Here is a 72,089-nt window from a genome sequence, read left to right on the forward strand (position 1 = left end):
TTTAAACCGAACCATTGATAACCTTCTAATTCTAAAACAGAATCCTTTAAAAGATGAGTCTCTGCAATTGCAATAATATCAAAGTTACATTTTAAAACACAATTCGAACGCAATAGATAATTATCAGTGTCACAGTTATTGTTCCATCCGCGTACATTCCAAAACCCGACATTTAACTAAAAATCGCGTCTGCCAGTCCTGCTACCTCCGTGCCTCGTATTTCCGTATCTTCTATTGCCCCCACTATTGCGCCCGTTCTGTCTCGACCCATTATCTGAGCGAGAATAGTCATTACTGTTTTGCCTGTGGTTATCGCGATGTCCATTATTATGATGATGATGATTCTCCCGAGAACTGTTTCTATCACTTGGACTACGGGCATCACTATCACGCTGACCAGCCCTGACAACACGATTACCCTTCACAGATAGATTATGCTGTTTTAATGCACCAAGAATGGTACGAAAATTTTCTGACATGAGACGTTCAGATTTGGATTGGTCATGGTTAATGTATACAGAAGAATAAAGACGGTGATCCTTCAGTTTAACTTTACTTGACATTATTTTAAGCTTATCACTATGAGATTTGAACTTTGCAATTACTACACCAGGCTTTGAATCACGATAAGCCTGCTTTCTTTCAGCACTAGCACAAACTACATCTTTGATTTTCAAACCATCACGAAAGAGGGCATTCACCTTGTTAGATATATTTTCACCTTGCTGTTCTGGTAGATTTCTTATGACAACATTAAGTGCTACATCATTTGATTGTGTGCTCACAGAATTACTAACACTAGTGACGTTATTAAGTTTATTGTTTATTTCTTCAAGGTCTTCTGCCACTTCACTGCGTAATGACTCTCTAAAGTCGTCTAGTTTACCATCAATATCTTTCCGGATTCTATTAAGCTCTGAATTTACTCGTTTGTCTAATATTTGCGACACTTTGTTTGATATTCTTTGCTCCAATCCCGATTCAAGCTTGTCCATTCGCTCTGTTAATGAGTTAAACAACATATGCATGTCAGACGAGAGTTTTCCGATAAGGTGTTCTATAGATGGGTTACCATCAACATGAACGTCAGCATTAGCAACAATTACGTTATCTGTGTAAAGTGCCCTCCGAACACCAGGTGACACCCTTTGTTTTTTCATTGAAGAATCTAATGGTTCAGAAGCTCTACGTTTGCGTTTACTGTGTAATGGAGTCTCTACTTTACTTACTCGTTGAGATGACATGACCGATTCAACGAAATCCTCTGCATCTGATGTAGAGTTCTGTACAGAACCAAAATTAGCACTAGTTCTGCTCTTCATAATTGGATGATAAGTAAGCAATGTCACTGTAAGTATGTACAGTAATAAATCACACGTATAAAGTTCTGTAAACACCACTTGTTGATTAAATCAAACGTTATTTTTTCCTGGAAATGTCCTGCACTTATCGCTGAATTTCGGCGCGCCGCAACCGGCGCGGACCAACTGTCCACGTATGAACTGACAACGAACACCGGTCACGAAAACTTGTGACAACAATCGTCAAAGTCCACTTTTCCTTGCAAAATCCTTATTGTTTGCAGTTCACTTCTTAAAACGAATAAAATGTTAAAACACTGTACTAAAAAGTATATTTCACTAGTGAACACCATAATTTACATTTTCACGAGTGGCTTACTCTGGTAAACACTTATTTTGGTCGATTAAAAATTTTGGCGAAATCTTGGATAAGTTTAAAATTAATAATTACAAGGTTTCTACAGTCAGTACATACGATTTTTCTACTTTGTATACCACTTTACCACATAACTTAATAAATGACAAATTAACTGCCCTAATTCAAAAGACTTTTGCCAGAGAGAATGCTACATTTCTCGCTTGCAATTTTGATAAAGCTTTTTTACTAGCAATGTTATCAAACATTATACAATGTTGACCTGTGACGAAGTTTGTAAAGCCCTTTCCTTTTTATTGAACAACATTTACATCAGGTTTGGGAATGCAGTTTTTAGACAAGTTGTTGGTATTCCCATGGGAACAAATTGTGCACCCATTGTCGCAGATTTGTTTTTGTATTGTTATGAAAGAGACTTTATGTTGAGCCTTTCTCCAGATACGCAGGCAGATATTATAACTGCATTTAATAATACATCACGCTATCTGGATGATATTCTTAATATGGATAATCCGTTTTTTTTTGGTCATTTGGTGGGTACTATTTATCCTAGGGAGCTTCAGTTAATTAAAACTAACAATTCGGATACTGATGCTTCATTTTTAGATTTACATCTCTCTATTTATGACAATATTATACATACCAAAATTTATGACAAGAGGGATGATTTTAATTTTAGTATTGTAAATTTTCCCCATTTGGATGGGAATGTACCTCAGGCTACATCTTATGGGGTATATATTTCTCAATTAATTCGGTTTGCCAGAGCGTGTAGTCATGTCAAGCATTTCAATGAACGTAATCAATATATTACAAGTAAACTTCTTCAGCAAGGCTACCGTAATTACAAATTGCGTAAATATTTTGCTAAATTTTACTATCGTAATTCTGATTTAGTTTTAAAATTCAATAGTAATTTAAAGACACTTCTGCGAGAAGGTATTTCTAAACCCGTTTTTTTATGGGGACGTGGTTTACAAATTTCGTAAGATATTGGGTCATGGTAATTTTCCAAATGTATTTGGTAAAATTATAAAACGTTTTATTAAAAGAGGTTACGACTCAACTGTTTTGAGACATACCGCATGTTTAGTGTTCAACCCGTTTACAGTTGGACACTACGCTTCCCTCTTTGATTGTATATGACGGAAGAGGGGGAGGACTCTATGATAAGCAGTTTATAAATCCTACCAGGACTGAACTGTTTTGATATTTGTCTTCTGGCCTGTTTCGTCGGGCCCTTAAGGGTGTTTCTCTTGTTGCTCTGTCTTCTGAAAAGGCATTGAGTACATACGTTTTTGGTTCTTAAGGTTTGCTTTTTATATATTTATACACGAGCATTTTTGTGTTTTACATGCCATGCCTTTTTGTTTCCATTACGTGTGTAAGAGATTCACCTGGAGGGGATTACTTTTATTTACACTGTCCCGTGTCTTTGGAACATGGTGGGGGTAAGAGTGAGGTTGGGTGCGCACCATAAACCGGTTTAAGCTCCCCAGTGGTGTTTTTGCCACTGACCGTTCCAAGGCGGTGCCCCACTGTGTTCCTTTGTTTGTTCGTTTTGTCCTGATGTGTTGGCTTTGTGTGTGTGTGTGTGTGTTCCTTTGTTTGTTCGTTTTGTCCTAATGTGTTGGCTGTGTGTGTTGGCTTTGTGTGTGTGTGTGTTCCTTTGTTTGTTCATTTTGTCCTAATGTGTTGGCTGTGTGTGTGTGTGTGTGTGTGTGTGTGTGTGTGGTGCACGCGTCTGCGTGCTGTGGGTTTCGTTTTGAGGAGGCTGTGTTTTTGGTGCGTGGCATTCCCTGTTTGATATTTGTCTTTGTTTTTTTTACACCGAAACAAACAAATTTTCTATTATTGCATGTATTTTTAAAGATTTCAACAAAATTATATCCAGTTTGTCGACGCAACGTCACGTGCATTGCATCATGACGTCATAATGTCGTGACGCCAGGATATCTTTGTAGAGAAACTGTAAATAGTTCTATTACGTTGCCTGATTTCTTTTACATTTTATTATGATAGATTGTATACATCTATGATCCTGTTAGTATTTCTATAAATCTATTTCTTTACTTAGGTATATTTTGCAAAGAATGTTCTATTATTTATAATTCATATTCTGTCGCATTCAAGTAGTGTTCCGTAGACTCTACTAGTGAAAAATAAAAATGACAGCGCCGTAGCCACACTGAGGCAATCCGAGGCAGTTGCCTCGGTTAAAATTTGCGGAGCAAAAAAGAGTAAAAAGTAGGCCTATCACACTGATGAAAAATTCAGTTATAAAAGTTCAAAAAAGTATATTAATAGCATTAGAATATATTTGAATATCATTTGCCTCATGACATTACTGAGGCAAGGTGAGGCAGAAATCCTAGCAGTCATATTGATAGCCTTGCCAGGTCCGGGCCGAGGAGGCCCGTGCTCCCCCCCCCCCCCCCCCCACACCCCACAAGTTGACTGAGAAGTGACCAATTGCACCCAATTATTTATTATCATTATCATCAAATTTAAGCCAAAAAAAAGCACCAGAGACCACTATTTCAATTTCCCAGGAAAAGAGTACCGTGTCCCCACTAAAATGAGGGGAAAACTCCCTCCCAAAAATTTTGACCCAAAGAATGCACCAGAGTGTACCATTTCATACCTGTATTTCAAATTTTTCCAGGGCGAGAGCCCCCTGACCCACCTAAATTGAGAGAGTTCCCCTTAAAGTATCCCAAAATTTAGAACAAACAGTTCACCATAGGCCAGCATTTCGTACCTGTATTTCAGAATTTTTCAGGAAGAGAGCCCCTGACCCTACTAAAATGAGGGGGAAACTCCCACAGTACCTCATGATTTAGACCAAACAGTACACCATAGGTCTACCATTTCGTATCTGTATTTCAAATTTTTCCAGGGCGAGAGCCTCCTGACTCCCCTAAAATGAGAAGGTTCTCCTAAGGTACCTCAAAATTTAGACCAAACAGTGCACCATAGGCCACAATTTCGTATCTACATTTCAAAATTTTAGGAAGATATCCTCTTGTCCCCATTAAAATGAAGGGGAAACCCCTCCCATACTTTAAAATCTAGACCAAGAAATGGACCAGAGGCCACAATTTCATACCTGTATTTCAAGAGAAAATGAGGGGGTTCCCTCTAAAGTATCTCAAAACTTAGACAAACATTGCACCATAGACCACCATTTCGTATCTATATTCTAAAATTGTCCAAGAAGAGAGCCACTAACTACACTAAACTGAGGGGTATACCCCCTTCTATACCTTAAAATTTAGACCAAAAATGCACCAGAGGCCACCATTTCATACCTGTTTTTCAAACTTTTCCGGGGAGAGAGCACCCTGAACCCCTAAAATGAGATTGTTCCCCTTACAGTACCTCAACATTTAGACCACAAAAATGCAATATATGCCATTATTTCGTATCTATATTTCAAAATTTCCTAGGAATAGTGACCCCAGACCCACTAAAATGAAGGATTGTGCCCCATTCAGTATCTCAAAATTAAAAAAATAGTAAAACACCAGAGGCCACCATATCATACTTGTAATTCAAAAATTTCTAGGGGGAGTCCCCCTGACCTCACCCCCATACCCCAACACGGACAGAGCCTCTGTCCCCGCCCCCACTCCCGTACCAATCCCCTCTCGGGCCATAAACTAATAAACTACTAATAAACTGTTAAATAGCATGCTGTTGTATGTCTTTACTGATGGCTTTCTGATTTTATTTTGATAAAGCCCCAGTTATCCTTACAAGTTATATCTATTTTTTTCTTAAAATATGAAAGTTACTGAGACAGATAGGGTTAAAAGAACGAGTTTTACTGTGATGTAACACAGTTTGAGAGTGCCCAGAACGCACCAGACGTCATAGGGAAAACAATTCTTGCGGGGTGGGGGTGCCCCCGCACCCCCGTAGATTGCCTCGGTTAAAATTTTTGTCTGGCTACGGCACTGAATGATATCTTTACTTTTTGAAACAGTGAAAATATGAATTTGATTTCACTGATAAATTTCAGTATTTCACCGAAGAGCATAAAATAAATAGACATAGCATTTAGACTAACTCCGATTTTAGAGTCATTCATGGAATAAAAGACGGTTAATATTGATGAATGATTATCAGATATATAGAGAATAATAGGTTAGTGCCGTAGATCTAGATGTGAAAGTTAATCTGGCGAGGTGGAGGAGGTTATCGGGTGAGCCGAAGGCGAACCTGAAAACGTCCGGAGCCGAGCCAGATAAACTTTCTCCATCTTAGGCACTAACCTATTATTCTATCTATCTTGTCATTACTTCATTTTCCGATATTTGGCGATTTATTTTACAAAAATAAGTGTGCGACAACCGTTTTAATGAGCCATATTCGTAATGACGTCACTTATATAATTATATAATGACGTAATCACCGACAAAATCGCAATAACTTCTTCGTTTTTTAATAAAAGCTCATTATTTGACCACTCATTTTCTTAGTTCGGACATTTCCAACACAATGGTGATGGTTTCAATGCAAAATTTCTTATGACAACAATATTGATCATTAAGGTCACATGATCAACTGACCGTATATCACTGTCAACTGTCAAATGGTCACGTGTCAACTGACGGTATATCAAGAAAGATATACGGCACCCTGATATCGGGTCGAAAATACTGCAAGTGACAGGATAAATACTGTTTTATACCAGATTAGAGATAATTTCTTCTGCTCTATAACTGTAACATCTTTTCATTTATCACCGGGTAATCTACCTTGGGTTAAAGTAAAACGCTGACGATTTCGTTATAGATCTATAGAGTTTGTTCATTATAGATAGAGTTTATGGAGTGAATTCTTCGTGAAAAAGAAACCAATAGGGACTGAAACGCAGCGTAGCAGGTTTCTTTTTCTCGACGAATTCTCTTCATGGACTCTATCTGACATAATGTGAAATCTACGTTTGACCAATCAGAATTGCAGAGTCAGTCGTGTAGACGCTTTTCAGCATGTAGAGCTGTTCTTCAAAAATTATTTCTTCAGTCACATTGGTCTTCAGGAATAAGAAGTCACATTTTTTTGAAAAATAACTCGCTCTGATTGGTCAAAAAAGTAGGTTGCACACTATGTGAAAGAGGGAAACGGAGCGCGAGGTTTCTTTTTCGCGAAGAATTCTCTTCATGGACTCTTATCTGACATAGTTTAAAAACTACGTTTGACCAATCATAATTTCAGAGTCAGTCGTGTTCATTTAATTGCTGTTTACAAATCGTATCAGATTCTCCGCCTACCTTTGACTGACACCTCGAAGTAACAAAAATATGTCAGCTTCCTTTGATGAGTGCACGCAAAGACAAAAGGACCTACATAGACAATTAGCATCTGATGCAGAAGAAGCAGTTTCCAAACAAGACATGGGAACCTTATTTCGTATCTAAAAAAACACACTCGGTGGAGGCTTTAGAAACACAGACGCACCAGTGCGGAAACAAGATGGGACATTGGCTTTCAGCACAAAAGACTTGTTGGAAAGACCACTTTGAGAGGGTACTCAACAGAGAGGACCCATCAGTAGAAGCAAAAATCACTCCACCGACATATGTTTTAGATATTAGTAGTAGTAGTACTAAATCCACATCAGGAGCCGAAATCCACATCAGGAGCCAAAATCCACAATTGCGAGCCATGATGCACAATTGATGAACGAAGTATTGTCTGCATACATTTAGGCAATATTGTCACGTTGAATTTCACCTTTGATGGGACTCGAACTCAAGTGATACTTGAGCACTGAACGGGGTCTAAAGCGGACACAGAGTGTCTTGTAATGGGAGACCACTGCATAGGATATTTACATAAATTTATCAATGGCAGCAAGATCACGGCCTATGGAGATTCTACTGCTGATGTGGAGAGCAGAATTGCAAAAGCCCGAACAGCCTTCGCAAAATTAAGGAACATTTGGAAATCAACCAAAATCAGCACCAAAACCCAAAGCAGGATTTTCAAGAGCAACATTACTGAAGTCCTCCTATACAGTTCTGAGTTCTGGAAAATTACCAAGAACATCACACAGAAACTGAATGTATTCCAGACAAGATGTCTACGGAGAATCCTAAAGATCTTTTGACCCAACACTATAAACATCAAGAATCTATATCAAAGAACAGCAACATCAACAATTTCCAACATGATTAAAGAAAGAAGATGGACCTGGATTAGCCATGTCAACAGAATGGAAACATCAGCAATTCAGAAGGTCGCCATGCGATGGATAGCAGGTAAAAGAAACAGAGGACGACCAAAGTAGACCTGAAGACGATCAGTTGAAAAGGAGATGAAAAACCTTGGACTTGGGGCCAGATTAAACAAATGTCAGCTGCAGGCAGAGATGGCGTTTCTCTGTGAAACCAAATGTGCTCCCCAGCACGAAGAGGATTAAGTAAGTAAAATCCTTTGAAATACAATACCAGTACTTTTCAGAAAAAATGAATATTAATGATGGGGCGGTCATTGGTAGGCATGTGCATTCAATCGATGCTCTTCAGCATGTAAAGCCGTTCTTCGAAAATTATTGCTACAGTCATATTGGTCATCAGGAATAAGAAGCCGCATTTTTGAAAAATAACTCGCTCTGATTGGTCAAAAAGTAGGTTGCTCACTTTCGATGTTCATGCGAAATGAACGGCAGAATAGGATCGGCAAATCCATGAATCGCGCTATCGACTCCTGTTTAATTTATCGATCATATTCTGTCGTTCATTTCGCATGAACACCGAAAAAAAGAGTTTCATTTCTTATATTTACATTATATGTCCTTTCCATTTGTAAACAAGATTATATTATACTTTGCACACATTTTGTTGCATTTAACATTAAAATCAGCTTCCCGGCCATTCCATTCTCCAGACGGAACAACTGCGACGTCATGTAAGGAACGTTCTCCAGGACTATACGCGGACGTCATCAAAACAACGGTCCGTTATCACTAAGCAGCGTTGACGTAACTTTCGCGCCTTTCCTTTTGCTGTTCATACGAAATGAACGTCATAATTTTCATTGAAAAAGAATAGGGCGAATATATAGAAAAGACGGCGAGAGATGTAACAGAAAATATCAAGTTGTACGGGGACAACATCATCTGCACAATAGCAGCTTCATTTATGATTTGATTTTAACCCAACTTGCACACAACTTGTATCACCACAAGATCTTGGTTCCTTTCTTGAACTGGCCAGATTCCATTATGGGTTCCAGTGTTATGGCCCCTGAAAAGGCCAGAATTAGCTATTTTGACCTTGTCTGCACAATAACAGCTTCATTTATGATTCGAATTTAATCAGACTTGCACAAAACCTGTGTCACCATAACTTCTCGGTTCTATTCTTAAACCGGCCAGACCCCTTAATGGGTTCCAGAGTTATGTCCCCTGAAAGGGCCAAAATTAGGTATTTAGACCTTGTCTGCACAATAGCATTTATGACTTGATTTTAACCCAACTTGCACACAGCTTGTATCACCATAAGATCTCGATTCCTTTTTATACGCCTGAAGGGACGTATTATGTTATCGCCTCGGTGTCCATCTGTCTGTCTGTCTGTTAGTTAGCAATTTCCCTTCAGCTCTGTAACTCTTGAACCCCTTGAAGGATTTCAAAGAAACCTGACATGTTCACCTCATCGAAACGACGCGCAGAGCGCATGTTTCGGATGGCTCACTTCAAGGTCAAGGTCACACTTAGGGGTCAAAGGTCATATGACTTTGTTTTGTGTGTATATTGCTCTGCATTTGCGTTGCATTGCAGTGCTCTTGTTTTTATTTGGCAGATCCTTCTTTTGTTCATTTACAATATTTTTTTAATTACTTCCCTTTTGTGTTACTATAAATAGCTTATTTAGAAACTTTTTTATTATTGGCCGTAGGGAAAAACCGAGACCACTTTTCTGTGGTACAACATGGATGGTACCTCCAATTTTTATGTGTATTTTAACATATCTGTATCTTGTAAGAATTTTTATTTTTTTGGTTAAATTTCTTCTCTTTGTTGTTCCTGTCGTTTGGACTTATGGCTATATAGAAAACTGATTTCAAAACAATTTTACACAAGACTAGTGTTACTTGGGTGACCATGTACTATATTCCTTCAAATAGTTTTGATTCAGCGAAAAACATGGCCCACAAGGGGTTTTGCTTATTTTCCCTATATGCCTATATAGAACTTTGAAAATCTTTTTGTCAGAAACTGCTGGTCCGTTTTCAAAATAATTTTACACAAATGTTTCTTGGGTGACCCTCTACCAAATTCCTTCAAATGATTTTGATTCATTGAAAAAGTTGCCGCCTGGGGGAGGGACTCATTTTCCCATATGGCTATACAGAACATTTCTTGTATGAAACTACTGGCCTGGTTTGAAAATAATTTTATTTGAAGTAACTCTTTTGATTGATGTTGATTATGATCTTTTGACCTTCTTGTCCTTAAGTGCAGTGATATATAACAGGTGAGCGATATAGGACCATTATGGCCCTCTTGTATCAATGTCTGCCTAAACGATCGTATTTCTTTAAGACCTTTTGTTTGGTATCACTGTATTTTTATAAGACCTCTTGCTTTTTTATATCAATGTCTGCCTAGACGACCGCTTGTTGCTTTGTATCACTGTATTTTCTATTATACCTTTTGTTGTTTTGTATCACTGATTTCCTATAAGACCTGTTTTAAAATATGTATTGACCTTATGACACAATATAGCCTTTAGATTTGTAATTGTTTGTCCATGTCTGTTGTAAAACAATTTTGAAAGTGTTTTATTACATGTAAAAATTCTATATAAACGTGATATAAAAGTAATTGTTAAACACGGAAAAGTCCTTTTCCAGAAACTTTTATAAATATTAAAGGCAATACTTGCAGATATATGAAAACAGTTATTATACACTGTCTCACTAATTAAACATATAATATATAAAAAAGGCATAGAGATATATATTACATAAAGTCGATCCTAAAATTGTCTTTTCATGGTGAGTAGATCAGAAAACCATTCAAAGCCTTTTTTTATCATTCCTTTGCATATGAATGAATACTATCCGGTTGTACATACAGTAAGTACATGTATGTATGAAACAGTCTAAGGTTTAAAGCATTATAATGACAAGAATTCTTCATAATGTCATGAAAGACATTGCAGTAATGTACATTAATCATTCTTTATAATTTTGTTCATTCTTCATACTGTCATGAAAGTCATTCCAGTAATGTATAGTGTTCATTCTGCATAATGTCATGAAAAAACATTCCAGTGATCTATAATGTTCATTCTTCATAATGTCATGAAAGATACTGCAGTAATGTACACTGTTCATCTCCTTTACTATTGTTCATACTGTCATGAAAGACATTGTAGAAATGTACATCGTTCATTCTTCATAACGTCATGAAATACTTCGAAGAAATATGTATTATTTGTTCTTTGTACTGTCATTAAAGACAATGTAGAAATGTATATTGTTTGTTCTTCGTACTGTCATTAAAGACAATGTAGAAATGTATATTGTTTGTTCTTCGTACTGTCATGAAAGACATCAAATATTAGATAAAATATTGTCAATTTTATCTTTACATTTTTGTTCAATTACATGAATATCATCTACATTTTTTCGTTTTTTATTGTTTCTAACTAAATTCGTGACTTTGTTTTGCAATATTCTCTTTTTATTTAATTAAGTGTTTAAGATTCTTATCTCAGTTCTTTTACAGTATGTTTCCTTCAAATTATCTACATCATTCGTTCCCCCAACCCCCTCTTTTATAACGTTCTCATTTTTCATTAATTTGTTGCTACATGTACGTTTTCTTTAATATATTTCAGGTGTTACACGTCACGTGTTTAAGGAACATGGCGAAACATTCTGTTTTGTAAAAGTAATCCTAGTTTTCGGGTAACACAACAATTTCTGTTTTGACGATTTGTGTATACTTTTAGCTTCTGATATTGCATAGGTATTAAGTTTTATTTTCGTAGTAATACATACTGTTTAAACGATACTTTCATGCCACTATTCATCTTCAGTTTGCGTCTGTAATGCAATAAATTTATTATTTATAGCATTTTTTCGCTTTTTGTGACGCCAGGAATCACATAACATAATGGCAAATTCCAGAGAGTTACAAATTTCGTTTCCTTCGAAGCTATTCCGCTCGTTATGGTATGAATGGTTTAACAAATATTTTCTTCATGTTCGTGTGTGTTTGTGTGTTCGGAGGAGGGGAGGAGGGGTGGTGGTGCACAAAGTTTACTTTTTCGCGCATTGGTATTATCTTCGGTAATGATAATCATCGCTCGAGGACCACATTGTGAATAGGAACGAACGAACATACAAACGAATTTATTTACAGATGAATGTACATTTTCATAATTTGTTTTGGTATCAATAATATATTCCTATGGGGTCCTCAACAAATTTTCAAAGGGGTCCACGACTTGTTTTCAACAGGGTTCTTGACCTGTTTGACAAACGTTTCTTTCAGGCATGTACTGTAACATGAATTATGTCCGTCGAAGACACCTATTTATATGCGCACCTATATTACTATTATGTCAACATTTTATTGACAGGAGCGGTTGCCTAGAGGATAAGGCGTCGAGGTCGTGTATTCGAGCCCCACTGGGGTCACGACCATGACTTCTCATATGACACCAGTACTGGTTTTTCCAGAAAGCGGACTCAAGAGTGGTTCAAATAAGCTTGAAGCTTTCATGACAATCGAATTAAAACAAATTAGTATAAACTGATCTTATACCAGCGACTACATATGGAATTAGTCTGTACAGCTTTATTTTCAAAGTTTTATTTTTTTATTTTCAATTAAATCTTATTCTAGAATTTCTGCTATTTCTTTAATTTATAAATATATATATTTTAAATACATGGATTACTTTTTACCAGGAAAAGTATAAATGTATTGTCCAGCTTTATTTACATGTCGATGGGTCAGAGCGAAATTGTTCCAAGTGCATTTCAGAGCAGACGATGTTCGGTCATGCACTGTCCTTCATCGGTCTTCCAAGAAACCGCATTAATCAATCATGACAAAAACATGTTAACGGAATATGTCGGCGATATACCGGAAGTAATTATACTATATTTTGCCGGAAAAGTATTGGAAATAATGTGTTTTTTTTTCTGAGCACATGTTTTGGTTTACCGCATGTTTTCGCAGGTGTTAATTAAATTGAGAAAATGCTTCTGTTTATAGTAAAATGGATAAGAAGTACTCTTTCGCAACTATCGGAGCTAATCTAAATAGGGAACAGGGAAACGAAATAATTTTCCCACCCGAAATCGATAAATACCACCTCCGATTTCACAAAGTAACGAGGAAAAAGCTTCAATAAGCATTAACTTGCTTTCGGCTTAATCCTTGTCATTTTTGTTGTGTTCAATATGTTTTCATGTAGCTGTATATAGACGAATAAAATATGTTTAAACCAAAGTAACGAGTGGGCACGGTGATTTTGTGTATCACAGATTCTGACAGATGAATAAAAAACAACAACAAGAACAAGAACAATAAAATTCTTTTCAAAAGCTAATTTCTTTTTCGTTGTTATTATTCAGTTTTTGTAAAACAAGTACCGGATATAATCATATTTCAGGAATGCATTAAACCATACACCTTAAAGATTAACATTCGTTATAAAAGGACCAGCATAAAACTAGCAAATCAACTTGTTTTATATTGCGGTATACGATGTGATTAGAGTACACATACTTAAAATGTTATGTTTATAAATACTTACATCTTTCCTTTTCTCCTACATTTTAATACACATTTTATCTTACTGCTTTCATTACGTTCCGAATAATCTCCGTTTAATGTGTTTTCTCTTTTATTAACTAAGGATATTAAACCCTTCTCACTGTACATAAAATGAGAATCTAACGTTTCTTATTAAAGTTATAAATAATTCAATATTGTTCAGTTTCATGGTGCATTTCAGCCTATTGTATTTGGACCTCGCGCAATTTTTCATAATGGGAGTCTATTGGAAAATCACAACTTTCATAACATTTTCGGGAATAGAAAATTTTCTACAATGTAGATTTTAATGAAACGTCTCACAGTCGTAAAACATATGGTCTATAATGTGGTGAAATAAAATGTAAAATGTATAGGTCTGAGATATTTGACTTTGATTAAAGTGAACCGCACATCTAAAGCTAATATCAAGACATTATTTTGAATAATTTAACGTGTCAGTGTTTTAATATCATATTTCAACTTTAGGAAGATACTTACAGTGCTATTGTAACTGTAACTAGAGCTGTCACAGGAGTGACGAATTATACCCCCAGAAGTAAGCCAATGTCAAAGTCGAACTTGTCCTATATATGATGATGTTACACCTGTGTAAAATGATTTAAATCTGTTAACCCTTTCATGAGTCTGGAAACCATGAGTTTGGCAAATTTTAAGTTGGAAAGGGGCCATAACTACGTAAAAAAATAGGTGGTTTGTAGCCGAAGTCGAACTTGACCTGTACTTTATGATGTTACACCTGTGTAGTCATAAGTGACCTCCGTATCAAATGTGATCTTAGACAAAAATTTTCTCTAGTTATTTGGCAAAAAACGTTCTACTGTTCTAGGTCAATGTGACCTTGACCTTTGACATACTGAGCTCATAATCAATAGGGGTCATCTGCTGGTTATGATCAACCTCCCTATTAAGTTTCGTGATCCTAGGCCCAAGCGTTCTAAAGTTATCATCCGGAAACGGTTTAACTGATCTGGGTCACTGTGACCTTGACCGTTGTCCTACTGACCTCAAAATCAACAGGGTCAACTGCTGGTCATGACCAACCTCCCTATCAACTTTAATCATCCTAGGCCCAAGAATTCTCAAGTTATCATCCGAAAACCGTTTAACTGTTCCAGTCATTGTGACATTGACCTTTAACCTACTGACCTCAAAGTCGAACTTGACCTGTATTTTATGATGTTACACCTGTGTTCTAAAAATTATTTAAATCTGTCAAACCTTTCACGAGTTATTGTCCGGAAGCCATGAAAACCAACGGACCGACCACTATACACCCCCCTGCCACACACACAAACCCCGAAACTTTGTTTGTGGGGGTATAATAAATTTACTCACGGGTTGCAATTACTTTTATTTCCTTACGCCGAATCCAGGCTTTATTCTACGTTTTCCGGCAAATGACGTTACGCCATCACTTCCTGTTTATCAAACGTGCAGAACTACCTTAAAACGCAACAAACTTATAGTTGATTTTTTCCCGCGTTTAAAGCAAAATGTTCTCAATTTTGACAACCAGAAATACTGAACAAACTATTAATACAAGCGTCTTGATCTCATACTATTACTACTACTCATCTGAATATAAGAATTATATGTAAAATACCTGTTACTAAGGAAGCCCTGGAGGGACAATTGATTTCCGTACTTCCCACTTCTGACTTCTAACTTTTGCACTTCTCACTTCCAACTTCTTGACTTCCTACTTCCTACTTCTAACTTCCACACTTCTGACTTCTAACTTCCGCACTTCTGACTTCGGAAGTAAGAAGTCAGGAAGTTGGGAGTCAGAAGTGCGGAAGTTAAAAGTCAAAAGTGCGGAAGTTAGAAGAAGGAAGTAAGAAGTCAAAAAGTCGGAAGTAAGAAGTGTGGAAGTTGGAAATCAGAAGTCGAAAGTCAGGAAGTTGGAAGTTAGAAGTGCGGAAGTTAGAAGTCAGAAGTGCGGAAGTTAGAAGAAGGAAGTAAGAAGTCAAAAAGTCGGAAGTAAGAAGTGTGGAAGTTGGAAATCACAAGTCGAAAGTCAGGGAGTTGGAAGTTAGAAGTGCGGAAGTTAGAAGTCAGAAGTGCGGAAGTTAGAAGAAGGAAGTAAGAAGTCAGAAGTGCGGAAGTTAGAAGTCAAAAATGCGGAAGTTAAAAGAGGGAAGTAAGAAGTCAAAAAGTCGGAAGTAAGAAGTGTGGAAGTTGGAAATCAGAAGTCGAAAGTCAGGAAGTTGGAAGTCAGAAGTGTGGAAGTTAGAAGTCAGAAGTGCGGAAGTTAGAAGTAGGAAGTCAAGAAGTTGGAAGTGAGAAGTGCAAAAGTTAGAAGTCAGAAGTGGGAAGTACGGAAATCAATTGTTCCTCCGGGGCTTCCATATGTTACAGCTCACACACTGTATAAAAGAAGAAACAATATTTTTTCCACGCGATGTCGCTATGATAACATCGCATATTCATGAAGAGAATATTTCTGTGTTGTTTAATGTCTTTTAACTAGTTATAAATGACTTATAAATGAAATACTATGAACAAAATGTTCGTCAAAATTGAAACTAGTTTGAAATAATTTTGATCACTTAAAAATATTGCAGAAGAACACCTTCGAGAAATTTTATTCTCCTTAAAGATATACATTAATAGGCTTATTGAAATAATGAATACGCCGATTTTGTTCTATTTTTGGATAAGTCAGGAATTTAAGCAGCTTCATCATTTATCTAATATATTACAAGAATATGACGTTGGTGCAATTTTGTCCAGAGAAGTTTCATATCAGCTCTGAATAACAAATGGTATGGTATTTGATAACCGCATGTTAAAGTGTTTCGCTGAGATATTTGATATAATCATTTCCTGTGATAAAGATTTTCTTTGGTTAGTGGTTCAGAGTCTTGCTGCCCGTGGGCAGACACGATATCCAATCAATCGACACCAGTCACGTGACGGTGGCGTAATGGCTGACTTCCGTTTTGTGGGCAGAGTTGACAAATTGCGTTTCCGTTGAGCATTTTCTAAACCAGAACGTTTGTGTTTTCTCATCAAAGTTAGTCGGCGATTATATAGGGTAGGGAACAATCCAGACGCTATTGGGACATCATTTCCGTCAGGCGTGTACGACATTTCATTGAATGTAGGCAGCACCACTCCCCTGAGGTGATCCAAATGCGAGAACTTCCTTTCAATGTAGCTTCTGAAAACATCTTCCGCTGTTATGTATTTTAGAATCTCATCTATGTTTGTTAAACTCTTCTTCAATAGTGTTAGTCGATTATCTGAAACGAAGAATAATTCAACTGAATAATGTTGAAATAATGTATATCGAGATGAATGTTCGTGGTTTTGTTTATAGAATATTTTTTTCAATAACATTAAAGAAACCATATCGGTATTGAAGAGGTGATGCTATTGTTAAAACAATATAGTCCAGTAAAGCTAGAGAAGGGTTGGAACTAGGTGCAAAAGTTTGTTTTTTGATGCTACACGAAAGTACATACTTATAGCTATTTCCAGAAAAAAATCGCCGTTCATAGGTGCTAAGGGATTTTTTCTACTTAACATAATAATTTTCCTTGTTACATAGAATTCGGAATTTTTAATGGCGCTAACTGTACACCTTGGTGACATCATCAGGTACATGTCAACAAGTTAGAGCCGCCATTTTTTAAAATCTTGATGCGAACAGTGGTTTGAATTGCCATTTTCCAAATGAAATATCGAAATGGAAATATTGGTAAGCGTGTTTCTGACATATCTATAAATAACTGATATGTGTGCGGCAGGGATAACTAGCTCACTTTGTATTTTGTCCCGATTCGCATAGTGTTTGCTGGCAGATTATCGGCAATTCTAATATGCTTGTCTCTGTTAAAACACTCTTACGCTAGACTGATGTCACGTTAACATGCGGTGACGTCAAAGTTTTTGTTGCGACCAAGAAAGAGCGCTTCTATATTTTATCTACTGTTCCAGATTAAGGGCATATTAGAATCGAAATAATTTGTAGCAAAAGAATGCAATTATTACGCCCGACGTAAAACCGCCCATCGTGCATAAATAGTGTTAAAGCACTCTTTTGCTATAAATTATTTCTTAAATGATACGATGGTTAAATAAAAAAAAAAAATATCTGGTTCTTTCAAGAATCCTTCCAGAATAAAGTTGTTTTTTTAAGTTACTGACCCCCCCCCCCCCTTAAAAAAACCCAGAAAGTTCAAATATGGCAGTTTTACAAAAAAATGTTAAAGATATAAAGTGCCCCCATGTTTGATTTTTTAATCTACGGAAGCGCGTACAGACCATAAATGATGCGCCAATTTCCCGATTTGTTTGTAACGTCATTTTAAAATTTAAACCGGAGCATTTTTGTCAATTTAAACAGTTTTATTTAGTTTTGCTGAATGTTTTTGATTAAAATCATATTTCATGATCATACTGAGATGCCTATCATTCTAATTCGGTATACCTTTTTTTCAGGTTCAGATTCCAGTTTCATGGTAGGGGGCTACAAGATGGATTGGTTGGAGAGAAGTACTTTCATGTTGCTGAAAGTCTTTTCAAGATATGAATTCAATTTGATATATCTCTTCATTCTAATCAGACTAGACGAAACTATAATTACGAAATTAAAACAAAAATGCAGGAAAAATATAAATATGAAACGTTTATGTCCATGTAGCGGAACTTGAATAATAATATGTATAAAATAAATGCAACCTTAGTACAAGATTTAGGAGAATAGTTTGTATAGATTTAATACTTTTATATAATTCAGGGCTTTCCATCAGGAAATTGGGAAGAGGCCCTGGCAATTCAAACGCGGTAATTGCTCATTTTGGGAATAGAGCATTTTATTGAAACAGGGCCTTTTTTTCTTCTGCAAAAGAGGTATTTAACAGAGGACACACTTTGGTAGTTTCCTAATCATAAATGAGCTCATTGCTTCCTATTTGTGAATATGATTGCCAAAAAATGACCTTATTTTCAATAGGGAAGTGGTTGAATATCGGCTTCTGTTATATAAGGATGAAAAGCCCTGTAATTCCGTAATTTATTTTACAGTTTGATGACAATGTAGACCTGTGGTATGTGAATGAATTCCAATTCACTGGCAGTGTTTGTTTGGATCCCGCTATATATTCATACTATCTGGTAATTGGTCTTCAAAAGATCACATTAAGCTTTCTTTCACTTTTCAAATATTTCTATTTCTTTTTTTTCTATTATAGTATTAATACAGAACCTTCAATTAATCTTTTTTCTTAGATCGAACCATTGAATCATTACATTACATTCTAACACGATCTGCAGCAATTGCTATATAAACATATAGCAAAATTGCCTATACATGAATCTACGATAAAATATGGTTGGCAGTTACATTTCACCCCCTATGATTGTGGCATAAGAGATTCTACTTCAGTTCCATTACATACAAATTATTTCAGGGCTAAACGGTTGAAAACAGCATTTCAAAAACATAAATATGATAAAAAGTCATACTGACTTATGTGTAGGTCCGTAAAACACCGTAAAACACGTTTCGATCTCTACGAGCGAATTCAATTAGCTTAATTAAGATTCAGCGGTGATGTCATAAATGTATGACATAAAGTATGACGTCATGATGATGTGACGTCATATAAAGTTAACCTCGTAACTTGTAACACAGGGTCAACTCGTCTAATTTGATGATTCTCTTCGTAATTAGTTTGCGAGCTGTTAGATTACTAAATTATAAATACTTCTCAAAATTCTGATAAAAAGAAAAAAATATCTATACGTTCCATTGGCTATGCAACTCTTTCTAACCATAGGGGGTAAATTGTAACAACATATGACCCGAATGACGTATTTCGCTGAAAATGTAGTACTGTAAAATGCGAATTATTTGCGATGTTAGAATCGAAATAATAAATATGTTCCAATAATTTTATCAATTAATAAAACATGGGCAGTCGTTTGGATGCGAATGATGAAATCACTCGTGCTACGCACTCGAGATTTAATTATTACGCATCCAAACTCCTGCCCATATTTTATTAACTGATAAAATATAGGAACAGATTTATTATTTCTTAATTAGTATGCTTGTAATAGAATTCAGATATAGGGTCGTGTTTGTGTAAATTTTTCTCTGCAGACCTAGAAATTAAGAAACTCATCTCGGAGTTTTTGTATTTCAAAATTTGTTCAGTTGTTCTATGTTGACCCATATGGTATTTGCGGAGGTGATGCATACTCTAGCATAATGGCAGAACCACTGGATATATCATCAGAAGTAAGGACAGCCACAAGTCTTGTTTTGTCTATATCACACAATATTAAATACGCTACTTGAAGTAGAAACTCATAATAGTAACCCAAAGGCATTGAGATTTATTATACAGATGGCTGAGTCATAAGAAATGATAGTATGACAGACCTATAATCAAGCGTCTTTCATTTTATTATTAATAAATTATATATTAAAGTTATAAAACTTTATAAGAGAAATATATGAATTCATTTTACTGAAAAATTTAGTAAGGATACCCACAAGTATTGTTGTATATCACACAATATTAGATACGCTACTTGAAGTAGAAACTAATAATAGTAACCCAAAGGCATTGAGATTTATTATACAGATGGCTGAGTCATAAGAAATGATAGTATGACAGACCTATAATCAAGCGTCTTTTATTTTATTATTAATAAATTATATATTAAAGTTGTAAAACTTTATATGAGAAATATATGAATTCATTTTACTGAAAAATGTATCACCCAAGTAAAACGTATTTTTATTTTTGAAGAATAAAAGCTGTCCTATCTGCGAAGATTTATTAAAGGCATAACTGCAGTAAAGGAACCAGCATGGGAGCCATCTGGTCTAGTCGCGTAATGGCGGACAGGTTTTTGAACACTAATTTTTCACTTGGTATGGCCACAGAGTTCTAAATTAAAGCTGTTTTCTGTTTAAATTTCATTTTGGATGTATTTTTTGACATTTTGGTAGAAAAAAATGGGAGAGGAGGTTGTATTTGGTGATGTGAAACTCAATTTTAGTATGAGTAATACTTCCAGGTCACAGCAGTGTGATTTTGATGTGGTTTTACAGTAAGCAAATGTGACCAGAGAAATCTCTCTTAGAAGATAAATGGTCACTACTTTTCTCTTCATTTTATATCAGTTTTATCATAACTCTTTAAAATAAGGTAAGGATTTGTTCTCTGAAATGAGTATAAATATGTTTGGTACCTCTTTAAAAATGTCAGTTTTATATGGAATATATAGGAATACTATTTAGTGTAGAGTGACATAAACAACGGATCGTCCACATTTGTGATACGTGAAAAGAGAGCACATAATAGCAACTAAGCCAGTGCACAGAGAGAAATTCGAATGTCACCGTGAAATTTGGCGATTCAGTTCACAGAGACTGTAGAAGGGATTTTACAGACTTAAGAAGTGTAAAGACTGATAATAGTGGATATGACAACAAGATCCAGTTGTAAATCTTTCTATTTTAAATCTAATTGCTTCTTCCGCACTTACTAATGTAATAAGATAAGTAGTGAGTCCATAGAGTCGAACAATTGAATTTTACTGCAACTATAAAAGAGTTATGTAATGTAAGAAATGACTCATGGGGTAATGAGGTTCATGCTAGGTTGATATCAGTTTTTGATTTGCAAGCTGCTGAAGCAATTTACCATCAAGTGTGTAATGAAAACTTTCGTACTTTTAAGCATGTGCCTGACAGGTATGCTAAAGATGAAAAAAGCAATAAATCACCTGGCAGACCACAGCGCACAGTAATATTGGAAGGATTTAATGATGTCATTAACTACATCGAAAGCAATGAAGGGGCAGCACTATCAGTCAAGTTATTGAGTTATTTCTGCGATACTAATACAATAAAAATGTGACATAAAGAATCAGTTACTAAGTTGTTTTTCACTGGGTTGATAAATTAAGACTATATTGAAACACATTTTTCCTTTTCAATATTTCCGACATTATAAAAATATAGACATTCATCTTTTCACATCCATTTATATCTTGGCCCATCCTACCTTAGGCGTACAGTTTTATTATCATTTTATTCAAAATTAAGTATTCAAATCTAAACAATTTTGACTTGCCTCGATGCCGTATCAAAAAAAATCGGTATGTTATTGCAAAAATAGGAAAAATAATTTTATACAAAATCTCTTTTATATAGACTGATCAATTTTTAATATTTAATATTTGTCGTTGCTTTGTTACCGCTCTAAGGAAATGGCTGTGATGTGCAATTTGTTTTGGGTATGTTGTATCAATAAGTTATTGCTGCTGCAGATGAAAATAAAATTTGATAAAATATTAAACTCTTTTGTCTTTCTACTGCAGCTGTGGTACCTAATAATTTTCCTAGACTAATTAATTTTGCAAAACCATTTATTAGTCTAACGAATTTGTCAGAATGTTTCAGTTCTAAGGAATCATTTTATGTTGTTCAAGAATAGCTTTGTAACAGCTGCAGTGAACTCTTAGAAGAGTTAGTCATTGATATTTTTATTAATTGGTGGGCATTTTGAATGATAGATGATTTAGGTGAAATAAAATTTTGAGTGTGCAGACAACGCATTTTTATGGTGTATGATATTTCGTGTTTTATCAGGTAAGCTCTTGTACGATTGCAGTGCTCTTTTCATGTTGTCCTGATATATGTATTTTATTTCGAATGTACGTATTCTTGGTCTCATATTTCATGGCCTCTGTTTCTAATACCTTTTCAAACGTTTTAGCAAGCAACCGATATGTGTACTCAGTAAAATCCTGTTCGTGTCGGACTGGATAAATGATTCCTGTTTGTTACTTCTATGTTACTGTTATTGTATTCGTTTGTGTTAATGTGTGCATATACTCAGTCGCTTTGTACGTGTATTCATTTGCACATACCCATGTTTCGATGCTGTATAGGCGGCCTCGTTCTTTGAATGTAACTTTTCCAGCTGGACTTTTATCTTTTTGTCTTTTATCAAGCAAGATAGACATGCTTACAGGTGTTAAGATGCGCTAAGACACTGACCTTCTGACAAACCTATTTCCAGTGAAGAGCGATGTGGCCAAATAATCATTTAAAAAAGAAATTCCAAAATAATGAGATAACAGCTTTATTTGGGCTGTATCATTTCCCGATTATGTATAAACACTTAGATACTATTATGCTGCAAACTAAGTGGCATGTCTGCAAAAAGCAGAAATGCCACAAAACATGAAAAAGTATACCTGAACGAAAAATATGTATATCTGTCTTACACTTGGAAAAATTCCGTATTTAAGCCATTTTAATGGAAAACTGACAGATGTTTTCTTTCTGTGTTAAAGAAATATTTCAACTTTCAACTCTATACTATATTATCACTTGCTTTTTCGCTTCGAGAGAGAGTTATACAAATGCGACTAACGACATAAATTTTTCAATGTATTGTTTTTTTTCTAGTTTGCTGATCAGCCTATGATGGAATTGTTACAGTGTTTTACAGTCTAAGAATTTATCAGTAAATAAATTGGGCTACCTCATTTTGAGCGCCTAAAAACGATCGTCTAACAAACCTACATTTGTTTTATTTTTTATCTAAATTTATTTCATATAGATTTATTCTCATTCGTGACATTATCTAAGCTAAATAAGCAAAAACATCTCAGTATTTAAACAGTTGGTTAATAGACATGTTTCACTAACTTGCTGTACATAGTATTACTATTATTGATCGAATTACCACTTTAAAAGTAATGAAAATGATGTATGTAGATGCGATCATACAATCTACTACCGACCACGTGTTATAACCTCTAACGTTCCATCCAGGTTTTCAAGCCCGCCCGCTTAGCTCAGTTGGTCTACGGATCGCGGGGTCGCGAGTTCGATCCTCGGGCGGGGCGTATGTTCTCCGTGACTATTTGATAAACGACATTGTGTCTGAAATCATTAGTCCTCCACCTCTGATAATTCATGTGGGGAAGTTGCCAGTTACTTGCGGAGAACAGGTTTGTACTGGTACAGAACCCAGGAACACTGGTTAGGTTAACTGCCCGCCGTTACATGACTGAAATACTGTTGAAATACGGCGTTAAACCCAAACAAACAAACCATCCAGGTTGAATATTTCAGTTTGCAATAATCCAGAAACTATCCAGGAGGTAATAGAAATTTTAATATATCTTTGTACTGAAAAATGTATCATCCAAGTAAAACGTATTTTTATTTTTGAAGGCGTAATGGCGGACAGGTTTTTGAACACTAATTTTTCACTTGGTATGGCCACAGAGGTCTAAATTAAAGCTGTTTTCTGTTTAAATTTCATTTTGGATGTATTTTTTGACATTTTGGTAGAAAAAAATGGGAGAGGAGGTTGTATTTGGTGATGTGAAACTCACTTTTAGTATGAGTAATACTTCCAGGTCACAGCAGTGTGATTTTGATGTGGTTTTACAGTAAGCAACTTTTCCAGCTGGACTTTTATCTTTTTGTCTTTTATTAAGCAAGATAGACATGCTTACAGGGGTTAAGATGCGCTAAGCTAAACAGTAGCTAAAGCTTATTTGCACTTTCCAATTATACCCTCATGAACAGACTCAGATCGTGTCTGCTACTCGGTCGTTATTGATGGTATTTCCAAATGCAATAAGTATTCGAATATTGAAAATTCAAGCAGTTGTAAAAATTATAGGATATTTAAAACAAAATTTGGTTTTGGAAAATATTTGATCGGTACTAAAACAAAATATCTTAAGTATACTAGTATCATTAAATTCAGAACGAGAAATCACAGACTGCCTATAGAAACCGGTTGTTAGAGCAGAATCCCTTTGGAGTTAAGCAAATGTACATTATGTTATCAAAATATTGGTGATATTGGTGATGAGTTTCATTATCTCTTGGAGTGTTCGACATTACATATTGCAAGAAAAAGATTTATTAGACTACATAAGGAACCCTAATATTATTTCATTTGAAAAATTAATGACAACCAATTTCAAGAATCATATTGAATATAGAAAGCTGTTTATAGTCCTATTCATAAAAGCAATTATTAAAATATTTGAATGGTGTTATTAACATAGTGATTTATGAAAGCGGTGATATATAAATACCTTTTTCAGGCATTATTGTCATTAATATGAATGTATTTTTTGTTATATATACTCTATTGCAAGGAACATCTGCCTTTGTATAACAATGTTAAATGTATAATATTTAGCCTCACTGATATTACATGTCAGTATTGTTTCTGCCACATATTATCATGTGTATCATGAAATGGGAGTAATGAAGAATTGAACTGAATTGATGCCGATCTTTATTGCCTCCTCCGGATGATTGGTGTGTTATTTCAATTTCAAATATAATAAAAGAGGTGGTTTTTCATATTCTATAGGTTAAATGACTTGGAAAATCAAGCAGGCATAAGAAAGCATTAATGTACACTTGATCACATTTTCCCCTAAACTCGTTGGTAGCAATTCTTAGAAAATCAAACAAAAAAAGTATTCTGTTTGTTCATAGACTTCTCCGGAGCCTTTGACTCTGTCTGGAGAGTCCGACTATGGAAAACACTTTTAGAAAATAACATAGACAGTAATTTTTTTTAGAATAGTAAAGACTATGTACTCAGATGATGTAACATCTGAACTTTTAAGTGTAATTGCGGAGTTCGTCAGGGAGAAAATGTATCTCAAGTTTTGTTCTCTTTATTTTTGAACGATTTAGAAAATTACTTAAAGGAAAAGGATAATGTAATTCAATTAAGAAACCCGATTAACCAAACAGAAACCTGTGTTAAAATATTACTTCTTCTCTATGCTGATGACACAGTTTTGATATTAGATGACCCAATAAGCTGCACAAATGTTTAAAATGATATTGACATACAAGCCATGACTATTCTTATCTGTCATTTATGCTTAAATAGGACATTGTTACATGTTTATTATTTTCTTTAACTGCTTCTAAATTGTAAAGTGCACAAAACTGCTATTACTTTGTTGGACTGTAGAGTATGAGTGATCATCTATGAGCTTAATTTGTTTTGTAGTTAAATCCTACTCAGCCTTAAGTAGGGCTGGGGCGATTTCAAAATTTTGAAACCGGTTAATCATTTGTAGGAAATCGAACCGAACCGGTTAATCGGCTGCCATATCGAAAATGCTGTTTTCTTTCCTGACGACTGTAGGTACTTTCAGCAGCTGATTACGTTAGGAACTTACGGACTTTATCGTTTGCAAGCAGTGTGATAACATATAAGTCATATTTTGGTGCATTTTATTTTAAACATATCGCGACAGGCAAATTATTGACTATTGACTATGTTAAATGTGTTTTAGCGGAAATATACGGCGGGTCTATGTGCTAGTCAAAGAAATGTATAAAGATAAAGTACGATTTGTGGTGTTTATTGTTTGAGACCGGTTTCACCTAGTAATCGAATCGAATCCGATTAACCGAGTAATCGTCCCAGCCCTAGCCCTAAGTATTCTGGTTAGGTGTCTCGATTTCAAAGACACTGAACTAAAACAATGTATATGATTTATATTTGTCAACTCTTCTTTGGAAAGATAAGAACTAGTTTCTGTTGCAAAAGATGAACAATGATTATAAAATTTTAATGTTGAATAAACTTTAATACATTTCAGTGTTGGATTTTGTTAAAAGTAAAAGACCACACATTATGTATAGTTTTTCAATCATATCAAATGTCAATCATATCAAAGGTTGATATGTTTGAATATTGCAGTCAAAGCGATTTCGTTTATTTTAGATTTTTTATTGAAGAAAATACCATGTTTTATTCGAGGGATGTACAAAAATGTCCAGAAAAGCGTTGTTATATCTCTGTTACTGGATCAACTATTTTGTTGAAAATTGTAATTATGATAGATAAGAACAAATGAAATGTAACAAATTATAATTAAATTACAGATGTCACAATATGATCATAATTTATTTATCGTTTCTTAGGCAATGTCTCTGCCACTAAAGCGGTCCAATGCCATTGTGACCTTGTCATGTCAAACAAAATAATCAATACAACTTGTGATTACTAGTTCTTCAATGTTTCAGGCCATTTAATGCATATTCTACACACCCTACAAAAAATAAACTTCATAAAATATGCCCGTAGTATTGGTGAAAAGGAACATTGGACTGTGTTGTACTGATCCATATAAAGAAGCACTTTAATTTTTAAAAGATGGTTGAAAGTTAATTTCACTCTTGACCACTTTTAAATCTCCCATAGCATTGATAATATTTTTTTCAGGACACTGTCCCTTACACCTTATGCAGTATAAAAATGGTCTCTTTCCTTGATCTTTGATTAAAAACAAAGAAATGTTATTGCTTGTCTCCGTTCAACACTTATTTTCAGGTAATGACCAACACAGTATGCCTGTCAAACATTTAAATTGATTCCGCATTTATCATTTGATGTTAATTGTGTAATGCAAATAAATTACGCAAATATTCACTCAATCTAAAACAATTCATTTTTTTTTCAAATAAGTGGCAATTATGTTTTATCCAATGCAAAGTAGGCAATGTGACAAAAATTGGGCCGGATGATGTCACATGACATTGACTGACAGTCAAAAGAAAGTAAGGTTTTGACATATACTTTACTAACCTACAATTTCCTTATGTATTTTGCGTAACAGTTTGATCAAATTTTGATGATATTTGAAGCAATGGGAACACTTTTCCGGGTATTTATTGACCACCCCTCTGATACACCTCAATTTTTGAAAATAAACAAGCACTTCATTTTTAATTGATTTAATGTCAGGTCTTTAATTATTATTTGTACAATGCAAACTAAACTGCTGTAACATTAAACGAAACGAGTGAATTCTAAATCTATTGCATCATACATGTGATATTAAGTCTGCAAGTGGCCAACCCCATACATTTAGTAAAAATGCCATTTTCTACAAAATGTATGAACAAGGACAAACTTTCACAGAATGTCATACACTAGATGAGTTATTGACATCTATTAAGGAATTGAACACAAATAAATATGGTGGTCCAGATATGCTTTAGAATGATTTTTTATACATGGTAAGAATATTATTTCGTCGCATTTGTTGGCATTGTTTAATGAAATATTTAAAACTAGATATTTCCAAGAATCATGGTCTGAAGGCGTAGTAGTTCCCTTGCACAAAAAGGGAAGTATTAATGATGTAAATAACTATCGAGGTATTACTTTATTGAGTACTTTAGGTAAACGTTTTACCAGGATATTGAATAACCGACTTTGTGAATGGACCGAATAGTATGGTGTATATAGATGCGCAATCAGGATTTAGATTGAAAACGGGTACTTATAATATATATTTATATTGCATGGATTGGTTGCGTATTATATTACCAATAGTAAGCAGCTTTATTGTGCATTTATTGATTTTAGTAAAGCTTTTGATTATATAACCCGAGAAAATGTATGGATGAAATTGATCAGATTAGGTATAAGGGGTAATATTCTTAACATAATAAAGTCAATGTATAACAATGTCAAGTAAAGAGTGAAAAATATGAACCAAATAAGCGATAGTTTTCAGTGTCACATTAGGGTTAGACAAGGCGAATCCTTATTTCCCTTTCTTTTTTCCATGTTTGTTAATGATCTAGAAAACATGTATTTAGAGAATGGCGTTGAAGGCATTAATACTTATATGTTTAAAATGTTTATTATATTTAATGCTGATGATATTGTAATTTTTGCAAATAGTAGTGAAGAGTTGTGTGTGTTTGTAGGCCTAACTATACTAAAGGAATCAGCGTGGGAGCCATCTGGTCTAGTCGCGTAATGGCTGCCAGGTATTTGAACACTATTTTTTCACTTGGCATGGCAACAGAGGTCTAAATTGAGGCTAGTTTCTGTTTAAATTTCATTGTGGATGTATTTTTGACATTTGGTAGGAAAAATGGGAGAGGAGGTTGTATTTGGTGAAGTCAAGCTCAATTTTAGTATGAGTAGTACTTCCAGGTCACAGCAGTGTGATTTTGATGTCAGTTTACAGTAAGCAAATGTGACCAGAGAAATCTCTCTTAGAAGATACATGACCCCTACTTTTCTCTTCATTTTATATCAGTTTTATCATAACTCTTTAAAATGAGGTAAGGATTTGTTCTCTGAAATGGGTCTAGCTATGTTTGGTAGCTCTTTGAAAAATGTCAGTTTTATATAGAATATATAGGGAAAACTATTTAGGCTATTGTGACCTATAAGAAAATGTGGGCAAAAATTGAGATTTGTCCAGATACTGATATAAATGAACTGGTTTGGTCAGATTTTGGTAAAAAATGAGCATTTCATTGAAGTTTTGCTGCAAAAATTGACAAAAACCCAAAAAATCACATTTTCACTGTGTTGGGTGTATTTTTTTTTAAAAATGCACATTTACACTCTAAATTTTGCCCATCTATACCTTTCAGAGGGGACATTTGGTATATTTCAAAGTGTAAGTGTGTAATTTGCTTGCAATTTATGGTAAAAATGTATGAAATAGGACAAAAACCAGCTCTGGCTAGAAGAACTGGTTAAAAATTATGTCGCGACAACAATTTTGAAGGAAAATTGGCGCAGGGACCCCCATTACTGAAAATGCCATAAAACCTGGAAAACTGATTTAATCAAGCTGAAACTTGGTATTTGTCATGTAGATGTGTTACTGGTACTATACAAATGAAATTGAGACTATTACAGAAAAACGAATTTTCTTATAGGCCTAACTATACTAAAGGAACCAGCGTGGGAGCCATCTGGTCTAGTCGCGTAATGGCTGCCAGATATTTGATCACTAATTTTTCACTTGGCATGGCAACAGAGGTCTAAATTGAGGCTAGTTTCTGTTTAAATTTCATTGTTTTATCATAACTCTTTAAAATGAGGTAAGGATTTGTTCTCTGAAATGGGTCTAGCTATGTTTGGTAGCTCTTTGAAAAATGTCAGTTTTATATAGAATATATAGGGAAAACTATTTAGGCTATTGTGACCTATAAGAAAATGTGGGCAAAAATTGATATTTGTCCAGATACTGATATAAATGAACTAGTTTGGTCAGATTTTGGTAAAAAATGAGCATTTCATTGAAGTTTTGCTGCAAAAATTGATAAAAACCCAAAAAATCACATTTTCACTGTGTTGGGTGTATTTTTTTTTAAAATGCACATTTACACTCTAAATTTTGTCCATCTATACCTTTCAGAGGGGACATTTGGTATATTTCAAAGTGTAAGTGTGTAATTTGCTTGCAAATTATGGTAAAAATGTATGAAATAGGACAAAAACCAGCTCTGGCTAGAAGAACTGGTTAAAAATTATGTCGCGACATCAATTTTGAAGGAAAATTGGCGCAGGGACCCCCATTACTGAAAATGCCATTAAACCTGGAAAACTGATTTAATCAAGCTGAAACTTGGTATTTGTCATGTAGATGTGTTACTGGTACTATACAAATGAAATTGAGACTATTACAGAAAAACGGTTTTTCTTATAGGCCTAACTATACTAAAAGAACCTGCGTGGGAGCCATCTGGTCTAGTCGCGTAATGGCTGCCAGATATTTGAACACTAATTGTTCACTTGGCATGGCAACAGAGGTCTAAATTGAGGCTAGTTTCTGTTTAAATTTCATTGTGGATGTATTTTTGACATTTTGGTAGGAAAAATGGGAGAGGAGGTTGTATTTGGTGAAGTCAAGCTCAATTTTAGTATGAGTAGTACTTCCAGGTCACAGCAGTGTGATTTTGATGTCAGTTTACAGTAAGCAAATGTGACCAGAGAAATCTCTCTCAGAAGATACTTGACCCCTACTTTTCTCTTCATTTTATATCAGTTTTATCATAACTCTTTAAAATGAGGTAAGGATTTGTTCTCTGAAATGGGTCTAGCTATGTTTGGTAGCTGTTTGAAAAATGTCAGTTTTATATAGAATATATAGGGAAAACTATTTAGGCTATTGTAACCTGTAGTGTGCACGTCTGTGTACTGTGGTTTTCGTTTTGGGGAGGCTGCGTTTTTGGAACATGGCATTCCCTGTTTGATATGTGTCCTTGATTTTATTCTGGTCTGTTTCGTCGGGCCTGTAAGGGTGTTTCTCTTGTTGCTCCGTCTTGTGCAAAGGCATTGAGTACACACGTTTTTGGTTCTTAAGGTTTACTTTTTATATATTTATAAAGGAGCATTTTTGTTTTACATGTCATGCCATTTTGTTTCCATTACGTCTGTTAGAGATTCACCTAGCGGGGATTATTTGTATTTTCACTGTCTTGTGTCTTTGGAAGATGGTGGGGTAAGAGTGAAGTTGGGTGCGCAAAACAAACCGGTTTAAGCTCCCCAGTGGTGTTTTTGCCACTGACCGTTCCAAGGCGGTGCCCCACTGTGTTCCTTTATTTGTTCGTTTTATCCTTGTGTGTTTGCTTTGTATGCGAGTGTGTGTGTGTGGGGGGGGGGGGTGCGTGCGTGTGCGTGTGTGTGTGTGTGTGTGTGTGTGTATTTGTAGTGTGCACGTTTGCGTGCTGTGGGTTTCGTTTTTGGGAGGCTGCGTTTTTGGAACATGACATTCCCTGTTTGATATTTGTTTGTTTTTTTACAAGTAAATTTAGATCTGTTATATCAATATGGTAATAGATGAAAATTGTCTGTAAACTCAGTAAAAACGAAAGTCCTGTATGGTAAATTAGGCAGTGTTCCATTGCAAAATTATAAATATTATGCTATAGTTAAATTTTGGTTAAAAATATTACAATCAGATTCAAAAAAGATATCGATCAAAATCCTATACAATATGCTGTATCAAGATATTATAGATAAGCCAAGGACAAAAACCTGGTGTTCATTGATAAGAGACTTATTATTCTCGCTTGGAATCCCGGATGTTTGGTATTATCAAACCGTTGGTGATATGAATATGTTCCTTTTGTTGATTAAACAACGAATAAATGATCAATTTATGCAAAATTGGAGAATTAGACTAAATGACTCTAGTAGAGCACTTTTTTAAAATAAAAAAAAAACATTGCTGAGTTTAAATTTCAACCATATCTCGATGTAATCAATATTTCAAAATTAAGAATAAGTGTAGTTAGACTACAATTATCATCTCATAGACTTTGCATTGAAACCGGCAGATGAAATAAACCAGTCAGTACACCTTTAAATTAACATAAATGTATAATATGCGATAAATTGGAAGGTGAATATTATTTTGTGCTAGAATGTGTTATATATTCTGAACGTAGAAAACAATTGTTACCTCTGTATTACTGGAAACGTCCAAATATGTATAAATTAATGAATTCTGAAAATAGCCGAACATTTAAAAGTCTTTAAAATTTACTATAAGATCAGACTTGTTGTATAACAACTCGTAATTTAGAAACATATATGTAATTAGGTTTATGTAATGTTAATGATATGTAATCTAGTGGTTACTAACTGTACATTTATGTCTGCAACAAACAAGCATTATTTTCAATCGTTTTTTTTTTTTGTTGTGTTTTTTCGTTTCGGACAAGATAGACATCAAAGTGGAGCGCGCTTTTGAATAATATTATATTAAAATGATCATTTGATTAATTAAAATCGGGAAAGTGGATCCTTCGGAAGCACCGAGAACAAGGCAAACAGTGAAAATTGCAGACTCGGTTTGATTGAGTCTGTTCATGGGCAGTAATGGAAAATGCAACACTGCCCACGCACCCTAGCACCGGCTTAAGCGGTAATATATCTATTGATAATGACGTTATATATTTTACAATAATCAATTACTATTAAACATGTTTATCAAAAACCTCTTGTGAATCTTAGTTTACTATGCAGTGATATAGTATTGATCACATTATAGATTTTTAAAGTGCCTCAACTGTTGTTGTTGCAATATAATATGTATAATGTACGATTAATTGTATTGCAATGTTACAATTATATGAATCAAATTTTGATTTATATCATATTGTGACAACTTATGTTTCATATAATTATATTTATTAGAATTGTATAATTCAGTGCAAATACGAAATTATAACTGTAGGGATAACGCATGTTTTTTTCACCAATGTATCCCGAGGGATTCTGCAACTGTTATAACACGAAATGAACATGCGCTAACGCTATTCTAGCATAACACGCGTAAAAACTGATAAATGAATACAATGTCACTCAACGTCATTAAATTTCCACGAAATGCGCTAGAATGTCTGAGTTGTTTTTTTTACGCTGACGTCATTTCGTTTTGAATTATCCGTTTTAGGACCGAATGACGTTTACGCTTTGCCACGGAACGCGCATATATAAAAAGGTGTTATAACAGCACGCGAGCGCGAGAATCTCTCTGTTAACACACGTTTTCTCTCCTGTTAAAACACCCCCGAAAAGCGATAAGAACAGCAGTTTTATGCTAGAATATATGTACATGTCCGTAATAGTATTTGTACTAAAATTGCCACCTAACGGATATATGAAAATAAACTTGTTTAAACTTGTTACGTTTGTCTGAACGTATCCTTAGAACGTATCCAGTAGTAAAACCCAAATATGATCGTGGGTAATCTTTTAGTGAATAGTATAGACTTTTCTTACTGTCTGTTACATCTCACTTAAATGATAAAGCATTATGTTCATCTTTCTTTTTACCCTTTAGTTAAAGGATTTTTCGTTTTGTTTTTGTCGGGTTAAACGTCGCACTGACACAATTATAGGTCATATGGCGACTCTCCAACTTGATGGTGGAGGAAAACCCCAAGTGCCCCACCGTGCTTTATTTTATCAGCGGACACCTGGGTAGAACCACCGACCTTCCGTAAGCTAGCTGGATGGCTTCCTCACATGAAGAATTCACGTCCCGAGTGAGGCTCGAACCAACATTGGTGAGGGGCAAGTGATTTGAAATCAGCGACCTTAACCACTCGGCCACGGAGGCCCTTTAGTTAAAGGTGGTAATGGTTGGCTGATGGATACAAAATTCAGTAATAGATGGCCAGTTAAGCTTCTATAAACGTAGATTCAGTCAGGGTAAATTGGAATTTAACCAGGCCCTCACAGACAGTTGCATGGAGAAAGGTTGGAGGTCATGGTATTTCCGGTAGAGTTGGGCTGCCGAGGATTTCCGGCACAATCACTGGCGCAAATGCAGTAGACCTGGGATAACCGGATAGCCCCGAAAGAGAGCGCTATCGGCTATCGCCCGAGAGACTGAAGCCGCCTCATTGTGGATCTGGCGGAAGAGGAAAGATCTGTGGATTGGTGGCCAAGCATAGACAAGAGACAGACAGTCACCGAAACTTGGCAGATGAGACAGGGGTAGCAGAAGCTTACTATCTCCAGGCTGGAAACTGATCCCTTTCGGTCGGCGCACCATAGGAGGACGTTGTTGGTAAGCGCCGAAACGTCCGATGAATATGGAACCCACCTGATGATGGAGATGGTAGCAGGCGCCAGTGCTGTATCTTACAACTAGGAGAAAAGTCAGTAAAAGGTCATGAATTTTCATTTTCTACACTTTGTGGAAACCCTGTATAGGCCTTGGTCAAGATGAGGTACTTCGCGTATCTCTAGTGTGTCATAACTGGTGACCGGTTCATATTAAAAGAATATCGTAATGTCAGTAATTAAGTCTGAAAGATTTTCAACCCTTTTCGCACCATATGGCAAAATATATAACAATATCTTGATGCACATGTATTCTCATGACCCTACTACCGTTTGAGACCAAGATCGGGTACCTGGAGCATCTCTAAATGTGAAGACAGTTCATAGAAGGTGTTCGGTTAGTGTTTGAACAAAGCATATTTCATTATTTTGATGCTACGACCAGACAATATGCCCATACTAGACATCGACTAAACGTATATGTCCTGAATCAAATATAATTTACTGTGAATTCTTACTTTTGGAAATGAGCAATCTTTCATTATCGTCACTACTGGAATATAATTCGTTCCCTTCGAAGCCGCTTCTAACGTTAAATGGTGTGTTCGTGTTAACGTCGATAGTATCTGAAAATAATAAGAACAATACAAGAAAATCAACTAAACTATTAGGTAAAGATTGAATACATTTTTCAATTGCTTTTGTCTCGGCCGACATATTCACTTTTGTACGTCAAGCATGGTCTCTTTATTCGAAACTCTTCTTCTGCTCTGCGATTAGCCCTGGGTTTAGTATTTCATACGAGAAACATGTCCACTACTGACATTCTTTAAATAATTTGTACGTAAACAGCAGAATCTATGCGATGAATATAAAAATCGTTTTAATTAAACATGGGTACAATCATGATCATGATGGAAAGGAAATTCTGGGTCAAGTTATTATCTTATGACACAATAAGACATAAGTCTTCAAACATACATCTGCGATAACAATTTATTGAAAAGTTGCTTTAAAAACGGGAAATAGAAACTTAAGGTCATTTTTGGTTGAAATGTTGTCTTTTGGAGCAAATTTGGTAAAACCATACATTTTGAAAATGAATATCCACTACGCGGAGATGAAAAAAATGTTGTAAATCAAGTTAAACTTTCAAGTATGCATGGTAGTTTTTCTAATTACATGTTATATGTTATGGCGGCATATGATAGTAAAAATCTACTAAAATGTCATCATACCAGTGCGAAAAAAGTCATAAAAATGTAATTTTGAGAAATTTAAGGGCAGGGTATAGCGAATGTATGACTTATGCTTATTTTATTTTGTTTTTGTGCTCCCCAATCAGTGGTGGGGGCATATAGATTTGGTCTTGTCCGTGCCTGCGTGCGTGCTTCCGTCCGTCCGAAGTTCGTGACGCGCCTAGCTCAAAAAGTATTTGATTTGAATTGATGAAACCTTGCATGAGTCTTTATCATGATATGAACTTGCGCACCTCCTATTTTTCGTCTGGCTCCGCCCCCTATTTCCAGAGTTATGGCCCCTGAAATAGTCAAAAATGCACATTTTCAACTTGTGACGCGCCTAGCTCAAAAAGTATTTAATAAGAATTGATTAAATCTTGCATGAGTCTTTATCATGATCTTGCGCACCTCTTATTTTTCATCTGGGTTCGCCCCCTATTTTCAGAGTTATGGCCCCTGAAATAGTTAAAAATGCACATTTTCACCTTGTAACGCGTCTAACTCAAAAAGTATTTCATATAAATAGATGAAACCTTGCATGAGTCTTATCATAATATGAACTTGCGCACCTCCCACTTTTTGTCTGCCTCCGTCCCCTATTTCCAGAGTTATTGTCCCTGTAATAGTTAAAAATGCACATTTTTACCTTGAGATGCATCTAGCTCAAAAAGTATATGATATAAATGGATGAAAACTTACACGAGTCTTTATCATGATATAAACTTGCGCACCTCTTTTTGTTTGTGATGCTCATAGTTCAAAAAGTATATGGCCTGAATATCGGAAATCCTTTTCATAAAAGTTAGTTTGGCTATATTACCCTTATGACTCAAATGTGACCTTGCACACTTGGCATTCCTCTTAAGAATTTTAGTGCTTATTACAGAGTTACGGCCCTTGAAATAGCCAAAATAGTGGATTTTTTGTTTGTGATGCTCATAGTTCAAAAAGTATATGGCCTAGAATACGGAATCCTTTTCATAAGAAGTTAGTTTAGGCTATATTACCCCCTTAAGACTGCAAACATTTGAATTATTGCCCCTTATTTGTGACAAATGTACCAGTGGGGGGGGGGGGGGGGGGGGTGCACACCCTGTGTCCTACAGACACATTCTAGTTTATTATTCATTTTAACTAAAAGAAACAAAACGACATTAATTTACACAATTATCTGACATGCGTGATAATAGAACCATTGGCAAAAAACCTCTGATTCTGTATCACAAGTATTCAATGATAAATGATGTGATAGTAACGTGATATCATGGATATATTGCTACTTTTCATCCTGTAGCAATTGCAAGTTTTCTCCTTATCTAAACTACTTAGGTCAAACTCTTTTGAAAATATTTTTTCTGTATTGTTCAGAATCGTCGAATAATTCAGTTTGATTTGTGCTTTACGTTTTAGAATTAGTATTTTCTATCAATGTAAAAGTTTTTCTATGCTGCATGTTTTGAATCTATATCTAATATGTTAAAGGCACTGACCTCCAGATCGTTCGGCAACAAAAAAAGAATTTTTTTTTAGATCTCTGGAAATTAATGCTATATTTCTTGAGAATGCTTTGAAACTTAATTACTGACAGACTTTATATTACGAAAACACATGAGAATTAGTTGTTTTTACTACTTTTTACGATGAAAATAGAAAAGCGTTTGTAACGCTTTACTCTAGGTAAACTGCTTCGATTATAAATATCTATATTTAATTCGCATTAACTAAATTCTTTTCTAAATCCTCCATAGCGCTATTGGTAACGTCAGCGGAAAACGTATCTATTGCCGAGGCGGTCCGGGTTCGATTCCCGTCGCGGTCATCTTTTTTTCTTGATTTGGTATTTTAAAATAAATTTAGAAACAAAATCCCATATGCTGATGTTCATAACATGACCAAACTTCAATTTGAAAGAAAGATTATTTTTAGCCAAAGTCTAGAGGTCAGTGCCTTTAAGGTTTGGTTTTATATCCTTAATGTTTATTTATTATTGTAGTAATTATCAGATCAGAAATGCTCATGTAACTAGTGGATTAAGACTTTTGCATCAAAATTATTATCTTTGACTATTAACTACAAGTGTGCTCGAAGAAAGTTGTTCGAATACGATCAATGCAAAAGTCTTTAGTAAATTACCATACATTCTACACTCATGGACGAATGGAAAAGTCTTTGTCGTACGTGCCAGATCAATAAATGAATGCGAATACGAAGAGAAGTATAAGACTAAGTCTAAGAATATTATTTCAAAATTCATATTATTTCACTCGAGTAATGGAATATTCAACAGTGATCATTTCACTAGAGTAATGGAGCATTTATTGGTTCTTATTTCACTGTATAATTTAGCATTCAACAGTTATTATATCACTCTCGAGTAATGAAGTATGCAACACTTATTACTCCACTGGAGTAATAGAAAGTTCAGTTGTTATTATTCCACAAGAGTAACGATTTGTTTGTTTTGGGTTTAACGCCGTGTTTCAAAAGTATTTCTGTCAAGTAAAGCCTTGCAGTTAGCCTCCACCAGTTTTCCTGGATTCTTTAACAGTATTTACCTGTTCTTCGCAGCAAGTAGCTGACCATTTCCCCACACGAAAAAGAGTTTTGCGCCGCCATCTTGGACTCATGCATATTCATTACAAATAGCCTCTATGCCAGTATGTGTTCATGTGTCTTTACGTAAATCTATTGTGAAATGCATGTTATTAACAGCAATCTGACAAGGAACAATAATTCGTATAGAGTATTAACCCGTGAATTGAATATTTGATACTGTAGAATAGAGATTAATATGCATGATGTAAAAATAGACGCCTGCCAAATAATCATGCCATGAAATAGTCGCTGGTCACGTGATGTATTATGACTTCAAATATATCTGTGAAATTTGCAAATCCTAAAGTTCAGGTTTGCACATGCATGTTTTCATTAAATCTTTTTCTTGTGTTTTATAAATGCATATATGTGAAATATTTTTGTGTATATATATATGCCGGTGCTCGCGTGTGTTAAGCACATGACGAAAACATACGGGTTCATATTAAACATCTGTAACATGACGCTAATAGCTAAATCTTGTAATAATAACTAAAAGGGGATAGCATATGTGGCTATTGTTATGTAGAAATTTTATCCTTAGTATGTAACCTCAGAAGATAAATTTATGTGGCTGAAGAATACAGGTTACTTGTACTTTTACTTGAGAAAACTTGTACTTTAACATGAGAAAAGTACGAGAAAGCGTTGGATTACCGTGATTTAAAGAGCAATAATATTGCTATTATATCTATATGAAATTAAACCCTGTAATAACAGAATCAGACTAAATAAAACGTAACAACACATCATATAAAATGTGAACACTGCAAGATTATAACAATCTGTGATAAAACATTAAGTGAGAAAAAATAAATAAGAAAGAAAAGAAAATAAAACAAAAAAAAAGATATGTTTCGACAGATATGTTTGTGTAGAAAATAATGAATATATTCATATAAATGTAGATAAGAATGATAACTTTCTCTGGAACTCACCATGTCTGAGAAGTCATGAATGGGAAGAATGAACAGTGTACACCAATTTAATGATATTGTGGATGGTAGTAAGAGATATGGAAAGCACAAATCAAGAAATATTGAAACAGCCCTTGTGCATCTGTGACGAAGTTTATAAAGCCCTTTCCTTTTTATTGAACAACATTTACATCAGGTTCGGGAATGCAATTTTTAGACAAGTAATTGGTATTCCCATGGGGACAAATTGTGCACACCTTGTCGCAGATTTGTTTTTATATTGTAATGAAAGAGACTTTATGTTGAGCTTTTCTCCAGATACGTAGGCAGACATTATAACTGCATTTAGTAATACATCACGCTGTCTGGATTATATACTTAATATGGAAAATCAGTTGTTTGGTCAATTGATAGATACTTTTTATCCTAGGGAGCTTCAGTTAATTAAAACTAACAATTCGGATACGGATGCTTCATTTTTAGATTTACATCTCTCTATTTATGACAATATTATACATACCAAAATTTATGACAAGAGTGATGATTTTAATTTTAGTATTGTACATTTTCACCATTTAGATAGGGATGTACCACAGGCTACATCTTATAGGGTATATATTTCTCAATATACTCGGTTTGCCCGAGCGTGTAGACATGTCAAGGATTTCAATGAACACATGTAAACTTCTTCAGCAAGGCTACCGTTATTACAAATTGCGTAAATATTTTGCTAAATTTTACTATCGTAATTCTGATTTGGTTTTAAAATTCAATAGTAATTTAAAGGCACTTCTGCGAGAAAGTATTTCCAATCCCGTTTTTTATGGGGATATGGTATATAAAATTCATAAGATCTTGGGTCATGGTAATTTTCCAACTGTATTTGGTAAAATTATAAAACGTTTTAACAAAAGAGGTTACGACCCAACTGTTTTGAGACATAACGCATGTCTAGTGTTCAACCCGTTACAGTTGGACACTATGCTTCCCTCTTTGATTGTGCCTGACGGAAGAGGGGGAGGACTCTATGATAATCAGTTTTTAAATCCCACCAGGACTTAACTGTTTTGATATCTGTCTTCTGGCCTGTTTCATCGGGCCCTAAAGGGTGTTTCTCTTGTTGCTCTTTTTGATTACATATTGAGTACATACGTTTTGGGTTTTTAAGGTTTGCTTTTTATATATTTATACAGGAGCATTTTTGTGTTTTACATGCCATGCCTTTTTGTTTCCATTACGTGTGTTAGAGATCCACCTGGCGGGGATTACTTTTATTTACACTGTCCCGTGTCTTTGGAACATGGTGGAGGTAAGAGTGAGGTTGGGTGCGCATCATAAACCGGTTTAAGCTCCTCAGTAGTGATTTGCCACTGACCGTTCCAAGGCGGTGCCCCAATGTGTTCCTTTATTTGTTCGTTTTGTCCTCGTGTGTTTGCTTTGTATGCGAGTGTGTGTGTCTGTGTATGTGTTTGTGTTTGTAGTGTGCACGTCTACGTGCTGTGGATTTCGTTTTGTGGAAGCTGCGGTTTTGGAACATGACATTCCCTGTTTGATATTTGTCCTTGTTTTTTCTTACAGTACCTTCCCCCCTACAAGTATCTTACCCTTAGAGATCGAGGACGGAAATACTGTCACAATATCTATTAATCAAATCATCACGGAGAACATGCGTCTCGCCCGGCGATCGAATTCACGTTATCGCAATCTCCTTATTTAGGTAATTGGACGTGTAGGACCCTTAAATGTAAAAATGGCTACAAGTGTGAAAACAGTCACAAATGTGAAATATTTTTAGAACATGTAATAACCTCCACAAACGTGGAAACTAACAGTTCTAAATGTGAAAATTACGCTGGTCACACATGTCATAAAAAGCGTCACAAATGTAAAAACATTACATTGTTTTGATCACAAATGTAATAAAAATATACCTACAAATGTGAAAATAGTTTTATAGTTTTTCGCAGTCACCTTGAAACTTTTAAACAGACAAAATACTGTTGTTTATATATTGAAACAAAAGACGACTTAAAAGTATTCTCGGAGCGGGAGAGGATAGAGAAATTGTACGTCCTATTAACACAAGCTAAGACATTAACAGACTGCAATGCGACGGATTCAGTGTGCATGAACCAGAAGTCTAACCTTCAAACTTATTAATTCATCTCTCCCATATTTACTTTAATCAGAACATTTCCTTCCTCGAGAGTAAGTAAGCAGAAACAATTCTTAATTAGCTGTGTGCATAGTGCAACATATCATTATTTACAGTGGAACCTTCTCATAACAAGAGTAAATAACTTTGGTGCAAAACTACTTCGAAAACTCATTAAGTATAAAAGGGGACGGGAAGCGTATTTTGTTTACACCGTGTTGTCTAATTTGTTGAAAATTGGGTAAATGTCACAAACGCATTTCAACTTTCTTGATATATTTCTGTGATGGTAATAATACATGATTTGCATAAAAATATTTGGAAATATGAGTACCTAGCTTTTTACAGTTACCAGTTTTCGCGCAGCATTTAAAGACATTTTTTTTCTACGGACGGATCTTATTTTGTTTTAAACATATACCTACTACAATATTTACTTTATCAATTTCAACGAGCATTAGGGTATGTCATTATGTCCCTTTTTAAAATGTTGACAGGATAAATGCATGACCAGTTTTAAATTGGTATTCAAATGACAAAAGAGAACTGAAGCAAACTATGAATTAAATTTTATGACGGATTGATTTAATTTTCTAAAACTTCTATTTCATTACATAGAATAGTACTTAATTCATACAAATAAATTCCAAAATTCACATGAACTCAAATTTTTATTTTCTTTATTTCTGATAATATTTCTCGGATATACTTAAAAGTGTATAAAAAAATTGCACATTTTACCATATAATTCGAATGGACAGCTCTTTTTCTTTTAAGCTGTAGCTTATGTCCTATATAACAGAAAGAAACCACAAAAATTATGGTTATCCAAGATTTTTTCTGACATAGTTAGATAAATTACTCAAATTGAGACTGGTTTTTACAAAAGCGTAACTCGTTTCAAGGTCAGATAATTTATTAAATATTTTTTCCTTTTGCTTATATCTTCAATATCCTTTATTGTTAAATATGATTTCCTATTCATGTGACAATAATATAGATAAGCTAACATTAAAACATGAGAACATCTAGCATAAAGATAAACAGTAACAATCAATGTTACTTTACTTCCCGTCGTCGATTACATTTATCATTCATTTAGATAGAAACCAAACATCTTGCTTTTAACCAACTGGAAGCATTTTCACGCTTAGTTTATTTCCGCAACTATTCAACTTTATATTTAGCACCAAAATAGAATCAAAAGAAACAGACCGGCCCTTAAGAGGCCAAGACGTGGGTGTTTTTACTATCTAACGGCTGTATGAAATGTTACAGCTATTATCTCTCTCGAGTAGTTGAACATTCTGCGTTTATAATTTGTCTCGAGTAATGGAGCATTCATCACTTAAAATTTCACTAGACATGATCTACACTATGAGCATGACTAGATCATGCAACAATTATTATTTCACTCTAGCAACAGAACGTTTGAAACAACTTCAATAATGTAGAAACAAGTACAGTGATATGATGACATTTGAACACTAAACACAGCTGATGTTCTTGACCAGTCCAAAACTGGCGACCAAGGTTAATAAGGGTTGTCTATAATGTAACGCATTATGACAAGCATTACAGAATAAGCAGCGTCACATATTGATTATAAAAATATCTGCTTTAGTGAAAACATTTCGACGTTGTACATTATCGGACAAAATGCTGACCTTTACACAATGTTACAAAATACATACAGAAACAATTGGCAATACATGGAGACTATTACAGTACATATCCTTGATTATGATATTTTTTTCTAAATACAGGAAATTAATATATTCCCTTAGGTAATTCTTTGTTCATTCAAAATGCTATAAAGCTATAAATACCTATCAGGAAGTTTAAACCAGGCATTGTAAGTAAATGCAAATAGACATGGCAAGCTACATATCTTTACGTCAAAATACTTCGATTAACTTGCGAAATATAGAAAAAAGTGAGAAATACTGGAAATCTGTAATAACCTTAAACCCAAAGCAATATTAAACCAGTCTCTTAAAATTTAATTATTATAAAACTTTTATTAAAACGTTAAATATAAACATTTTTTAACAAAATAACTCTGAAGAAAACATAACATCAACGTAGAATTCAAATATTTCTTAAGTTCAAAATAACAGGTGAAGAAATTGTTAAATGTATTAAAAAACTGAACAATAATAGAACACAAAGACCCTCATACAATATCATAAATTGATATATCAAGAGTACGAAGGCTATATTATTACCCATTCATCATGTTCAGTCATGTGCCAGACCTAGGTTTCATCCTAAATGCATGGTTAGAGAAGAAACAATAATTCAGTTTTCAAAAATACAGGCTAGACTAATGGCCCAAATAACTATCGCCCAGTTACAGTTTTTGTGCTTTTGTAGATTTTTCTCAAGAATTTGGTAAACTATGGACTGTCTGTACCTGGCACTAACAGCTTCAAAATTCTCCGACAGCTGTTTAAATATACATAAGACTTTGTCTCTAGGTTGTATATACTTTAATATAGCAACATAAGTACTTCATCACAGCAAATCTGACGCGAATAGCTCTCGTATATATTGAACAATCTTTGAAGTTATAAATAGATGTTTTTTTTTTTTTTTTTTTTTTTTTTGGATTTAACGTCGCACCGACACATGATAGGTCATATGGTGACTTTCCAGCTTTAATGGTGGAGGAAGACCCCAGGTGCCCCTCCGTGCATTATTTCATTACGAGCGGGCACCTGGGTAGAACCACCGACCTTCCGTAAGCCAGCTGGATTGCTTCCTGACATGAAGAATTCAACGCCCCGAGTGAGGCTCGAACCCACATCGATGATGGGCAAGTGATTTGAAGTCACTCGGCCACGGAGGCCCCTTATAAATAGATGTATAAATAGATGTAAAAATATATATAAAAAGCAATATGTATCTCATGGATCGGTCTAAGACTTTTAAAAACTGATGTAAGGTAGGATGAAAAATTGTCTCGTGTCGTGTTTTCAATGTACATAAAATGCCTTAAAACTTACTAAAATAATAGTGGAACTGATGGGATAGATCTGATTGATCTGATGGCTTAAACTTCTTGTTCTAATGTGTTCAGATTTAGAAATCGTCTACTGACTTTCGAAAGTGCTTGAATAATTCTTACACTCATTGCATTAATTGTCATTTAAAGGTAAATTTGAACAAGAATTATAACTTGAGCACGACAATAGGGAAAATCCAGTTTTTAGTTAGGTAATCAGAATATTGGAACTATCCAACAACCAGTTGTAACATTCAACAGTATTGGTTCCTTTCTTAAAATTAGAAAACACGGTATTCCTTTCAATGAAAGAAAAGGTTCACTGTGTAACTTGGCCTATACTAATACAGAGTGGCATTATCTGTTACATTTGCAATATTTTCTTTTCGAGAAACACATAGAATTTTTTAATGCAAGGCGCAGCATTATTCCAATATCACAAGGCCTCATGATGAAATCGTTGCTAGAATAAAATGACATTCTTGTATTTAGAAACCAGCTGAACTGTTTCGATGTTACTATGAAATAGTTTAAAAGATAATCCCAACGCGTCCTTTTTATTTTGGATATTATTCATGGTTTCACCAATATTTAATTTATACACATTTATACTTCTACAATTGATCTATAACTGATCTATAAATACATCATATAAAAAACTGTTTCATTTCGTTTTATATATACTCGGACTGCTTACACATATTTCTTTAGATCCGATCACTGGCATTGACGTAGTCCATGTCGTACAAGTATACAATTATTGAATGTCTTGCCGGGCAAAAGTCAAAACTACTGTCCAAGGTCTGAAGGGCCAAGTGCCAACAGATTTGACCATTGACCCGGCAAGTCATTCAATAAGTGATTTATCACATTGCATCAGAAATATTTTCACAGTATTATTTTTAAATATCTGACTTATCAGCTCAAAAAACATCTGTTTATTATAGACCGGTCATATAATAACATCTGTGAAAAGATCCTTTGGGAGCAAAGAACTCAAGCAAGCAACACAATAACAGACTCGGTTTGACTGAATCTGTTTATGAGAGGTAATGAGATGTGCCATATGCCTCGCGCCCTCTAGCACCGGCTTAAGCTGACTTCTATTATAGTTAAAAAGGAATGCTGTCCATAATCACAAACGACCAAATAATACAACAGCGCTGAGTTCAGTGTATAACAAGCTACTGTGATTTCATTAAGGGGTATATAGGGATTTTCGTTTTAGTTTGAAATTTAGCTTTCTCATAGATCCCAGTACTTTAAAGGCTGATGCAACGATGTTAGAAATATGAGTGTGCCAAGAACAGTTCTGGCTAAAAGTTAGACCGAAGTGTTTATGATTTTCAACAAAATTTAACTATGAGTTATTTAATCTTAGTGCCGGTCTATCCATATCTGAAAGGGAGAAATTAAGACTTCCGTTTCCGATGGATTGAAATTTACGAAACCGTATTTACATAAGTTCTGGAACGCCTATTTTAAAGAAGACATTCAATGGCTACCCTTTTATAGGTTTTTAAATTGTTTACATGACAATAAAATAAAACAATATAAATATATACTTTTTCCATAAAATCTTTCCTTGTAAAAAATACGTGTTAGATGGAAAATGGTTGAATCACCTCATTGCAATATGTGCGATATCGTTGAAAATCATGAATATGTATTTTTAGATTGTACTGTGGTTCAAGACGTTTAGAATTTGATATTATGGGCACTTAGCAAGTGCGGAATCGAAAGAAATTTAAAGTCCTTGCAAACAATTATTTTGGGAAACAAACTCGCTTACCGAGGGTACTTTAATCTTAGTACGATTCTTGAACTGTTGGGGTTTTGTATTTACAAAGCATACTATTTAAATGAATGAAGACCTAAGTAATTCAATATCTGCAAATTGTTCAAGTATGAATTTTTAGTTTTGTCAAAATATTCTGAATGTGACACATTTATTACTAAACTAACACCTCATATTCTTCAGAATGTAATAAAAGAACTTATCTTAAACATGTATTTTGTATTTACATTATAAACATCAAATTTATGACAGTGTATGTTTTACTTTATTGTTTACATAGGCGTAGGAGCCGGGGCCGGGGGGGGGGCAGCGGGGGCCAGCCCCACCCCCCAAAGCTAGGATGGGGGGGGGGGGCGAACTATGGTTTGCCCCCCCCCCCCCATTATTTTGGAAAAGAGATATAACTTGCAGTCTAATATAACATTTATTTAGTATCATATAATTCTTTTCAACCTGATTCTTGATTTTGGCCTTTCCTTGCATTCTGACTTGTCTCTTTCCATTTTGTGAGTACTGAAACCTGTACGCACCGAGGATTGTTTGATTACATTTTATAAAAAGAATATGATATTGAGCGCAATCACTACAGTTCCGGTTTGAGCGTCTGCAAAAACGATGTAAGTATTTAGCCTGTTTACGCATGTAAACGTAATGTTATTGTCAGTTCAAGGGAAATAATATTTCCACAACTTTATATCACAATTAGACAAATGCAGCGCTATTTGATTGTATGTCCAGGGCTTCAACAGAAGAATGTAAAAAATTGGCACACTTGATTAGAACAATAAATATTGTGACCGATTAAGTTACAAGCTGCATATAGTTCAGTGGCTAGTCGTATGAATATCATCAGAATAACTCAACGGTTGCTTAAACACAGTTGCTTGCGGGGCCTATGATCCATTTGGCCCCTGGACAAGGCTTTGTCATGAATGCACCAGGGATCCCTGGCCGCCCCCCCCCCTCCACCGCTGTCGAAAGGTTTGCCCCGGCCCCCAAAGTTAAACTCTCTTCTACGCCTATGGTTTACATGTTTGTAAAAAAAGATCTGAATATAGGATTTAAAGAAAAATGGTCTGCTGCTAGAAGCAGAAGCAAAAGTATTAAAAGGGTGGTTACATAAATGAATACATCTGACTGAAAGTGGGTTTTGGTATTTGAATTTTTTTTTGATTTAGGCTTGCCAAGCCATTTCTACGTCATTACAGTTTAATATCATGATTATATTGTGTACGCTATGATTGTTTGACAAAACAGTATAATTATGTGACATTATATCACAACAAAATATGTTGCAGCTACTAGTAACTAGATTAATTTTCCCTTTGTTGGCCCTACACATTAAAATGTACAACAGACAACATATGATTTTATGCATTTGCATGTGATGTCATGATTTAATGTTTGCCTTTTACCGTTGCTTTTTTTCTTTGGCAACAATCGAAACAACTACCAAACAGATTTGTTTATGTTGTTTTAGTTTACCAGTAGAAGAGAATGGCAAGATGAAAGGAAATTAATTTTTCCCGATCGTAAATTCGTACATAATACAAACCAATGTTCGTAATGACATACTGCTTGATTTTTGTTAAGTGTGTTTTTCTATTTTCAGAATAATGCTCCAAAGAAAACCTATATTCTATATAACTGCAACTTACTGCTAGTTACACTGGTTGTGATTTCCTTTGTGTGCGATAATTTTATATAATAGTTTCAATAATTTACAGGATTTAAAATAATTAAATTGTCAGCTCTCTTTGGCTAAAATGACTCTACTGAAATATGCCTAATGCGCAATACTTTGTACAACTTCCCTTAGGTTTTCAATATCAACTTGATTGAATTCTTGGTTTGGGTTTAATAATTAAAAACAGGTTTGCAGATAGTTGACGACGTTCATTTTAAAATACGATGACTTATTTGATCTGGGCCAATCGCTTTATTTCCCATATTTACTTACGATGGATGTGTGTTATTTTACTCACGACGTCATAATTATTATGTCGTAAAGTCAAACGGCTTAGCAGCGCGCTGGAAAAGAAACACAGAAAACAGGCAAATATTTGATGAATGTCGTCTAGGGTGTACATTCTACTTAAGAAAAATCTTGTAACTTATTAGAATCGAAATAATATATCTCAACGAAAAACAATGATTTTATTAAAGAACAAATCATTAAATGAGATATATTATTTCTTAATTTTACCGAATTTTCTTTCATAAGTGTTTTAACATGTTTCCAATATTAGCAAGAAGATTCTATTTGAAGAACTTAAAATTCAGTGGAAATTCTATAAAGTCATAAAATTGTTCCCTTGCATGTTTTTTTTTCATATTAGATCTATTTACTTTGTTCCATATAAAAGCTTTTTTTACAAGTTTTCCAGTCAGATACTTTGTTACAATTAATTGTTATACGTTTCTAGCGATCACGCTGATGTGATTTTTTCCCGAATTTCGAAAGAATATCATGACTTATCATTGGGACCGACTGTTACTGAACTTGTTGCAATACAAAGTTTTGCGAGATTCATATATGTTCCAATGACAGACTCAGCCGCGCGATCTAAACTACCTTGATGTAATAAAAAGACCAGTCAGTATTTCTCATAAGAGTATAAAATGATTCAAAATTCGCCTTTTTGTAGTTCCATATTGTCGTTTGTAAGATAAATTTAAACGTAAACTGTCTTTAAGTGAACGCAGGTACCAAAATGATTACTGATATTTCTGTCAGTTCATAAGGTTCCTGTGTCAAAGTAATGAATATCTTTTGTTATTGCAATCGGGTCAATAAGAATGACTTGTTACTCTCGTTTGTTATATCTAATTGGTTATAAACATTTTCATAAGTGTTCTATGTGAAAAGAACAGCGTTATTTTTTAAAAATATTTTCATTGACATTTATCATATATATTTCATTATTGAACGTACTACTTGTGCTTCGGTATTCTAAATTAGTTTTAGTTGTAAGTAGAATGATATTTAAAAAAAAATCTAAATTAGATTTTTTTTATATGTACGACATAGGTTAGTGCAATAATTGATAGTATTATTATAAAAAGATGATTTAAGGATGTGCCATGCCACCAGTAACAGGGATCGCAGTGGAAATAAGGGAAACTTTGGGTTTGTCTGTTTTTGATTTCCCTGGTATTCGTGTGTATATCATTGTGTGTTTTACTTTTGCTATGTTATGTTTTCATTTTATATTTTATATATCATACATTGTTTTATGCCATGATTAAGATGTGCACTAAATGCCAAGTAAACTTTACTTAATAGTTACAACAGTAAGAACAATATTGTTTATACAGACGAGTGATATTTAATGCTTTCTTGTATCTAATCAAATATAGTTAAGAGGTAAATATTAAAACGAACTTCCAAATTACGACTAAAAGATTTTACATTATTTGAAGTGTAAAACGGTTGCATCGGAACTATATTGTCCATTCGCGACAATTGTAAATTAAATTGAATAAATAATAGATTTAACAACTGAACTCTTACCTGTGATACTTGGAAATATCTTCTGCAATCCTTGCGCAAAGTTAGAAGGTACAAAACAAGTTAGTATAAAGCACATTTCAAAGGTATTCATATTTTGTAGAAGTTTCGTCTAAATATGTCTACCTTTATTTGCTATCCTGTTTACAAGACAGTATAATTCAAACTCATTTTCTTGTTAAGGAATAAATACAAAGCGAAAATTACAAAATAATATGTATAATGTTTGTTAAATGCTTCGAGTCGGATCTGGTAAAGTCATGTAAAGTTTTCCCTTTTATGGTGCTAAATTTACATGAGAATTTGAAAAAAGTCTTTCACACATATTCACTATTTGAACAGCAAATAAAGTCGTCAAGTTCCTGAGGTTATATAACGATGTAAGTGCTGTTTCTGTCTAGAGCCTATGATACTTAAGCCGATAACGATTGCGTATGAACATGACTTCGCCTTTATCAATGCTAAATAAGAAATCTGATTGGACTGTTACATGTAGTGAACATAATCATTTACATATACATTAGATGTACTTGCCGTTGTAAAGCTATTCTTTAGCTTTAAGCTACTCGCCCACAGTTTGGGTGAAAATTTTCAACATGTTCATTTCCACAAATTTTCGCAAAGGATGTATATATGACACTGAAAACTGATAAAGTTTGTGAAAATAAAAGTTAGATATTGGTAAAAATTCAAGAATAATGTAAATTTTCGGCATTATTTCAAAAGCGTGGCAACGGTTAACTCAGCTCTGCACAATATTTTTGGTTATCTATAAGAATATCTTATGTCAATAAGTTTGTACCACTGGTCACTTTCAGAATGCTGTCTGTGGACTACAAGCTATTTAGCGTTTTCTGCTTGTTTTTCGTATAAATTATCAGGTAATCAAGGGTTGCGCGTTGATTTTTTTATCTGATTTAGTTCAGAGTTCAGATGAGCAGGAATCGAACCATTAGGTCGTTAGCCGGAGTGGTTAAATAGCCAGGCATCTGAGCGATGCCCACGCATAAACCGCTGCTTATTTTGGAAATGAAATTATTTTCTCGGCGTTCCTGCGAAATGAACGACAGAAAGTCATCGGCAAATCCATGAATACATAATAACGTTTCGGACCTTAACCTACTAAAGTGAACGGTTACTGTTAATGAACATATCTGTAGAACAAAATTATCAATGTCTTTATTCTTACCGCCATATATTTAGAAATATTAATATTTAATGGTTAGGTGGATCAAAAATATTTGCAATATAATATGGGATTAAAGTACAGGTACTCCTTTTACTTTTCCATCTGTTTATGAATTTATTTCCATGAATCTGTTATCAAAGATTTCTTTGAAATAAAAGATTTCCTCTTATTGTTTTAAAGCTTTAGGTAATACATTTACAAGACTGGTGTACTTATACTGTACTTATACCTAGGAAAGGCCATACTTTTATGTTTTGGTTCATACATCCGGGCGTCATATCACAATTGATAGTGTAGCTTAGCCGGATGTGAATCTCTTCTGAGTAATATACAGGTTTGTCAGTTTCCATGCTTTAAAGATCGATTATGAAACTGCTACTTTCTTTGGCTTCTCTTGATTTCTAATTTGACTGACATATAGCAGTAAGCACCTTGTTAATTTTTCCTTATCAAATAACTGACCAGCCCTTTGAAGTTTAATTATACCCTGTCTTTGTGTTAGCAGAAGTATTTTGGTGAAACATCATCTAAATTATTATATAAGGAATATATAAAATAAAGAAAAGACAATTGTGTTATTTAATATTGCAAAATGAGACTCTAGCATGGTGGAGAATCTAAACTTTATAACTTATAACATCAAAATGGCAGAGTAGATTAATATTTGAAAATTTCATGGACATTCAAGTGAAGACGAGAGCAAAATCTAAGTGACTTTAACGCGTATTGTTACTTTTATACAATTGAAAATAACGAAAACATTCCAGCTCCATTTAGCTGGACCAGCGAAAATTAGGTTTTTAAATCTACCAGTCAACAAAGATAACGATTTAATGATGACTACTTCAATTGTGAAAATGGTATGTTTCAAGGGGAAATAACGTCAAGCATATTAGTTTCCCTCTTCCTTAATGACATCGAGATTGCTGTGCAAGAAAGTACACACTCTGGATTAACACTTGATCAATTAAATACTTACCTTTTGCTATATGCCGATGATTGTATTCTACTCAGCGAAACGCCAGAAGGGCTAAAGTCTCATCTAAATGTACTGCATGACTATTGCGTTAAGTGGAGATTAACTGTTAACGTGGAGAAAACCAAAATTATAGCATTCAAACGTGGACATATAACGGCAAAGAAATCTTTCAATTATCTAGGTTATGTAGTAAGCAGTAACGGCTCTGTGAGGCGCGCCATTGACGCTTTGGCATCAAAGGCTATAAAATCAATGAACAGCTTATTCTCTATAACAAAAGGCATAGAAATACCATCAAACATAAGTTCAATCTGTTGGATGCTTACGTTACATCAATTTTGTGTTACAGTGCCGAGGTCTGGGGATTTTCAACATCAGAAGTAATTGAACGTGTGCATCGTAAGTTTATGAAGCGAGTACTGCTGTAAAACTATCGACAAGTAGCTACGGTATATACGGAGAGACGGGTAGATACCCGCTACTATTAAACAGAAAATGTAGGATAGTTAAATACTGGTTGAAACTAGTAAACAACGAACAACAGAACTGTATTCTCTGGACTGTATATGAGTCAATGCTGAGAAATGCTGAAAAGCGGACAGAAAAATTGGGCTTACAAAGTGAAGAGACTGCTAAACGAAAGTGGATTTGGGGAAGTGTGGCTAAATCCGCACTCTGTTAATATCAATGTATTTATGAAAATATTTAAACAAAGATGTCTGGACATGTATATCGCTGAATGGAGAGTATGCAAATGTAATAGTCCAGGTATAATGTTGTTTAACGAAATAAAACAAAACTTTGAAATGACAGAATATTTAACGCTTATGGAAAATCTCAAATATAGACATGTTATCACTAAACTTAGGCTATCACCACATTGTCTGGAAATAGAATATGGTAGGCACAAAGGCATTCCGCGAAATGAGCGATTAGTACACTATGTCAGATACGAACAATAGAAGACGAGTATCATTTTACGTTAGAATGTCCGGTGTTTAATGACATTAGAACCCAGTTCATACCTCAAAGATATAGAACTAGGCCAAACATGGTTAAATTCATAGAATTACTATCATCTTATAGTATAGAACTATTATACAGACTTGCCAAATATTTGTTGAAAGCGTTTGAGAAAAGAAAGCACTCCTCAATGCAAATTGAAATCATTGTTAATGATTGAAATTAATATTTACTACAATTTCATGTTGCTATGTATATCATCATTGTCATAATGTATCATAATATTGTATATACATAACGTCCGGAGACTACATGATCATTGTGATAGGATCACAGTTACTTTAATTATGCTGTGCTATTACTTTTATTACCTTTATTACGTGGTTTGTGTTGTATATGCTCTCATCTCATTTCATATTTACTTATTATGCATTCACATATATGTGATTCATATCTAATTGTTTAATCAATGTGCAGTTTGCATACGATTTATTAATAAACTTATGTTATGTTGTTATGTTATGTTTAAGCCTTGTTCACAAATAAATACATTGATCAAAACCAAGCTGTGTTAATTTGCAATTCGGAGACATTCAGTTCTTTGCAACTGGGATACTCAACAATAGAGCAATATTATAGCCAATTAATGGTCTTGGGTAAGAAATTAAACAAACTGATTTTGACGCCATGTCCAGATTTGTTGAAGGACTTCCAGAACGACTGAGGTTCTATGTTCGAGCCGGAAATCAAAGAATCTCTGAAGAAGCTATTGGATCAGCAAATCTTGGCGATGTGTACAGTGACAGAATACTGTCATCTCCATCTAATTGCATTATTTTGGGCGAAATAACAAGATTTAAGAAACATAACGGCCGCTTTAACTCTGTTTTCGCTTGGCGGAGTGGCGGGGCGTTAAAGACGAAAGGGCACAAATCAATCACCCATCATATTGTATCGAATACATATGTACTCAGTGTGTGTAGGGGTTCCTATTCTAGTATGAATTTTGAAATGTAAACAGTGTTGATCCGCTTAAAACAGTTACTTGATATAAATAAATTCTTTAATAGTTCGAACATCATCTCAGTAATAGGTTCGTGATAGTCTACTTCATCTCCGCCTTCAGGTGAAATATTTACTAAGATAAAGTCATACTCTTTCGAATGTATATAAAAACATGTGATAGTTGCCAGTTTGGGTTTCGGTACTTATTCATCACAGGTTCGTTATGATTAATGGCAATTCTTATCATTAATATTAATGTTTTCAATAAACGTCCGCTAATCGTCTTAAAAGATTTCACTGTTCATTATATTTGAAAAGCATTCCAATATCTATCTATTCAAGCAATTTTACTGGTTAAGCCGGCACGATCCCACATCAATCTTTGTATTCATGCACGTATTTTAGCGTTGCGCCCATGCCGAAACCTTCGAAAAACGGCGATACCTTGCCAGTGTCGTAACAATTAAGTACGTTTTAAGCATACATTTAGAACAACATGTTGTTAACAATATATCAAAATTTAAAAAATATTGAATTATATACAGATATAACTTTTATCATTTTATCACAAAGCCCCGATGTTTAAAAGTCACAAAAATACATAGGACTAATTCAGTATTTTTTGGCTGATTTACAAGATGTCATTTCTCATCCTCATGAACAGATCTTACTTTTACAGTACAGAGACAACAATGTACAGAAGTTAATAATAGTTTGAAATTTATACAAGAGCTGAACTTGCTAGATATTCTGTCAGCCTCCCAGTACTTTAGACTAGCAATCAAAATACCAGTTAATTGTTCCTTCTTCGCTATTTTACATTGTGAAATAAAATTTATTGCGTTTTCTGGTTTAAGGTTTCTTTCTGCAACCCTCGAGGTATCATTTAATGACACTTACATATTTTTTCAGTTTTCCTTTTTACCATATCTTCTTGCTATACAAAACCTTTTCAGATCTCAAGGGTGGTGATGTTGGTGTGGTGGCGTTTGGTGGAGTGGTAGTGTGGAACGAAATATGATAAAAAGCACAAGTCAACGCTCTGTTTAATGTTGTTCTGCACGTTTGGATCTAAAAATTTTCTACAATGTAGAATTTGATTAAACTCTGATTTTTCAAAACTTCAGAACATACATAGAAAATTCAGCAAATAAAAAAGATAGGTTCGTGTGCTTGATTTTTGCTAGACTGATTTGAAAAATTTGGAGCACACGCAAATTTTCATAAAGGGAGTCTATGGAAAAATCACAACTTTCATAACATTTTCGTGAACAGAAATGTTTCTACAATGTAGATTTTAATAAAACTTCTCACAGTCGTAAATAAACATATGTTCAGTAATATGGTAAAATAAAATGTATAGGTCCGTGTGCTTGTTTTTGAGGTATTTGACCATGATTAAAGTGAACCGCACGTTTCAAACTATTTTTTAGACATTATATTGAATTATTTAACGTGTAAAATGTTTTAATATCGTAATTTAACTTTTGAAAGATACTAAAAATGCTATTGTAAAAAAATTACTCATGTGTTGCCATTGATTCATAAAAGGATTTTCATTTCCGTACGCCGAATCCAGGCTTTATTCTACGTTTTCCGGAAAAATGACGTTACGCCATCACTTCCGGTTTAGCAAACGTGCAGAACTAACTTTTAAGCATTTCTGAAATTATTGGGGTACTTGATAAAACATATAATGTTTCACTTAATTTTATAGGGATTTCAGGTCTTACAGGTTACTATGAATACATGGTGATATCAGTATAATATAAGCATAAATGTCACTAACAAATCTCTTTCATATTTATGCCCCCACACATTTGTGTTGGTGATTTAGCGTTGCTGCTGTCTGTACGTCCATCCGTACGTCCCGAATTCTTGTGTGTCCAACTCCTCTCACACTATTATTCTGATTTGCTTGAAACTTTCACAGATGAATAAGCTTGATGTGTAGATGACCATAAAGAAAAGATATTTTTCTGTGACTATTTTTACTACAGTTATGGCTCTTTGATTGTTTTTGCTATATGGAATATAGAGAAACATCTTGTGTGTCCAACTAGCCTGATTTGCTTCAAACTTTCACAGATGAACAAGCTTGATGTGCAAGTGACCATAAAGGAAGGATTTGTTTCTGTGAATATTTCTTACTGCAGTTATTGCCCTTCGATAGTTTTTTCTATATAGAGGATTGCACAGTATGTGGAGGCATCAATGGATGGACACAATTTCTAGTTTTCATGTTGACATAATTACCCCATCCACTATTTTAAATGAAAAAAAAAAAACAACAAAAAACGTAAATACATCTACAAAAAAATTCTGTAGTAAAGTTTTAAAAAAAAATATTTTATTGATTTAATGACATACAAAGATGCTTCAAAATGGAAAGAAAAAATTGTTATCACCATGCATCTAAGAGATATGTTTAGAAAAAAACTTGAAGAAAACTGATGAATTTTGATATTTTTAGTTCTTTTTGTTTTAATTTATACTTTTTAGATAATATAAAGTGCTATGTTGAAAACTTTTATTTCAGTTGTAGCTTATCATTGTAGCTTATCATTATATATATCGTCAGAAAAATATCAGAACCAAACCTGATCTATTGAGATAGATATTTGAAATTACCGACCCCTACCCCATTGTACATCTTATATCAATTTAAGGCATTCGCCGGCCAAAAATAAGGGTGAGAAAATTGTTTCGCAAGAAGCAGAGTCTGTTTGGTTAAATGGTACGATTATTAGCCATATTTTGATAATTTAGAATTTATTTTTTGCGTAAATTATGTTAGAAAGAAATATTAAAAGAAATATTTTTCAAAATGGCGGATATCCTGAAAAACAAACGCTCCTACATCCTAAGGTATTTCCTCAATGGCATTGAGAACATTCGCATATTATCCATTTTGTTTTATTTTTTGGTTTGCTTACATGGGCATTTTTGGGTTTTATACATCATGGCGGTTTATTAATTTTACATGTGTTAAGGATTCACCTGGCGGAGATTACTTTTATTTTTACTTTGGGACGAAGTGGAGATAAAACAAAGTGTTTTTTCACAATTAACTGGTTAAAACAATGATTTCTTTTTCGACTGAAGTTTACATAACAGTTAAACAAATGTGTTCCTTTATTCACATGTTTCGTTTTCATTTTCTTCCTGTTTTGTATATATCAATCTTGTACACAGTGATACGATTTAAAGTGTTGTTTTCTTGGATCGTCACTTAGCCAAGCCTATTGGACATTTTTCTTTGTTTTATGTATCTAGGTGTAACCTCTCGATAATGCTAAAAACTGCAGAAATCAAGCAAATGTCACAAAGCGTGAAAATGAACTCAATATATCATAGCTTGTTTCTATTTCTGTTTATATATATACAGATGTCTGGACAAAAATCAACGAAGTAATTTATGAAATAACAGGAATTTATGCAGATTCTTGGAAAGGCTTGTGATATATCTTTGCATTTGGTTCATTTTGTTATTGTTGAATATCCTCAATAGGAAAAGAATCGTTATTCTATTTCTATACATATATACAGGCGTCTTGACAAAAACCAATGAAGTAATCTATGAAATAATTGGAATTTATGCATCAAATCGTCAAACAAACTTTCACTGTGCCTTAAAATGTTTGCAATATATCCCATTTTTTCTTTTTATTATCACAGCAGCGTTGTTTGTACCGTGTGGCGGCCGTAAAAAGTCTCACCGTACCTTCAATCCCGATCTTTTCAGATCATTCAGCAACACATTTATGTTGTGTTAGCGTACTGTTTAATTTTTCAGCTTGACCATTACGGCTTTGATAGCTTTGAGTATTGTTTAATCACCACTTGGATATGGTGCCTACTTTTTAATTTTGTCTTTTGGCAGTTTTTGTGATATGCAGGCTACATAACCTCGGATCCACTCTCTAAATTGCAGTAGTTTGTTTAGTTCTGCTCACTGTTTTCTCGTTTAGGTCAAAGCCATTATTTTAACTGGGGATCATACGCCGCTTTTCATGGAATTGCACTCTGTGCATCATTGAAGGTTCCATGTGCATTGCCGTATGAATACATCTGCGGATGTCTCTAAATTATATTCTTGTACTAATAACATGTGTAAATGTTGAGTTCTGCTCAACCCGGGTCTAGAGGGCGTGAACGGTAGCTTGCATTTCCACTACCGTCCATGAACAGGCTCAATCAAACCGAGCCTCCAACATCTTCGTTTATGTTGTGTTGGTCGACCTGTGATTTTACACTTTTTCTATTTTGTGTATTTCATCAAAACGGTTTAACTTAGGGAAAGCCTTCCGTAGTATGTTATAGTGGACACTGTGTTTTATGATATTTCTATAATCAAAATCCTCTTTAGCAAGAATGGATTGTTGCATACATAAACACCGTATGATGCTTCTCGGCCGACGCTGGGAAATTGCCACTTTCAAATTTGAAAACAAAGTATATTTTTGTTTCGTATTTACCATATGACGCATCTAAATCTAAGAATTTAGCTTTGTTAAGTTGTAATTATTTCGGAAAAGAAGATTCAATAATGTCAGACTGAGCCAGGGCAAACTAAGATTGGAATTTCGTTCATAACCGTATAAAGATCAGCAATGATTTGGTCACAGTTGTTTTACATTGGGATACCAATTACTTGTCCACATGATTGATTGACAGATTTGATTAACATTTTTTTTTCTTCCAACGAAAACCGCAACGCTTCACATTTCTGATCACAGGTCCACAATGCGTAATTTTTAAATATCCTTTAAGAAGGGGCTCTGCTTTATTACATGCAACTTCATCTGCATTTTCCCTTGCAAATATTTTCTCAGTTGAAGCTACAAGCTTTTCATTTACAAGATTACATAGGGAAAAGGGTGGAACAATGTAAATACTATTATCGAACAGTTTTTAATATTTTTGATACTATCTTCAGAATCTTTGATCAACCAAAACAGAATAACACCAGAATACCTCTGTACGTGATTTTTTGTTGCTGCTAGAAACAGAGCCAGAAGAAGACAAACAAAATGCTTGTAATATATAACGTTGAATGAGCAATGTACCGGACACTATAAAGAGGCTTACACTAAGCCCTCTTTGCACAAGGGAAACTATCTGTTTATAGAGTGAAAATGTTGAGAGAACACCGTTTGTCAATCCACAACCTGTCTGTGTTATATCAATGCAATGGAAAAGTAAGCTATCAATGTTAAATGCTATGTAGGATAACACAGTCCTGTATCTAACAGTGCTGTTTTTTTTTTTACTTTCTCATATTTCTAGATATGTTCCCCATACTTTGATGCATATATATGGGTCGCAGAGATTGTTCTCTTTGCAACAGTAGCTTTTTCAACGTATTTTAACTTGGGAAATTCTGTGGGTTTTGGCTTTTTAAAAAACAAATCGTCTGTTTATTGACAAAATTTCACCACAAAAAATGTCACAATTTCCCAGGGCATTAAAAGATTTGATCTCTACATATTTTGCTTTTTCTAAGTGCTGACCATTGCAGTAATTATGCATGCTTTTAGCAGCCTAATTTTATCTAATATATTTTATATTTTATACGAGCATTTTTTTTATGTTTTACGAATTGTGCCTTTAGTCAGCAAAACCAATCTAAGGCATCCACCTGGCAGGAATGCTAACATTTTAACACTTCTCCTGTCCTGTATATTTGGAACCTGATAAGGATAAAGAATGGGGATTTACGCGTAATTAACCAGGCCCCATTTTCACGAAAAAACTTAAGTAATTACTGAGTTAAGTCTGTTATTTTAAACTTGCTATTGCTTAAGTTATTGTTATTTAATTGATTTTTTTTCTGTAACAGTGTAATTATAGCTGCATTATACTGTGGTTACTCAAATATGATATTTTTATTTAAGCACGATATATAGGACTTAAGTATTTGCTTAAGTATATTTCTTGTTTCTTTACTTCATTTTCTGTAAATTTTAGAATTGTTGTGTTCTGCTCTATGAAATTGTCAGGAACGGTTCTGATATACTATGAAAACATCAACACTGAAGACGCATAAAGGGCAAAACAAGCATTTGAAATAACAAATAACAGACTTAACTAAGCAACTACTTAAGTTCTTTCGTGAAATTGGGGCCAGGTTAAGGTCCCTAATACGTTGTTGTGAGGATTTTGATTTGAGAGGCTGCGGTTTGAAAAAAAGTAAGGCCTATGTCCCAACAGGAATGGCTACTTGTCTTTGTCTTTCATATGTACTATATATAAATGCTATACAGTTTCATATCATAAAATCTCTACTGCCATGTGTGTATCTGTAAAACAAATTGAAATACGTTTATTTAGTACCAAACAACCATACAAAGTAATGTTTAACCTTCGTGGGAAAAATGTTTATAACTAGCACATGTTGTCCTGATATTATGGTGTAGTAAAATGTTGGAGTGTTTATAAAAACATTGCAGATAACGCAACCTTATACAAAACTAAGTCATACAAAATCAAAATGTCTGTGAACACTGTAGGAATATTGGTCGGCAGCGTCCTTTTGTTTTCAGTTTGTACAGGTAAGTCATATTCTTCTATGCGAAAAATGTTTACTAATGATACTTTCTTTAAATTAGTTTTGGTTAAATATTGCTATGTTCGGAGGTTGCCCATATTTCTATAAATATCTACAGGTATATGCATACCATTTCAGTTACTGGCGAATTTCCCCATGATCTAAGGAAACTAAGCCGTGACTAGATTCTATTCACAAAAGCAGTTAACATTACAAATATATAAAACCATCGATTAAAGTAAGGCTGATTAAAAGTTCAAACATATTTATTTTGCTCTTTAATGAAACATATCGCAAACCTAGGCCTATTTGAACACCAAAGTAAAGGAAATTCAAGACGCGCAGGTCTGTTCTGAATAAAGACGATATTTAAGAAATAATTTAGAAATGTTGCTTGGATATGTCAAACAGTCTTGGCTTTCAATAACCTCATTCTCAAATGTAAAGCCACGTCCTCAGATCTATTTCTTGTTCTAGATACTGCGCATTAATTTTAATGATTTTGCAAGATATAGTATGCCCCAATCATAGTTTCATGTTTTGGCCGCCATGTATAGCTATGTTGGGAAACGTGGCTGCAACGTGAGCCAACGTACAACACCGTGGCTGAAGCGTGATCAAACGTGACAAAACGTGAACCGGAGATTTTAATTTCGGACACGTTCAAAATTTGCTGCCGTTTTGCAACAACGTGGCGAGAACGGAGTACAACGTATTGAACCTAGCGCATCTGGCCGGTTGAGCATTAAATGGTTATAAATTGTCTGTGCCAATCTTACTTTGGAACAAAACAACAGAAATTATCTAAGATTAATTAGATAAGACCATCCTTGACCATGTTATGAAACCCACTTATTTACGCAAGTTTTCTTGTATCTTACTTTAGACAAAACAACAGAAATTATCGACTATTAATTAGCCTTTACCAGATGTTATGGAACACACTTATTTATGTATAATCTGCGGCAAGGAGAGGAAGGGAATATGATACGTCTTCTAAATAATTATGTTTCTTAACATAATGAAAGTTATGTGAATGGTATTTTATTTTAAAGTCAAATACTGCATGAAACAATTAAAAGTATAATTTTTCCAGATGCAAATTATACAGACAGTTAATAATGTTTTTGAAATATTAAAAATAATAAATAAATATAATTTAAGTTGATATTTGATAAGTGATTTAATTTTTTTTAAGTACAACGTATTTCCTTCTATTTTACAACTACCCAAAAATTATTTAATATCAAAACTCATAAAGACGAAACATGAGTCATTCTGTCTGTTGAAACGATTTTTAAAGGAAAAATTAAGGATATATATAATATAGCGTCTATTATATTATAATTAATAAAGCATTTTTTTCAGCTGTAGAACTGAAGTACTGTGCGCCGGGTGATAATAGTGAAGGTTGCACTCAGTGCCCGGATGACAAACAATGGGTAGACTGCGATGTTGACCCCTGTGTAAGGGAACAAGAACTTGGGTGTCCATTGCACAAGAAAGACAATCCAGTTTGCAAGTAGGAATTTTCGTTTAGTTTAAAGCATATATTCTAGTATGTTTCTTTAAGCATGAAAACGTCTGCATTTTGCTGAATCATTCAAAATTGATGACTATTTTGAGGAAACTTCCTTTATTCAGGCATAACATCATATATAAAAATTAACATAGGTAGTTAAAATAAATACATGCAAGTTAAAAACCTACTGGCACGCGAGTAGTCCCCGGACAGAAATGGCATATATTTCGTCCTTAAAAGCTTAAACAATATCAAGAATAAAAACTTTTAACATATATACATACCTTAGCTCCGGTATTATCAGTTTAGGGGTTTTCCTGTGAATAACGTCACGTTCGCGGGGAATTTGCGAGGGGGTCCGAAAAGGGGTCTATAGAACGTCAAATTTTAACATGCTCGAAAAATCCTTGGTAACGTGTAAGAATTTGCTCTTGAATAAATCATTGTTTGTCGTTCAGATGCTGCGCCCTCGTGATATAATTCCTTCGCATCTGAACTCCAAACAATGATTTATTCAACGACAAATCACTGGATGAGATATATTATTTCTTAAGTAACCATGCGGTAGGATTTTCACGATTATTATACTCATATGATTACCTGTGAAAAAATGAACTTGATAAACTTCTCCAAAACAAGCGTCTGTATGATTAGGCACAAAAATATGTAGACGAATTACGAAAATAGAGCGTTGCGGGAGCGTGTCCGGGGACTACTCGCGTGCCAGTATTACATTTGATATTAAGGTAATATATTGCACATGATTTTATGACCAGGGATGACCCATTAAAGCGATATAAGGCACTTATTTCCAATCGGGTCCCAAAAATTATTTCAAATAATTTTATTTCTTATATATCTTTTGCTAAATATGGCCAAAATTGTCTTAAAAGATTATATGTCAAACAAATGTCTACTAGTGAAGATTAAAAATAAAAGTTAAAATTTAAACGCAGATGTCTGCTCTACGAGATTGAGAGTGGTTTTGATGATACTTTGAAAGGAAATGAATTAGTTGCATTGAAAATATTTAGACGTCCGTAGCTGTCATCGTATATATTTAGTTTTAATATAGAATATAGCCCATATAAAATATTAAAATAGTATGTTTCGAGCACCTGTGACGTCTCCGTATCATGTGAGGCAACCACATTAATTGAGTACACGTGTGTCAAATATTACTTCGATTTATTGTATATATTACAGTGCTGAATTATGGGTGAACATAAAAAGAGTTAAGACGCACACATTTCACTTTCTTCGTATATATTTTGAACTGAATGATAAAAATGAACAAATATGCTTTTAGATCTAACCAGTGCGGCGGCTGCTTTGACGAATGGTACTTACCAGACGGGAGAAGAGTTTGGTGCTGGGCTAATTAATGTAAACATTATTGGATTAAAAATCATATTGGATTAACAAACATTTTTAATTTCTGCACTCTTGCTAAGCGACTTTCCCTGTTGTGTCGAATGGTCATCCATTGCTAGTTACAAGGTATATTCAAATATAACAGTTTACTGATGTTTTAGATATATTACTGTTAGTATGGCCTCTTAAAACACAAGATTTTCTAAATCTTACTTAATTTTTTATTTCTCTAATAAATAATGCCTTTAAAACAAAATGTATAACAAGAGTTAGGATATTTAAATATTAGATACCTGAATCATTCTTTTTATCTTTCTATATTCCTAAAACATTCTACTAATCAATTTCTCTATATCTGTTCAGATCAGTATCATGCATCAATATGCAACGGTCATTTACAAAATCGCCCTATTTATATCTAAAAATAGATGACGTGGTTTTCCGGGTCGTAACCAATCAGTGTATCTTCCTGGTCTGCTTTTAGCGTTCATAAAAATGTTAAATCTAACATTACCAAGTAATTACAAAGTGTTTAAAAGGATAACACATGAAAAAATACGTACAAAGCAGCATTACATTAAGGATGTAAGCATGCCCAACCGGAAGCTACCGTGAGGATTTACGACAACGCTTACGGCAAATTAAATGTGTTTATATATATATTCATTCTTCTGAAACAAATTAATTAATCTGTCTCTGATCTGATGCTTAATGGCGTAATATTCTGAAATAATAAATAAATTACCACAGAAACGCCAAGAAAAATTGTTGCGTTAAAATGACGTCATCGACGTCATGACGTAAGTGTCAGTTACCACGCAAAATTAATAGCTTTTATCTTGAACGTACGTAATTCTGACCATTTTTTTTATTTGAGCTATTTTTAAGCAGCCATTATTTGCCGAAATATTTATATGCTCTAAAATTGTTTATATTTCAGTAGAAAATAGTGATATTTTGAATTAAATCATTGTTACCATGGGCAAAAAAGCCCGTCACATATATATCTAAATGTAAATTTCAAAGGCGTTCACACTGGTCTATCTAAGGAACACAGTTTTAGCTTTATATCTGTGTTTCAACACTATCCATGAGAATAAAAATTGTAAGTACAATGATTTTTCCATAAAAAGTAAGATTAGGGGTTCTGCTGTAAGTATTTTAAGCTTTGATATTTGTTTAAAAATGCAAATAAAACGAACATATAACTTACTTTAGAAATAAAATGTTTTGAATCTACATTAAATGAATATTTTTTAAAAATATTTTTGTACAAAATTACAATAAAAAGCAAGATATAAGATATTTTAAAAGGTTACTTTAAACGTTTAGATAAATAGGGCCTGATATTAAGCTAATGATATAACCCTAATATTGGTCATAAAAAGAGGATGGTACTGAAGCCGTCGAAAAAAAGCCTGTTATCATACATACTAGAAGTTGTTTAAAATTGAGAGAAATTCCGTTATCTTGGAAACACGAGCCCCGCGACATAAACAGTTTAAGCTTATAAGCTTATGTTAGAAAGCTAACGCGTTTACTTATAAAATTATCAACTACGCAGACTTCTATGGATGACAATGAAACCGAAAGAAAATTGTTAGACGTCCATATTTTCCTTCTACTTTCAATATAAGATATAAGAGGGTCATGTACTCCAAACCTGGATAAAAATTTACTTGAAATGGGGGCAAGGAACAGTAAATTTGAAAATTTCACGAATCTGCGGGAATACCAGTGCGAAAAAAAATCATTAAAAATCCAATTTAGAGAAAATCCCGGAAAGTGGTGAGCGGATGTATTGTAGGGATAATACGCTTTTTTTGTGTATTAACGTCTGCAGAAGCCCGCGGGATTGTTTGTGACCGAAACCGAAGGTGTATTCTTGCATAAAACCTTTGTTTTTTGCCGACTTCAGGCATGCACAAACAGGGGAAAAAACGTGTACAAACAAGGAGATTCTCGTGAGCACGCGCTGTTGATGAACGTTTTGAATATGCTGTTGCGGGTCCAACGTAAGCAAATTATGGATCCCGAATCAATTTTGGCCGAAGTCGAAAGGTCCGAGATTTATGAAATCTTTTCATCCGCATTTTTATTAAAAATATCATTTTTCAACCTAACTTTACTTTAACTTGTAATAAGTGCTACCTCTCTTGATACGCGACTGCATTGACGTTCCGTATTATTGTATTATTACGCGTATTTGACTCAAAATAAGTTTACACGCCGCGATTTAATCCCTGAAAATGATTGGTAAACAACATTTACAAAAATACAATTTCGTTTTCCAAATTAATATGAGTCGAGAAAGTTGACATGTTTGTGTCTACTTTACACATCTATGCAGTCTACCGATGTAGTGATGGTGCGTAATGTAAAGCATAAACATGACGAAGCGTTAAATTTGAAGGATTTTTCCATAGTTAATGAACATTTGATGAACAGAAGGTATTTATTATATATTTTTCAATTTATTTGTAGATCTCACCAACCATGTTTGAGTTTATAAATCCAATCTAAGTTGATTATATCGATGTTAGAAAAGTTCAAATTTTTGTGTTTATCAAACTTTGATCGCGATGGGGTGAGATGCAAAGCAAAATTTTCTATGAGACTACGTTATAGGCCTAGATATTTCATTTTTAACGATATGAAGAATATAGGTATCGATACCAATTTCTATTAAATGATAATGTTTACATTTAAAAAGCGTAAGGGACAGACTATTAATTTAAACCAAGCAGAATTGTGTTCTGTCGGCACCTCACCTGCAAATTGTGTAAAGACAGGATGCCGTGTATGCCCTATTCTCATAATTCCGAGCCTCTAAAGCTAAAGTTCCTACCGATATATCGGAAAAAAGGGGGAGTCATACTTATTTTACACATATTTAATATTAAAGAAATTACCACATCAAAAATGTCCGTTCGACATGTATAAAATATGCACTGTTTCTGTAGGCCCTGGAAATGCATAAATAAAACATGTGTCCATAACAACCTGAAACGGCCGACTTCGATCGGCTAATGTCAGCTGAATAGTCTTTTTTTCGGCGTGCCGTATTAAGCACGATTTTATGACCTCGTATGACCTTATGCCGCCTGAATAATGTACCAATCGGATTGCTCGGTAAGGTATTCTTGGTATTTTCAGCCATAATGAGAGATTTTGTGCGCTGATTGGAGGAAAGGCTGAAAATGCTTCACTCTGAGTCATGTGTGACACTGAGTGAAATGACAATGCGTTCGTCATCTATAACCTCTATAAGTACAGCACCATCGGGCTGTATGCGTACCACTTGAACAGGTGTGCGTAACCAAATATTCGTCTGCTCATCCGGACATATTTCTGTTTTGTTAAGTTTTCTTGTTAAGTTATTTCTGTTTTGTTAAGTTTCCTTTCCTTAAGTTTTCTTTTTACAAAAAGGTTATTTGTTTTATACAGTCATTAACTCTTACCCTGCATTACAGCAACAATTTCTAACCAGTGCAAATCATTACTAACCTTGACACGTAACAACAAATGTTAACGTTTCAAAGATACTTTATTGAGCACCACAGTGGCAGTCTAAGGCTAACTGAACTACAAGTATTTTGACGTTTCTTATATAGAGGGAAACTCAGTTAGAGTACATGTCTAACGGCAACCCTAGTGACAGGTTCGTGATTCAATTCCCATGTACCTAGTCGCTTTCTGACATTAATCTGTCATGGTAACATATTACTTGAAGTCATAACTTTGTCCATTCCTTATCTCCGACATATCTACATCTTAATTATGATAGACAAAAGGCCAAGGATATTTCACCTGTCATTAGGGTAACAATAACAATTAAGTGTTTTCTTTTGTACAATACACAATGTTAATAATTTAGTTAGAACGGAGAAAATCGTATTTAACCATATTTTAATCCCAACATCCCGAATTATTTGGTAGAAAAACCCCATTATCCCACACTCGTTACCCGCCGGAAAAGATTTTTTCTGTTCTAGTAGAATAATTTGCATGTAACAATGTGAAAACATATATATAATCTAAAAGAATAATTTTGCAAACATGTAACAATATGAAGGTATATAGACTAATGGCATGTAACAATTTTAAAAATATTGCTACGCCGATTTGAAAAGGTTTTAATGTTATTAGTGTCAGCTCTAGCCTTAATTGAAATCAAGACCCAGGTGTCCTCGAGTTAGTAGGTAATTGTCATGATTACTCAATGCCAATTCGGAAATCAATTTTCTCACCTATATGATTACTCAATATCAACTAGGAAGTAAATTTCTCAACTAATTACTTATCTAGGTCGGAAATGAAACTTTTACTCGTAATTAATTTCGGGGTTTGTAAATAGATAGAGGGTAGTTTTTTGGTTGGAGCATTAGTCTGAAGTGAGCAATACATCAAAGCAAGCTGAAAAAGGAAAATTTAATACAAGTACAAGGTTTCAAGCAAGATTTCATGGTAAGAACACACATTATTATTATTATTATTATTATTATTATTATTATTTTACATTATGTACAACAGACTTAAAGGAAAAATCTCAATCTACGTTTAACGAATGAATTTTGAAAACAAATAAACACATGTATAAGTATGATAACGATGATTACTATAATATTGTAATTATGGGAAAAGGATAGAATGCATAATGTTTTATTCGTATAAGTATACATATATACTGTCATAGTTTACTTTGATATTTCAACCGCACTACGCACTAATTTATTTCACAGTATCCACTGGCATATAGTTCACGGTATTCACAGTATCCCTAGGTATGCTGCCATATAGTTCGCAGTATTCACAGTATGACATCATTTAATACAAGTACAAGGTTTCAAGCAAGATTTCATGGTAAGAACACACATTATTATTATTATTATTATTATTATTTTACATTATGTACAACAGACTTAAAGGAAAAATCTCAATCTACGTTTAACGAATGTACGAATGTAAGAATTTTGAAAACAAATAACACATGTATAAGTATGATAACGATGATTACTATAATATTGTAATTATGGGAAAAGGATAGAATGCATAATGTTTTATTCGTATAAGTATACATATATACTGTCATAGTTTACTTTGATATTTCAACCGCACTACGCACTAATTTATTTCACAGTATCCACTGGCATATAGTTCACGGTATTCACAGTATCCCTAGGTATGCTGCCATATAGTTCGCAGTATTCACAGTATGACATCTTTAGGTATGGTGACATATAGTTCACAGTATTATTCACAGTATAGCATCTCTAGGTATGGTATTCACTTCGGTGGTATCCACAGTATTTACTTGAGCGTAGTTCACGTTTACCGTGCACCGTGCGGTGTTTAGGCATTCTATCTTTCCTCCCTGTCTATATAGAGATTTTTCCTTTAGAGTCTGGCATGGGTGACACACATTCCATAAGCGCTGAAAATATAAAATTGAATTTGGCAGCATTTGTATGCAGTAGAACAAAACGCGAAATATATGAAGGTATATGTACATTTCTTAAATAATGCATAATTTAGATAATGCGATAACTGAATTAACAATATTTGCAATTATGATATGTCATTAAATAAATTATAATTTGTTGAAAGTTCGGGCACATAATTGGTGAATTTGACTAGCGATAGTTATAATTAATAAAGTAAGCGTTAATGCGTAGGATTGTACATAACTTTTATTTTAAAATACTCTGGTCGAAACACTAATGGGTGTGGTCGAACATCATGAAGTGGGCTGGTCTAGCTCGTCGTCGGTTGTTGGTGTTCCTGGTCGTTGAAAACGTTCTGCAGAAGCCTTCTGGTCAATATTGTTGCATCTGTGGAAGTAGGTTTGTGTAGGAGGTCGTTTGTGAGTGCTTCGTTAATGATCTGTAATGTATCTTTTAGAGAACATGTAATTATACGTTCGTCTATTTATTGATTTCCGGCATTGATATTGCCTCTCAGTTAATTTGCTTGTGGCACAATAGATACAGTTTACATAAAGTATATAGTCACTGTAACTTCTACAAGTTCCTTTCGTAAGTTATATAATACTTTCTCAGCCTTAGGGTTATTAGATGAAATGTTTATAAATTCGACATTACAAAGTCCAAGCAGATAGTGAGCGTAATGGTAATGCGTCGTCTGGTTGCAGTATGCTTTTTTATTTTTTAGTTAACTGTTTTCTTGTTAAAGGCAAAGAAAATCTCCTATATAAGTGACTCCCCCCCCCCCCTAAAAGCCAGACACTTTAATCCCCAATAAACTGGATCCTGTCTGGTCCAGTCTGATAAGGGTCCATAAAACCCCTGTAGACTTGACATGTACTCTATGTCAGAGGATCATAAATTTTATTGATATGTAAAGATAATTGGTTACTTCCAGTGCTATACATTTCACTGATTGAAATGCAGCTTTTTTTTTCAGATTATACACAAAATTATTTTAATTGATAATATACTTATTTTAATTGCTCATTCTTGTTGAGTAATGTCCTGGCCAATAAAATTATTATTCTTACATCAAGACAGGTCTCACCATTTTAGAAAACTCTCACCTTTATTTAATGAAAAATGAAATAATTATTTAAATATCAAGAAGAGAACTTTCAAGATTTTTTTCCAATAATTAATTAACTATGATCATTTTATCTAAGAAACAAAATAAAACACAGAAAAATTGTGTATTGCTGGATTTTATTAGAAATTAAAGAAGGGCTCAGTTGCATTTTCAATAAAATAAAAATAAAAAATATGGACCTTCATGATAAAATCCAGCAATAAACAGATATCATAGTTCAAAATACACATGATTTATTTATAGATGAATTATTCATTATTTTTTGAAAGGTGCCTGAATGCATTTTCTTCATTTTTTTTTATAAAAATCAAGCAATAATGAGATATAATTGTTTGTAAAGCTTGATTAATTGAAAAATAAATATGCTGTTGTATTTTATCACTTTGTTTGTTTAGTCCCAATTTAATCAGGCTTTCTAAACTCGTTGTAAAAGTGAGAACTGGTTTGCTATAAAAGTGAAAAATATCACATGCAATCTATGTACTGCACAGTAGCTATACAGTAGCTTAATATGATAAACAGAAGCAAGTCTATCAATCGTCCAGTCTTGTATATTGGCTCTGACTGCCAATATGCAGACCATAAGTCACATACCTTGCATACCAGAATCAGTGTCTTTAAGTAACGGGTACAGTGCTGAGATAAGTACGCTGCGTTGGTCATTTTTCCCAGTATCAGGAGCAGTGGGCGTCAATTTAATGTTATCAAGTGTAGTATGTGTACACGCCACGTCGTCTGCAGTGGCCGCCCTCGAATATACACCGTAGTCATATGTGTTGAAATTCCCAGTACCTTTCTTGCTGCCGGTACCAGATCGGTAAATTGTACGTTTCTTTTTGCAAAAACAGTAAATACAAAGGGCCAAAAATTAAATAAGAGGAACAGTTACACATATTACAATGATAACCCACAAAGGAAAGACATCGTATTGTTGAATATCATTCATGCGTAAGAACTCTAATTCGTTAATCAATTGACTCATAGGGAATTGTTTAAGGGGGCTCAGCTTAGGGGGCAACTGAATAATAGAATTATTATGGTGAGAGTGCGTGATCGGGCGCCATAGAGAATTCACCGAAAAATTTGGGAAAGTAAATGTCTCTAGTTCATTCCTTATGTTAAATTTTTGAGAATTTTGATACCTAAATATTTTGAGCCTAAAGTGAAATAATCATTGTATGCTTTGCAGTTCATTTCAATTTTCACAACACTCAAAGGCGCTTTAGCAATTACAATAGAATGGCTTTTTGAATATGTTGTACAGATGATTACAATTTTGATATCGGTTTTTGTTGAAATAACCCAAAATTCTTGAAACAAATAATCTGCAATAGGTAGTTTTCTGTTTGGCTTGACAAGCACAGAACAAAACTTGAGGTACGATCAGTATCTTTAACGCATAAAGCGACTACACATAATTTTGAAAGATTGATAGGGTAAACTGCCGACCGAAAAGTACAGAACCCCGTTAAACTATGTTTACAAGTTTGTAATTCCTCGTTGGTGAGCAGGACGTACTGGGTTCTCTCGGCATTAGTTGCTATGGCAGTTGATTCTAAATCATAAACAGCTGTTAAGTCAGAAGGATTTGCATCCTTTGGGTCAGTGGAATTTGTTGCTATATAAGGCGTTTCCAGATTTAAAATTTCAAAAATGTCAAATCTATTATTTATTTCAAGGAGTGGAACTGATATTTTAACAGTGATTTATTTATCAACAATAAAGGTAGAGCAATGCAAGAATTCGTAAAAACGCCATAATTCACTAGAAAGGTTTGTAGGAAGTACTTAAGTTTGTGGGACTTGTGATAAAATTTCATATAAAAGAGCTTTTAAGTGTAAAGGATAAATCAGACTAGGGGTTACTTGTTCTGTGTTAAGCATATTTAATTGATTTTTAAAATCTTCAAAATGTAACGTCGCATGTAGAAGCATATTTGTAAGTTCATCTATGAATAGTTCTAAGTTATGAAAATGTATACTATACTGCTGAACTATTTCAAGGTGTTTTTCCATCTTTGATTGTCAAAGGTTGATTTTTCGTTCTAATTGTTCAACCGAAGTAATTAAGTAATTTATAGTTTGACGGTTTTGTGAGATTTGAGTTCGAGATACATTTAGGATGGACAAATTATTTTCTAAAATGTGAATTATACTTTTCTGTGTTTTTGCGAGCTTGACAACATTGTGTTTTATAGTAGAGACATCAGAATCTGAAGCGGTACCAAACAGAAACTTAAAAACACCTCCTAAAGCTAGAATCGACCGACGTTCACGGCTAGATAGGTGACTGAAATCAGTAAGACTGGAATTCAGGTGGTGGTACTGTTCTTTTAGGTACGAAATTTTCCCTAGTACATTTTTGATAGAGTCAGGAATGGCGGGGACATCAAAATGTAACCGTCCCTCTTTATTTTGAGTAGAAAATTCGGTATGCATTGATGCTGTAATATTTTCAGCCAAAACAAGTTGTTTTTGTATTTTGTCTAAGCAAGTTTCAAAGGAAGAATGATCTAAAATAAACGCGATATTCCAACTAGATTTCGTATTAGAAACTTTGGAGACTTTGTTAAAAACTACATTTTCATAAAGTTCTAAACATTGTATTACCCCTAGGCAGCAAAAAAGTAAAGGCAAAATCATGATGTCGGCGTGTAGCTGAAAAAGTAAAAAAAATATGCGGCCGGATGATAAGTAGTAGTTTTAATATGTTCAATGTTCAATTCATGTAGGACATCTTTGAAAGCCGAGCTCGTACATTCACTGCCATTGTCAGTGATGATTCTCAGGGGACAAGAGTAGTGAAGGTATATTTCATTAAGTAGCAAGTGAATTAAAGTA

At 34.2% G+C, this 72,089-nt stretch overlaps 1 protein-coding gene across 1 annotated transcript; it reads right to left on the minus strand.

Annotated features, from left to right (window-relative positions):
* Positions 1–13,259: 13,259 nt before the first annotated feature.
* Positions 13,260–49,476, minus strand: LOC123545372 (uncharacterized). The gene is made up of 3 exons (XM_045331696.2): positions 49,095–49,476; positions 34,386–34,493; positions 13,260–16,737 (listed from the first exon to the last, which is right to left on the minus strand). The coding sequence occupies exons 1-3, from the start codon at positions 49,183–49,185 to the stop codon at positions 16,349–16,351; spliced, it is 588 nt and encodes a 195-aa protein (XP_045187631.2). The 5' UTR covers positions 49,186–49,476; the 3' UTR covers positions 13,260–16,348.
* Positions 49,477–72,089: the final 22,613 nt, after the last annotated feature.

Source organism: Mercenaria mercenaria, chromosome 1, assembly GCF_021730395.1.
Source record: "Mercenaria mercenaria strain notata chromosome 1, MADL_Memer_1, whole genome shotgun sequence".
In the NCBI taxonomy this organism is placed as follows: Eukaryota; Metazoa; Mollusca; class Bivalvia; order Venerida; family Veneridae; genus Mercenaria; species Mercenaria mercenaria.

What these genes read in the sequence shown, in the direction of transcription:
- LOC123545372 (XM_045331696.2), bottom strand. Translation starts at nt 49,185, where the DNA reads ATGAATACCTTTGAAATGTGCTTTATACTAACTTGTTTTGTACCTTCT. An exon ending in GATATTTCCAAGTATCACAG is followed by an intron (nt 34,494 to 49,094) that starts GTAAGAGTTCAG and finishes TATTATTTTCAG; the next exon opens with ATACTATCGACGTTAACACG. An exon ending in AAGATTGCTCATTTCCAAAA is followed by an intron (nt 16,738 to 34,385) that starts GTAAGAATTCAC and finishes TCTTCGTTTCAG; the next exon opens with ATAATCGACTAACACTATTG.